This window comes from Mya arenaria, chromosome 16, assembly GCF_026914265.1.
Source record: "Mya arenaria isolate MELC-2E11 chromosome 16, ASM2691426v1".
Classification (NCBI taxonomy): domain Eukaryota; kingdom Metazoa; phylum Mollusca; class Bivalvia; order Myida; family Myidae; genus Mya; species Mya arenaria.
In genome coordinates, this window is record NC_069137.1 from 1782349 (window position 1) to 1854437 (window position 72089).

General features: G+C 32.2%; 3 protein-coding genes across 8 annotated transcripts in view; 1 reads left to right on the forward strand and 2 right to left on the reverse strand.

Annotated features, from left to right (window-relative positions):
• Positions 1-6805, reverse strand: part of LOC128222438 (QRFP-like peptide receptor) — a 7781-nt gene extending 976 nt beyond the window's left edge. Inside the window, exons 1-2 of one of the 6 annotated variants that reach the window (XM_052931440.1) lie at positions 6714-6805; positions 1-597 (exon numbers count right to left, since the gene is read on the reverse strand). The exon at positions 1-597 is cut by the window's left edge and continues 976 nt beyond it. In XM_052931440.1, coding sequence (XP_052787400.1) covers positions 1-584 — 584 coding nt within the window. In that variant the 5' untranslated portion in view covers positions 585-597; positions 6714-6805. Of the gene's footprint in view, positions 598-4826; positions 5110-5134; positions 5242-6267; positions 6360-6415 lie in introns of those variants that run through there. The other 5 variants (XM_052931436.1, XM_052931437.1, XM_052931438.1 and 2 more) reach the window with 5 other exon arrangements.
• A 31910-nt stretch (positions 6806-38715) lies between these two features.
• On the reverse strand, positions 38716-44403 carry LOC128222326 (cholecystokinin receptor-like). Its single transcript, XM_052931306.1, has 3 exons — positions 44342-44403; positions 41220-41798; positions 38716-41027 (listed from the first exon to the last, which is right to left on the reverse strand). The coding sequence occupies exons 2-3, from the start codon at positions 41783-41785 to the stop codon at positions 40622-40624; spliced, it is 972 nt and encodes a 323-aa protein (XP_052787266.1). The 5' UTR covers positions 41786-41798; positions 44342-44403; the 3' UTR covers positions 38716-40621.
• Positions 44404-54114: 9711 nt separating this feature from the next.
• LOC128222327 (CD109 antigen-like) overlaps positions 54115-72089 on the forward strand; it is a 99427-nt gene continuing 81452 nt past the window's right edge. Inside the window, exons 1-20 of the mRNA XM_052931307.1 lie at positions 54115-54178; positions 55522-55579; positions 55795-55952; positions 56674-56699; positions 57086-57239; positions 57673-57743; positions 59399-59524; positions 59811-59850; positions 60578-60662; positions 62369-62459; positions 62982-63206; positions 63361-63588; positions 64854-64958; positions 65120-65185; positions 65855-66049; positions 66295-66444; positions 67142-67207; positions 68447-68503; positions 69495-69588; positions 71209-71226. Coding sequence (XP_052787267.1) covers positions 54172-54178; positions 55522-55579; positions 55795-55952; positions 56674-56699; positions 57086-57239; positions 57673-57743; positions 59399-59524; positions 59811-59850; positions 60578-60662; positions 62369-62459; positions 62982-63206; positions 63361-63588; positions 64854-64958; positions 65120-65185; positions 65855-66049; positions 66295-66444; positions 67142-67207; positions 68447-68503; positions 69495-69588; positions 71209-71226 — 2020 coding nt within the window. The 5' untranslated portion in view covers positions 54115-54171. The remainder of the gene's footprint in view (positions 54179-55521; positions 55580-55794; positions 55953-56673; positions 56700-57085; positions 57240-57672; positions 57744-59398; positions 59525-59810; positions 59851-60577; positions 60663-62368; positions 62460-62981; positions 63207-63360; positions 63589-64853; positions 64959-65119; positions 65186-65854; positions 66050-66294; positions 66445-67141; positions 67208-68446; positions 68504-69494; positions 69589-71208; positions 71227-72089) is intronic.

The following is a 72089-nucleotide window of genomic DNA, read 5'->3' on the forward strand; positions in this document are numbered from 1 at the left end:
ACTTTATTAACTACCAACAAAGGTAGCATAGCAGAAAAAGAAACACACCAAATGAAAAATATCATTATCCGAACATTTCGTTTCGAAAATACTAGTTTCGACACAAGCGGTCTATAAATAGCAACATATCTGCTTCCGGTTATAAACAAAAGGGAGAGAACTGACACTGATACGGCAGTCCCTTGTAGAAAGGGAAATAATTTGCACAACACTTCACCATAAACCCACTTCTTGTAAATTGTCGAACCCAACGTTAGGGGAATGCACACGATGATGACTAAAATATCTCCAATTGTTAAATTCAGCAGAAAATAGTTTGTCAATGTCCTCAGACTTTTGAAGCGAATGATCGAAATGATCACAATTATGTTTCCGAATAATCCGCTCAGGAATATAAATCCGTACAAAACGATCAACGCGACGTTCAGTGGACTCAGGTCTAGGTATAAATCAACATCTAAATTTGACAGATAAAGCGATGTATCGAAAGTATTGTAGTCCCCACTATAGTAGTAATGTGACGCATTGTATGATGTTATTAATCCGCTAGAGTAAGCCGGAGATGATCCCTGACTAGCATTCATCTTGAAGTTCGTCCTGAAATGAAGAACGAAATATGTGCAATAATATGTTGTATTTTCTGTCCTCGTTATTATCGCATTAACGTGTTGTAAATTTATCAATTTATCAATACACTGCGGGATATTAATTATCAAGGTTCAGTGAGGTTCAATATCACGGGACTTTGTTCAAAACTGACATGTTTTTTCTGAAGGTTATACTACAGATATTTTTTTACCAACAACAAAGTCGTATTTAATCTAACACCGGTAAATGAGTTGTTTCCACGTTAGCAACAAAACATTTTAGTAACATTAATGCATTTCATATAGCTTTTCAAGAGAAATAAAAGTTCTTAAAAACGTTAATTGAGATAGTAAGCATAGATTTAAGTTGAAACAAGCTGAATTTAAGCTGAATTTATGACGTGGTAGTGAAACATCGGTTGAACATAACATATAAGAATTCCTTGTTTTTGCATGCATTGAGTGCGTTATTATTCCCGATGAAGTAATGATTATAACACGACAGCTTGACGCAGTTAAGTTTCTTAACATCACGATTGTTTTATTTTCTTCAAAATCGAAATTCTTACAGAATTGTTTTAAATCTAAATTGTATTTAAATAACAAAGCTATACGTTCGGTTTTTAAACCAAAAATATAACACCGGTTTGAAGAAGTCTGTTTTATGAGGTATATTTAATCACCCAATATTATAATTATCATTTTATTATGCAATTTCACATCGACAGAAGTCCATGACAATTAGCAACCACATGGTTTTAGTTTACAGGGAGTGATTTGCATATTGTTTGTTCCCCGGGGAGACACAAGCTGTGGACGGTAGCTGTGGTTTGTGACATCTTATTATCGAAAAGGGTTGCTGGGACAGAGCCACAATGTTACTTTTACATGATGTTTAGTGATAACAATTGCACTAATACCAACGTCGGCGGCTTCACCGCATTTGCGCAGCATCAGTCTCTTGACAGATTCTTGTCAGTTGTATAACATGCATTTAATTTAGAAAGTTCACCATTCTGTTTATATATGTTAACAAATCTGGACAAGGTAGGGAGTTTATTCAAGGTGACCAGCGGGTAAGAAATACATCAATTTTTATACTACAAATTACAGAAACAAGCAAAGAAGCCTAAAGTGTAAACATAAACCCCGTTTAATGAAACAAGGTTAAACCCAAATACATAGAACTCAAAAACAAAACATCGCAAACAAGAAACTTGGAACAACAACACAAAACTCCTCAAAAAATCAGTGCATATATACTATATAAAAACTTGGTATGCTTATCAAGGATTGTTAGGTACCGCCTCGGAACGTTCAGTAAAATGCAAAAATAATGGGGGTCTAAACCAATATACGTACACAAACCTCACTCTTATCCCAACAATCCTGATTAAGGTACTGTAATTAAAAGGTAAATATTTTCAAAATATACCTTAAACTGAGGAAACCTAAGAATAAAACAAATGATATTAAATTAATAGGTAACCCCCAAATACTTCAATTATTGAACCAAAAACATATACAAATTAAAGTCGATGTGAACAAACTATCCCAATCCTCAGACATATATATATATATATAACTATTAGTAGGATATATGTTATGAAAATAATTCAAATGGTATCTTACACAACACACAAAGAAAAATGCAAAACCGTTTGATGCAAAAGCTACCATTGAAATATGCATATAGCAAATACAAAACAACAGCCCCATATCAAATCTGTATTTCTTCCTAAATAATGCTTGTATAATATTTTGAACTTATATATTGGCCTTCTAATGTAATTATATGCAAAATATGAATGATGACATTTAAAACTCGCTTAATGCAACAGAATTAGATATGACTTTTTTATATAAGGTACTCATAATGAAATCTCGTAATTGTAACCTTCAGAATTTACGCGAATGACTACAGAAACAAGGTCAGTAGCAAACAGTGCAAACATAAACCCGGTTTAAAGGCTCTGGGCAAACGCCAAAGACATAGAACATAAAATCACAAACAAGAAATATGGACGAACAGCACAAAACTCCACAAACAGCACAGCACAGTGCATACATACTATATATATATATATATATATATATATATATATATATATATATATATATATATATATATATATATATATATATATAAAATAGGTATGTTTATCAAGGATTATTCGAAACCGCCTTTGAACGGTCAGTAAAATGTAAATTTACTGGGGGTTTAAACCAGTTTAGGTGCACAAACCTAAGTGTTATTCCAACAATCCTAAATAAAGATAAAACGCAATTGGTAAATATTTTCAAAGAATGCATCAACTTAATGAAACTTAACAATAAAACAAATAATAATAAACTTTTAGGTAAACCGCAAGTACTTCTATGATTAGAGATCCCAACTCTATCTGCAGACGGAGGAATACAATTCAGAGCACCTAATGCAAAAAACTTTTCAATATACGATGCAGTCATTGTTTGAAACTATAAAAATCACACACAGTCTGCCTTATAAAATAAAAAGGTTTAACACTGTGTGCTCATAGAGTTTCATAACCGAACACTTAAAATACCCCATCCAAGTTTGCATTCAAGAAGAATCTACGTGAATGCTTGCAATTATCTGAATAACTTCATACTATTTTCAATAACAAAACTTAAGCATGGGACTTTCACAAAATGTTATATACTTTCTGTTATGAACTGTTTTTTATAGAAAATTTCCATTCAAAATTATTTTATCCCTCTTTAAATAAATAAATAACATAAATTCCATATCTGACATGATTTGTTTAGATCTTTAGATAACAGTGGACCATAAATATTGGTCTCCATGTATGCTAAATCGCGTTATATACATGAGTAATTTCCTAAATAAAGCACTTTCACTACTGTATGATTCTCACTTGTCTTATAATATAATTACTCGATGCAGTCTGACAATATAAAGCTTGGCCCGTTACACCCTTCAGAACCCAGAAGAAATTGAGCCAAGTGTTTTGTTATTTTTAATATGTGAACAAGATACCCTTTTGATTTAATGCCGCTCGCCCGAATCTTGTTCATCTATCACACAACAATAACAAAAAATCCTTGAATACAAACTGACTTTAACCGTTTGGTGTCTACCACTGCAAACACTTATATGATTTAATGATGGCCTTAAAACATAGGCTAACTGGAAAACCTCTATATTGTATAAGCTCTATGAATCATTCTAGATCTAAAATGCAGGTACAAATTAAGTAGCACAATTATTTACCCATGCCAAGGAAATTGTGCAAATACCAGACAATAAATCAAATCAAGGTTTTTACTAGCTTGTTAGAATCAGCTTCTGTCAGGACTTATTGACAGTTTTATTTGAAGAGATGGAAAGAAAATCTTTATATAAATCTAGTTTTCATGATGGTCTATAATATCTATTTTCATTCTAATAGTGTTAACATCACAATGTTTTTGGTAATATTATAAATAAGTTCTCGGAAAAGTATCCTTCGTTCGGAACCACAAAAGAATAAGTTTGATTCGTTAACACTTAATTTATTATTGATTATATTTTCGGTTATTGAGTACTTTGCTAGGTTACTTTAACGGGCAGCTGTTGCGTGAGGTTCCGTGTTGTGCGGAAGACTTGTGAAAGGTCGGTGATAACATATCAAATTTATACGCGCAATGCCCGGGAATCTAACTTGGTTCCGACATGGTGTGAAGCGAGTGGGCTTACCACTGTGATAACCGGTCAACATATATCGTTTTGTAAGAAACCGTTATGATCAATGCAAACTTGTCAACATCCCCTGGCAATGGGCTAAGCGGGACACTGATTTTATTTTTTTGTTTTGTACACATTTCTTGATCCCGAAATACAAAATTGAATACATAAAGTCGATAACAAATTAAATGAATACGAATTAAACAAGGCAACGCATATATATCCTTCATAAGAACTATCATACTTTAAAAATTCAACGAAATGTTACGCCTGAAATTATGTTTTTGATACAAATTGGCATACAATGCATATGAATACCCAATTTGGAAAATATATTATTAACACTACATCGTTAAGGGCCAGCAAAATGCGACAAAAAAACAGGACATGAACCACTATTAATCATAACTCTTACGTTTTGATTCAAATCGGCGATAAAAAAGTACAAAGGAACTACACAATGCAATAACAATTTTAGTATATACCTTACATGCAACCACAGTTCTAATTGGTCAAGCAATCTTACGTACCGAATCCAAGTAATTAATATTCCGCAAAACGAGGACTGTACATCTAATTATGAATTATATAGCTTAAATATATTACTTAGAATATTATTAATAATTTAATATTTCTGCTACCACTGAACACTTTTTTCCATGCACCTCTCATGCTAAGAAATACTTCATAAGCATGTACAATATATTTGAATGAAAACTGTATCCTGTTGCACTTCCTTCCATTAACATTTTCATAACAAATCCGTTAAGGCTGAAATAAAATTCATCCCAAAACAAATCACTTTCACTTCCATATCTAAAAGTTGAAATATATCTACCTTATTCCATACTTTTATAGTCATAAATATTTTTATAAAACTAATTAAAAAGCCAGAATATTTTAAACCTTATACCAATATTACAAAGTATTTCCTCAATCAAAAATTGTTTTACATTTAGACCTGACAACTTGAAACCAGTGCATGATTTATCATTTGTATATAATCTGTTTATAATAGCCGTCAACACATGTCATAACTGTTATTAATATACACAATTTTAGCTTTTGTTTTATTAAGTTTTATTAAGGAATGAATTTTCATGTGTAAATCATTATGACAAAAATGGCTATAATAACACCTTTTTTCTGCACATACTAAGAAGTAATTAATCATTCAATGCAGAGTGCAGACGTTTATTATCCAACGCCTGCATGGAAGATATCTTATGACATACGACTTAAATAACACAGATATAAAACTTGTTAAAACATATTGAGGCATATCTCGATTATTTGTTAAAGCACTGGCAATGAGACACAACAACCCAAAGGAGTTTGAATTCGCACGAACCCACATACCAGCACCCAGATACACCTTTGACAAGTTGACTTGACAGATAGGTCACCAGGTTCTATAATTTGAATTATACCACCCATATTATTTTTCGCCTATCGGTACTAAGCTGAAGTCCTACTTTCGCCAAAGGATCGTTAGATTTGAGTTCATCTATTTAATACTTTCTCTAAGCAAGAACTATTAAAATCAGTTGAAAATTATTAATCTAAAGCGGTTGAAATTAACTTCATTTGTCAAACATGCTTTTTTCGGATTGAAAGAGGTTCAGAAAAGAACCTGAAGCTTTTCGTGAGATTTGTAAAGACATGTGGCGTCGGTTATGTGTACGTTTAGACAAGGATTTCGAACAGCAAAATCATCTGGTCCATATCATAAACACATGTGGACGCCATGATAGAACTAGATGAAGACAAGAGCAATGCCTCAGATACGACATTAGGAACAGCACCGACACAGCCAGCTCACGCTTATATATTCCTGCATTGATCATGTGAATGTTTCGTTAAAGAATTTGGTAGTAATATTATATATCACTAAAACATGAAATAATGTTATTTGTTTTCAAGTTTAACGATCATAACTAATACGGTAATCAAATGAGCTATACATATTACCTTGTACTGGAGTGCTACCATTTAGTTTTCTAAACGCTATTTATTTCCAGCAATTGACCGAAACTTGAAATAACTTAGTTATGTTCTGTTCTTAACGATAATAACTAATACGGTTATCAAATAAGCTACACATACAGCGCTATATTACCTTGTTTTGGGGTGCTACCATTCAGTTTGTCAACCTCTATTTATATCCCGTGAAATACATCACAATTATCGACTAATTTAGCAATGTTAAACTGTGTTATCAAACCTGTTAACAAACATATTTTGAAATCTTGAAAAGAGTTTTGAAGTCGATCATTTCTAAGCTGACATTTATATTGGTACATTTACATTAAATGCATCAAATGCGTATCACAAATGCTCACTACATATATTACATCCCAAACACTCAGTTAGCAACTCTTGTCAAAAAGACCACGTTAACCATAACAAGTAATAACCATTATCCAATTCCTTCACTCAGGTATTCTATTGAAGCCAGTTCCGGCTTGAAGATACTAGCCTGTGAGAGCCCGTAAAATGTGCAGCAAAATCCAATATTACAAATATCATCGAATTGGTTCGCAAGGCGCCTTTACATGCCTATCAGCTCAACCACTACATAAAATTTCTGCTTGATATTGGAAATATTCAAGTTATCGTTTTTCACAAAACAAGACCGAATATGATTGAACAAGCCCGAACGTGGCCGAATATGACCGAGCAATACCGAATGTAGCCGAACATGACCGAGCAATACCGAACAAAACCACGCAAACACATGCTAAGTCAATGTTATGGACAATTGCAAACTTTATTATATAAGTGATGTCAGACAAATATTGTTATAAGTTCAAATCAGGTTTACTCGTTCTTTAATCTATCATCAGGATGATTGTTTAGCAATAAGTACACTTTAACAACGTTTTTAAAGGGCGAACTATTTTGTGATAAGCGCTTTGAGTAAGGCAGAAGAATATGCATTTAACAATAATGATAGATTTGTCATTTTAAAATATTGATCATCTAATAGATATCTTATGATATTAATACTTTCTCAATAAGTGTAAATAAAGGATTGATATGTATTTCTTGATTTTGTTTTTTACTTCAATTAATATTAAATGCATTCCCCACAGATTCTGTTTTGAATTTAACAGTTTTTAAATGTGTATATGACTTGTCGTTTAGGTTCTTATGTTGTGCCCTGTCATTTTATGACTGTTAATATATGAAGAGAAATACCCGTTATTCAACACACATTGCTGTTGTCAAAAAAAGTGCTTGATATATATTTGATTGTTGTGTGTATTGTTATATACAACATGTACACTGTCATAGTAAAAGTACGGTTAAAATTAGATTCACTTGTACTCAGTGCACTAATATTTACACTGATTGCCACAAACGGTAAGCCAAACATATATTGATAACACAAATGAAACTTAAAAAGAATCATCAATTCTATTTATGAGCGATACAAGTTCAACATATTCTTTGTGTTGACCGACCTTCGACGTCTGTTGTCAACAGTTTCTTATGTTTATACTAATTATGTGAGGGGAAATTTATAAAAAAAATGTACAAACTATCAGATTGTCCGCAACCGGACACCATATTTTGTGTATGAAGCTACCGAATCTCTTTAAGTTCTGTTCCTGTATAAATGGTTTACGCCGTATTTTGAGCTCTTTTTCTCTAAAGTTTTTAGCCAAATAAAACAATAATATCGCGCGTTATATATGGTGGGTTAAAATCGATTCTCCTGTAGGATAATCTTAACTATGGTCACTATTTTAATTATATCTGACCACACATGAAACAATGTAAATTTGATGAGGGTTTGCTTTGTTTGTATTTGTGTAATTGTAGATTTTAGTTTGTATGTGGTGTTGATATGTTTGTGTCTCTAGTTTATTGTCTTTTAGGCCTAAACAGGCTGGATTTTTGGAAGATCATCTATTGGGCTTGTCCATTCAAGTTTCATTGTATTATTTGAACGATCATTGAAACAAAGCCACAGAAGACTGTTGAGTATACAAAATATTTCCAGATAACATATTACGCACAATGGAACTTCAATGAACGTTGAAGAACAACAAAAATGCTTATTCTTGTTAAGCATTTATTTTTATGAATGAAGTATGGCACAGCTATTCAAAATGCATCCACAACAGTTAAATTAGGATGCCGCAATCAAACAAATATGAAGATGAGATAACAAGTTGTCATGTCTTATGAGTAGCATATACCAGGCTGTCACTTTCTTATAGTTTTTATGACATTATTTATTTTAAATAATGTCATACAAAATGCCTCAAAGTTTATTTAATTTGCTACAGCAGACAAGAACACCATCATCATTAATAAAGTGACGATGCAACAACCTATTATGTAAATAGCAGTTATCTAGTTGTTATATTTTGTCGTGTTTTGAGGTGTTTGTGATTTGATTGGATAATCGCTATTGTGTTCATATTGCCTAAGAAAATGGACGAAACAAGTTTAATCTTAACATGATGCTGGAGTCTTCTATTTTTGTACTAGTCTAAGCATCTGACTGACTTTCCATTATTTCATTTTGTTGCCTTATACATTTTTCCTTAAATAATGCTGAAGGAATTCTTTTTTTAAATAAGGCAGTCCTAACGAATCACGATTGAAAACTTGACTTCGCTCATTATTATTCAAAATACTGTTTTATTCAAAATAGAAATGAAACCAGCGCGTTGTATTAATCTGAACTATGGAAGGATATTCTTCTTCTTTTTTATTTTTGTTGTCTAGGACATTCACATTCAACATTTACCAAGTGCATATAAAATAAAGGAAGCTTTCAGATTTGTCATGATGTCGATCAAACATTAGGTTAGTCCATCGTTGTGCTTTATCACATCATCAACATGCATGATACAACGCCATTGGTCAAGGACTGGTCGTGCGGTGAACCCATAGTTTTCCAAATTAGGTCAATAATATATATATCATACCAAAATGGAATCTATTTTGCTAATCCGATGAAGAAATAAAGCATTTCTTATATTTTTTCAACTGAATTAAAAAGGTTGTCGACGTACGTGGTATAAACGTTACGGGGATAGAATGTGACCAAATATGAGATTTACGGGGCATAGACAACCATTTGCGTGATCGAGTGTCGTCCTAGCTTGATACGATTTCATTTTCCTCGTGCATTCCATTTCGGGTCACTAAATAACCCATTTATAATATCTGCCTTTACCTTTTTATGGTTTTCATTGTCTTATATATCTCATATCTCAACTACTTACCCCGTAATTTCGCTCTCACCCGGTATGGCTTCTTAAGCAACCTATAAGCCATATCGGCTAACCTTCTAACTCAGACACATCGTCTTCATCTGATTTGGCTTTTCATTGTTTTATATACCTTATTCCAGGTCAATTACTAACTGCATGAACTTTTGCTCGCATCGATATGAATTTCTGCTACCCGTATATCCCAAATATCGTCACTTACTAACTGCTTGTAATTTTGCTCTCACCCTATAAAGTATCATGCTATCCGTTTACCACTATCGGGTCGCCTACGAAACCCGTACCTTTTCAAAGTATTTTGTAATACTGTAAGCAATGAAGATTTACGCTTTATATCTTATTATCCAACATAATATTCAAATATTATCGTATATTGTGTTATCATTTGGTCGGAACTTATAATATAACTTGTTATCTGATAGTCCAAAACTGTATTGATCTCTTTTGCCAGATCGTGTTTTAATTCCGTTAGTATTAATGTTGATTTTCTCATATCTAATCATATTCTGTAACACATATCTTTTGCCAAAGTGTCTTATAATCCCGTCAAAAAATAACAATACATTCGAAACTCGATTTCTCGATATTCGAGGGACCGGGCAAAGTACTTTGAGCCTCGAGAATATCGAGCCAAGCGGGATTGCTTACAGAATGTTATTTTTTCATTTGTTACATAAAGTCTTATTTGCCTCGTTTGTTATTGGCTACGCTATCCCCGCTAGAGAAGGAAGAGTATTTATTGAGCATAGTTACGCACCCTAAATTTCGTAATATGACTTATTCGATTATTAGAAAATATCATTTTATTTTTTTATTTATAACAAAAATACATTTATGCGAAAAACAAGCAATTGTAAACAGTGGGTAACACAAACATAGCTTTAAAGTTATATCAAAATGCATAGTAATTTAGGAATGCTTAACAATTAGAGACATAACTTAAAGTGATGGCATGTTTATTCAAACTGTTAAACCATTTAAATTCGATAATAATTATAATATCAGTCAGGCAATTTTAATCGATAAGCGCCTTGTGCTAAATGAAGCCAATCAAACAAATCAAGGTGTGAGATTCTTAACTGAACCCACGAAAATGACATCGACCCAAGCAAACAAATCAAAGTGTGAATTTCTTGTTTGGGACCGCGAAAACGACTTCGAGCGTGGAGAAATATCGACCCTCAAGGTATCGAGCCATCCGATCGAAATTGATATGAACAAAGAGTAAATAGAAATCGGTCCTTTTAGTTTGGTTCGAGCCAACGAGGATATCGAGCCATGAGATATCGAGCCAACGAGTTTCGAGTGTACATAGATGATGTTACATGAGTGGTCATTCAATAACGAGTTTGATATTATATTTATATCATAAATACTAATTTGTGAATTTACATAACAACAAAAAACCTCACTAGACATGTTCAACACTATTCACCGATAACGTCATATATCCAAACTCTGCAATGACATTTGTCCATGTTTATTTATGATATAAGTGGTGATACGTGATAACCGAAAATGATATGAGTATAATTCTAAATACCATGCTTGCAAAAGAAACGAGAATTAAATTAGTATTGAGCTACATATTTAGACTTTTAAACAGCTATGCTGCTGTATAATTGAATATAATATACGAATTGTCATATAATCATATGAGGATGACATTTCCTGATGTCTCTTTTTCGTTTGCGTATTTTGACCACGACATAATACATATGTTAAAAGTCTCGGCCAGCCTGTCATCAGTAAATATGACACTTAATTGCACAAAAAAAACACATCTTGTAAATTGGGAAATGATGTGACTTCAATCAGTTTGTTATATAAAATAGAAAGGTCAGAGTTGTTAAACGAAGTCAAATCAAGATAATAACATCCTTGGCTTTACATAGGATTGCAGACATTAAGAACGATGTTGATGAACTATGTTGATGGTTATTTGGTACGTTGATGCTAAAGTTTGTTTGCAGCAATATCTGAAAGCATTTAAGAATGGTGTTTTATTTTTAGAGCAAATTTCCTTGCATTGATAGATCTCGTATCCATTTAGCGATGTGTGAAAATTGAAGCAGAAACACTTTTTTCTTTGAGCATTCTACAAGCTCGTGTGACGTGGTTTACTGCCGAAGGACGAATATTAATTTGATTTCAATGTCGGCGTTAAATAGACACTCTTAAAATCTGTTTTTTGAATTTAAAGTATTGTACGTACACTAACAAATGTACTTACCCTTTTTTAAACCAACAGTGAAATGAAGAACGTTCGCGATGTTGAGTGTGACTCATCTGGCATAGGCGTGCGTAATGGAATTTTCCAGCAGGGCTGAAATCCTGAAATGCCTGTCCTTTGTGCAAGAAAATAACGTCTAACATTTGTGCTGAAGTTCTCTTTAATCTTAATGATTGATAGGGCTAGACGTGTCCCAGTAGAGGTAATGTCTTTAGATTGAGAATATCCAGTAAAATGCTCACTCGAAGTTTCCCGTCCCAGACATTGTTCATAATTATCTTTTATCAGAGCGTGGTAACTCAAAACTTAACAACAAAACAGCATATTTTACTTTAACGTTTAAAATATGTTAATTGAAAAAGTGAGGAAAAGGCTATAGGCTGTGTCATTACAAACAAATGCTGACGTATGCCATAGCTCTGTATCTGCCGTGTCATTGTCATTGTAATGCAGAACAATGAGATTATTGCATTATATATAGAAGTCCATATTGTTAAACACAGCACGGGGACAATATTACATTGTAAACGATGGACAAAATGACCAATGAGATCATAACCCGGTTTGCATCTGCGATTGCGGAAATGAAGACGAAATTATTTATGGTTTTGAAAGTACGTAGCTGTCATGTGTTTCTTTTATGAAATGGAGTTTTATAGAAACAGTTTAACATCATTGGAATACTTTTTAAGCATATTATACATACGCCTTGCATTTTGTTAAATGGTTGTGATGAAAAACGACTTAATTGGACCACTTGGTACAACTCATTTTTGATGTCTATAAGGCGGCAATGATTCGACTCACACTTGGGCATTGTACAAGTGAAATGTTCATAAAAACCAATTACACACTCAGTTGATTGATACATGTGACACGTATTCATCAAAACCAATCACACACCCAGTTGATTGATACATGTGACACGTATTCATCAAAACCAATCACACACTCAGTTGACTGATACATGTGACACGTATTCTTGCAAATTGTTCAAGTGAGAGGCGTACATCAAAACCAATCATACACTCAGTTGATTGATACATGTGACACGTATTCATCAAAACCAATCACAGACTCAGTTGAGTGATACAAGTGACACGTATTCTTCCAATGAACAAACGTTGTTCTGTCTAATGATTTCGTGGTAAAAGAATACCACACGGCACTGTCCGTTTTTTAAGCATGCTTATAAAATGTGTGATCCTGTACGTCCATCTACAATCTTAAGCCCCCTGTAAACTACTATGCAACCAAACTTGTTTTAACCTTACTGTTCAAACGAAAACTCTATCATGTATTGATAGAGAATTTAAGTCACTAAACATTTTCCGTTCAAACTATGTTGTATAAATCAAAGTTATTTAATACTCCTGTAAAAGTCATCTGGGTACAATTAACAAATTAACAAAATTGTATCATTTGGACCCTAGCCATATGCCTCTAAACTAGTTAACATAATATATCAGTATCGTCTAGTTCTATGAGTATATATTTATATTAATTGCATTCCATTTTTTATCAGACAAGCACGTTCTAGGAAGTCACTGCTCTATGCGGCAATCATGTTGATGAACTCAAGTTCAAATAAACCTATATCTGCATTCAAAAGACTTCATGTGCAACCAACAATTTATTATAGATATTAGCATGAAGGAAATTAGTTTCATTGATTATAATCTGTATGGTTTAATGGGTCTCTTGTGGATTTGAATATTGTTAATGATAATATATTGCTCTTGTAAAAACCATCTTATAGACGGCGACGATTCATTATTGTTTATTTACTGTTGTGCGTTGCATGGGACTATTATCAAACGGTCGTGTCGAATGGTTGCTTAACGCTGATTTAGGAATGTCGGTATCAAACAATCGTTTGTCAAAGTTACAGCTCTTTCATCGCAATTTAAACGATTTATTAGTATATCCACAACTCATGACACATTCGACGAGTGCTCCGATAAGAGTGTTAGTCATGTTAGAACTTTGGAGCAACGTGCACAGACATAATGTAACCCTGGTTAGAGCATCCTTTTTTCTTTAACGTGCAACATTGAATAGCACTGTCACACGGGACCCTTGCGACCCCTGGATTGACAGTCAAGTGTGTTACCACTAGACCACGAACCCGCCATTTGAATGAAACTGCGTTGACTAAAGAGCTAAATGTTCCCCCAATGTCATCCTCGCTTAGCAAGGATATGTATTACATATGTTATCCATACAACTGCACTCAATGATATTTTTGTTCCGTGTTTTTTGTTTGTGTATTTTGTGTCGGTTCTCTGTCCTTGGCGTTTACCCTGTGCCAATAAACAGGGTTTATATTTATACTTTTGGCTACTGAGCTTGTTTTTGAAGCTTTTCATACATATATTCATATAACATGTTGCTTACTTTATTTCGCCCTCGATGTTAAAAACGACAAATAAAAGGTAACCGTATCGGTAGTTGCCCTTACCGTATTTCAACCTTAAAACTAACAGACACATATATCACGCTCCATACCGTAGTTCACATACCAATTCGAAATTTCTTCTCCTAACCATATTTCACCCTTGATGTTAGCCGACCAAATTAAACACACACTCCTTAATAATTTTACTTTTTATAAAAAAAGACTCATAAAACACACTCCTTATCGTTGTTCTCAATTGACGTTAACAAAACTGCTTTAAAATTATATCTTATTCGTCTCGTTTTTAGCGTCAATTTATCATGCACTTACAACAGATAATTGCCCTCATATCTACTGACTGAACACCATTTAGATCGGGAATCTGCTTGAAAACAATCTAATGGATGGCCTCGTAGCAAGAAAACAGGAGAAATCTCTATAAACATCAATTATCCATGGAAAACACTTCTGGCATTGACGTAACACTTCCTTTTATATAAGTCAAGGACAAGAAAACTACAGCAAAAACAATCAATGGTGTTTATCTGCTTTTAACTGTCTGAGAACTTTTTAATTAGTAATTAAGCGATACAGATATTTTATATTATGAAGGTATATCAAGCACTTAAAATAATCTGTACAGGATGATCATTTTTAGTTAAGGATTACATCGATGTTAATTACAGTAGCAGTGAAGCCATTGAGTCAACGCGGTAAGTAGTGACCATGAGCGTAAACGTGTAAAGTGATAATATATATCGTTGATTTTACCATTAAGGAGCTAGTACAATGATAAATGAATAAGGCGTTAAATAACATTTAGCAACTTATTCTTGGTTGAATCATAGTCACCTGCAACCAACTAAAACAATGTTTAATTGTCGACAGCTTTCAGGAACAAGGTCTGCAAAAATGGTTATATCTCCAACAACATCAAATTCAATTACGATTCTTTTATAGCAAATCTAGCAAATCGAGAGACCCATAAGAGCGTACACATTTTAATCAGTAAAACTCATTAACTACATTAAGATATCTTTAACGAATTATATGTTGAACATGGAGTGAAAATATAAGCTAATTTGAAATTGAGTACGTAAATATGTTTGTCACAAAGAGCAGTTCCTTTCTTGAACGTGTATATGTGATATCGAATTAAGATGCCATTAGTGATGTACAACCGCATAACTTTTTTTTCAAGAAGGCGGCAGAAAACAACTACTAATTTAAAGAGGCAAATCCTGGTAAAATCGTGATCACTCAACAAAGTAACAGGAAATTAATCGTACAAAACACTAGGAAAAAGTAAATAAGTTACTTTTCATTTGTGATAAAATAGTAATAAAGATGGCTTTCGCGTTAATGCTTGTGATCAGGCGTAGAAGGTTTATTTGTAAAGCATGACAGAAAATAATCTTTTCATGTTATTGTAGGTTTGATTTGGGCATAAGTTTTCATAGAATTGTTTACACTGTTGTATGTGTTATTACACCCTAAACACGATTAATTGATGTTCACACATTTTATGATAAGCTTAACTGAAGGCGAGATATGTGTATTTTTATGATTTCAAAGGCAGCTGCGGTTCATTTCCGGATTTAAAGTGCCACATTGTGACATCATTGATAACACTTGCAATAGCTGTGGTACAATGCTTTTATAGTTTTTTGTTATATATTTGATGTTATCTCTTCAATGTTAGATATAACAGATTGTCTGATGTTACATGTGATTAGCAAATGGGATGTTCCTTTGTAGATTACAGGCTCAAGAAAATATTTATCACGCTCACGCATTAATGGTCTTGCTAAACGGGGAAATTATTTGAAGGAATGCGATGTCTTCTGCTATGGTAATAACATAGATACATTTAAAAAACGGTGGTTGAATGAATATTTAATTGAGTTACGGAATGAGTAGTAATGTCATACTGATAACTGTTTGGAACAGTGGAGATTTTGACCAGCATAACAACACGCTCGGCTTCGTCTTTCCTGTTGCTCACTTAAACACGACTGACTCCCTCAGATTCCCTTCAACTAACCTTTGTGTTCGTGTGTCCAATCAGAAACCGTAGCCCATGTCCTACTGTTATGTAGAGATTATGAGCAATTGCTACAAGTTTCATTTTTTAGCATTTCCTAATACTTAATGCAATATTTAATCGATCGGTAATTTGGAAGATATGGAATTCAATGTTGCTAAGAAATCACTCAAGTGTGATAAAAATGTTCAAATGTTTACCTTCGTGTGTGTTTCATTACCTACCTGAAATGAAATAACTATTATATGTCATACTTATACGTGTTTGACAGCAAACATTAATATAGCGAGTTTGCCTAGGTTCAGTTTAATTATTGTTTCAGAATTTGAAACCAAACAGATTCCATTTCTTTTTTTTTAAAGTATATATTTTGTTATGACTCAGGCCTGATTTGTAAACCTGAAAAACAATAATATTTGTCAGAAAAAATATATCATCATTGTCTAGGTTTCTTGTGGCCTACATATAATAAGTTGAATGATTGACATGGAGGTATGCTGTCTTTTTAGTGTTCGATATTTATTTAATTTAATATTAATGGCACATTGTTTAAGCATTACTTAATGTGTTCATTTGTTTTTCATTACATACCTTGACACCATTATAAACACGTTTATTGACATTTTTACAAACACATATTCCAAATAATTCAGAATCTTCGACGTCATGACACATTTAATGATACAAACTGTGTTCACAATGGCTTCCACTATGAACGTATATTTGTTTTTGTATATTTCTGATAAATGCGTATTTTGAACGTATTCTATGGCGTTATGACAGTACTGGTTTCAGCGACTGACTTGGTTGCTCTTATAATATTGTTGTTACATGTATCTGTGAAGTATTAGACGTGGCACAGAACTCATATAATGAATAATGATTGACCACACAGTGAAACAGTTGTTGTTGGTTTTCCCCGTGATTTGATTTTAAATGATCTCGGTTTTATGTCTTATTGGAATGTTCGATGCATTGTTGTTTCATGGGATAAAGGACGATTGAACGAAAATCGCCATGGCAATGTCAACCAGAAAGTAAATTTGGATGGTTGGATACTGGTTAAATCGCTTGGATATAATTTAAGTGTTATCGAGTATCAAATCTTTTGATTGACCCAGGCATTTTTACCTTAAAGAAAGGCATTTCTTAACTCATTCATTTGCTTCATGTATAGGTATGTACTTTGTTTGTTTTCACTTAGCTAAAGGGGGGGGGGGGGAGCTTCAACAGTAACTAAAATTACTATGCGTAGCCATTATAGTGAAGGCAATTTAAAGCAAGATATGAAAATGAGTGTAAAACAGATTCAAAAGGGTAAACAGGATTAACGTGATCGACAAGAAAGGAATATCAGGAGTGGAAGAGAACCAAAAACAAAACACTTGTGGCATTGGAGTAAATACAACTGATGTTGTATACATGTACACATACAACACCTATCATAGATACTCACAGATAACAAGGAGTAATGTACATTGACAACTCCATATGTGTATAGCCAAGAAGACAATAATTATTTATTTATATGTTGTACGCATTATGTAATCGCTGGATTCATATCATTGTTTTGATCAGAAACAAATTATCGATTCATTTGCGTAGCAATATTAGCGCCTAATTTAATAGCAGTAATATCTCTTTGGTTGAACAATACTTAAAACAACACACTCGTGGTTAACTTAGATTAAGTCGTACCATTTATATTATAGCCTCGTTATGTGTTAATTTATATAATTACCCATAAACATTAGCGTTGAGTTCATAACATTATTTTGATGAAAATCACAATGGAATATTCATCACCGCCTAAGTAAACAGCAGGTACATATGTTTGGTTGAAAAATACTAATAGCAAAACGCTAGGGGTTAATTCAGACTATGGCGCAAAACACACATTAGAGCCTCTTTATGTAAGGTTAAAGCAGTGGAATGAAAACGTATATCAACCCGAGGCATTTGATTCATCTTGCGATATACTAGTATAACAAGCAATGGAATAACGAATTTACAAGTTAATTAGTCGTTTCTGAAGTGACAGCTCAACAAAAGATACAATCTAAATTACTTTGGGTTCCCTGTCCACGTTTTCAAAAGATATCTTAGTATTATTTAGATGTTTTAGTAAATCGAAGTGATTGATATATCTAATTGATGATACATATACCATCTATAGGGGTTTGATTAATTTTAAATGCCTGTAAAGCATTAAACAAGACAGTTGATTGTAGTTTATCTTAGGAAACATCACGCCAAAGTGTATGCAATTGCATGAAAAATTACATTGCATTAAGTTTAAAACAGTAACCTATCATTTTTTGTTAACTTACTCATCTCTATATATCATGGGAATACATTTAATACATAGAGAATATTAAATGCGTGGTCATCCATAAGGGAATCTGCATAGTCTAATTTTAGTTTTATACACATGTTTACTATTGTGTATATCAAAGACATGTATTTAATTGGAAAACATGCCATTTATTTCATTTACATTAAATTTCACAATTATTTATCCAGATGTAGTACTGTTTCAATCATGTTTGAATCGTGTGTCCAAAACTCTTACTCATGGTCATCTTAATTATTGTCCCTGTATAAATAATAATGGAATTCCTGTTTTTTGCAATTCAAATTTTAACGGCGTGAACATGATTTACTTTAATATTTCCTTTTTAATAAGACTTGCAATATAAATCGAAAAAATGTCAGCATGTGCGCCGTATTTAAATGTTCATGTATAAACTTTACGAATTTGGAAATTTAGCTAACTTAGTAACACACCTCAAGTGTTATGTCATCTTAGACATGCCGCATATAAATAGGCAAGAGTGTATCGAGATCTAACATAAACAATCACATGATCTGTAAATTAACCGTTAATGATATAAACAGCTATATTCATTTCCACACATTAATGTTAAAACATATAATACCAACGAGAAGATACAGGGACAAGCTGTGTGACATATAACTAACGAAACCATTTGTTTAGGGTTCTAAAAATGCAGACATCATTGTAGTTTTGTGGAATAAATAGTGAAATAAAGATATAAACAAGCGTTACAAGTTTTTGTTACGAATGCTAATGTGTCGATTTGTTCAAGTTAAAATGGATTACAATTGAAATTTAAGTGGTCCACAAAAATGGCACCGTTACATTGTGCAACGTATGTGTTTATATATTTTTAAGAAATCAGGTAGATATAAATAAAGAATGTCTTAAATGTGTATGTAAAAGATGAAATCGTACAGCTTTTGAACAAGGAAACTCCCAACGCTGGTATGTATCAGAAGGCTTTTTTTAATTAATTGCATTCCATATACAAATGTAAGATCTAAATATTTTTCACGATTTGATCGCAATCATCCAAACATGTTTTTAACCATAAAACGGATGCAAAAATGACATATTGGTTTATCTACGACTCTATCTATTTTCGTTTAAAAGCATTTCATTACTAACATGATTAATCAAAGGTTACAGAACCAACAGTTAAATAATTACATAATGATTCGTACGGAAAAGTATTTCTGAAAAAAAGAGTTTTAATATTCGCTACTATATGTGTTAATGTAAAGAATTTCAACTAGTCAAATAACTTATATAAACCGCCAAGCTAGTTTTTAATAATGAAAAATTTGGCCGACTTATAGCCTACTTTATTGCTGGTATGTGTGATATTTTGTCCGGAAATAAATTTGTGTTCTGAAATGTTCTTATTATTTGGTCTAGTCTAAAAACAGTATTTCTTTCAGTGTTTAAGCCACATAGTTAATACTCAAAGTTGGGTAAGTATTATTATTACTATTATCACTAGTATTACTATTATTATTATTATTATTATTATTATTATTATTATTATTATTATTATTATTATTATTATTATTCATTATTATTATTATTAATTGAAACGTATAATTCTTTAATTGTATGATTTATAAATATAGTATCAAAACGAAAGTTCGTAAACATGTTGCCTACGACTGAAATAACTGTCGATAAAATGCCCCTTATAAAATTCTTGGTTCTTTTTTCTAACATTTATAAAGTCAATGTGGCATTATTTCGTTAATGGCGAATATATGTACTCTACTTATTGGTTGTAAAAACAACAAACACATGTTTGATTGGTCACATTTTAACCAGACATGTTTTTATTTCAAGATTTATCATCATTGTTAAGAAACACTTAATGACCTACATTTGCGGTTTCCATACATTAGGCTTTCTTGCACTGAGAAAAATGTTCATCTTTCATGTATTACTGTGGCCAACGATATTGATGTTAAGGTATCGATAACGATTGCAGACTGGCACACAAGTACTTAACGCTTCAGTATTTTACTGCAACCAGCTGTATTTCTGATACTGATTTCGTCTAAGTAAATCAAAATGTTATTGATACTCGCACACAGATTAAATTTAATCATCAAGCCATTTAAATAAGCAAACTGGTCCAAACCGAGAACAACTTTTCCATGTATTACACACGTGGCTGCTGATACAAAGTACCAGTACAATGTTGGCCTTTTATGTACTCGGTCAATAAACACAACGTCGACGTTTTCAATTTAAAAGCTTCTGCTGATAGTTTTATGAGATTTAGTCCCATATCAATTACGGCTTATTGATATGGTTTACGGCAAAAGGATTCCAAACTTTTCTCCACAAAATAAACATGCAAATCCTAAATACGCGGCTGATATTAATTCACGTCACCAGTCATTATTTGGTTTTATTGGCATGAACAACCCATCACGAAATAGCTCGACATAAAGCGAAACAAATACTATTTATATTATGTTTTTTGCTGATCGTTTAAATAGTACACAGATACTGTCGACTTATCAGGAGATTACATACATATATTGTACGAAATAACCATGATTACATATATGCGATTTACAAGATATGTTAACATAAGCTTCCTCGACGGTAACAAGGGCTCACAATCCTTGCACTCTACAGACATATGCACACTTTAAATAGGTAATTAACCCTTGTTCGTGTTTAATCATTGTTTAAATAAATATAGTTTACGAAACCGCGTAAATATGTTAAGCATCCAGCAAACAACGCCCTATCATTTGCGGTCCACACAGATGTTGAGAGCTATTGATAATAATATAACTTTACCATGGGAAAATATTATAAAAAGGTATATTCATGTTACGTACTGCATACGAAAGGTTTATTTGTCCTGTGGTGTATGATAACAATCCCAGAGTAATTACCTACTGACTGAAACAGAGGGAAGTTTAGATAACGACAGGTCCCAATGTTCATGTATGTACCTAGGTCAAGAGAAGAACATAATTAATGGACAATGACCATACTTTATTTTTAGAATCATACCGCTAAATTGAGTGGTATGAACAGGTCACTGTTTGATTAAATTAATATTTCATTTGGCATTTATCTGCTAAACCAGGTATTTGGTATAGGCGTAAGTCATTCCCCAGGGTTTATTACGCCATTGATTAGTTCCATATTACATTGTTGGTGGATTAGAAACGACGTCATTGATCGGCTGATCTTTTTCACATCCTTATTTTGTATATAAACAATTTTCATACCCACCTTAATAGGATTAAATATTCATTTGTCGTTTTTAAGAATGTATAAAAGATAAATGTTAATCGCATTTTTATTTTTGTGTGTTTTCTGCTTAATGAAAGTGGTGATCGCACTTTTAAAAAATTCAGAAGATCAGATTGATTAAATATAGCATGGACGACATAAAAACATTATTTTAAATAATCTATTTATTCAATTTATTCAAAAATAATGAAAGCTAGATTTTAATAATGAAAAATTTGGCCGACTTATAGCCTACTTTATTGCTGGTATGTGTGATGTTTTGTCCGGAAATGAATTTGTGTTCTGTAATGTTCTTATTATTTGGTCTAGTCTAAAAAAAGTATTTCTTTCAGTGTTTAAGCCATATAGTTAATACTCAAAATTGGGTAAGTAGTCCTGGACAAGTTTTAAAGTATTTGTCAGCATATCATTGTATAACTAGTTGTTGACATTTCATATGCCGACACCTATGTGTCGAAATTTTATTACTTTTGTGGCTTGTCCTATGTATAATTATTATTATTATTATTATTATTATTATTATTATTATTATTATTATTATTATTATTATTATTGATATTATTATTATTATTATTATTATTATTATTATTATTATTATTATTATTATTATTATTATTATTATTATTATTATTATTAATTTTGCTGAAATATTTATCTGGTGTATCTTCAGTATAAGAGAGGGGATTATGGTATGAACCTGTCAAATTGAATGCAACTAGATGACAAAAGCGACTAAATTACATGATTGTATCAGTAATAAATGACATTCAAGAACCTATCCTATTTATACATATTGTTATTAATGATGGATGGCTTAAACGTGTGTAAATGGCTTGATATTGATGCAAGTTAACTTACTGCAAAGTTTATTGCAATGTGTTTTATAATAAATGCAGTATAACCTTTCGGATTGATTGCAAGCGATATATTTGGTAAACTTGTGTCACAATTTATATTAGCTTTCACTAAATCGTGCAGAATTGTTCACAAAACGATATTATCATCAATTAATTGAAACGTATGTTTCTTTAATTGTATGATTTATAAATATAGTATCAAAACGAAAGTTCGTAAACATGTTGCCTACGACTGAAATAACTGTCTAGATAATGCCCCTTGTACAATTCTTGGTTCTTTTTTCTAACATATATAAAGTCAATGTGGCATTATTTCGTTAATGGCGAATATATCTACTCTACTTATTGGTTGTAAAAACAACAAACAAATGTTTGATTGTTCACATTATAACCAGACATGTTTTTATTTCAAGATTTATCATCAGTGTTAAGAAACACGTAATGACCTACATTTGCGGTTTCCATACATTAGGCTTTCTTGCACTGAGAGAAATGTTCATCTTCCATGTATTACTGTGGCCAACGATATTGATGTTAAGGTATCGATAACGATTTCAGACTAACGCACAATTACTTAACGCTTCAGTATTTTACTGCAACCAGCTTTATTTCTGATACTGATTTCGTCTAAATAAACCAAAATGTTATTGATACTCGCACACAGATTAAATTTAATCATCAAGTCATTTAAATGGGCAAACTGGTCCAAACCGAGAACAACTTTTCCATGTATTACACACGTGGCTGCTGATACAAAGTACAAGTACAAAGTTTGCCTTTTATGTACTCGGTCAATAAACACAACGTCGACGTTTTCAATTTAAAAGCTGCTGCTGATAGTTTTATGAGATTTAGTCCCATATCAATTACGGATTATTGATATGGTTTACGGCAAAGGGATTCCAAACTTCTCTCCACAAAAGAAACATGCAAATCCTAAATACGCGGCTGATATTAATTCACGTCACCAGTCATCATTTGGTTTTATTGGCATGAACAACCCATCAAAAATAGCTAGACATGAAGCGAAACAAATACTATTTATGCTATGTTTTTTTTGCTGATCGTTTAAGTAGTACACAGATAAACATAGTTCCAGAACTGTCAACTTATCAGGAAATTACATGCATATATTGTACGAGATAACAATGGTTACATATATGCGATTTACAAGATATGTTAACATAAGCTTCCTCGACGGTAACGAGGGCTCACAATCCTTCCACTCTACAGACATACGCACACTTTAAATAGGTAATTAACCCTTGTTCGTGTTTAATCATTGTTTAAATAAATATAGTTTACGAAACCGCGTAGATATGTTAAGCATCCAACAAACAACGCCCTATCATTTGCAGTCCACACAGATGAGATGAGCGCTAAATACTGTTGAGAGCTATTGACAATAATATAACTTTACCATGGGGAAATATTATAAAAAGGTATATTCATGTTACGTATTGCATACGAAAGGTTTATTTGTCCTGTGGTGTATGATAACAATCCCAGAGTAATTACCTACTGACTGAAACAGAGGAAAGTTTAAATCACGACAGGTCCCAATGTTCGTGTATGTACCTAGGTCAAGAGAAGAACATAATTATTCCACAATGACCATACTTTATTTTTAGAATCATACCGCTAAATTGAGTGGTATGAATAGGTCACTGTTTGATTAAAATTATCTTTCATTTGGTATTTATCTGCTAAATCATGTTCAATTTTGTCAGGTATTTTGTATAGGCGTAAGTCATTCCCCAGGGTTTATTACGCCATGGATTAGTTCAATATTACATTGTTGGTGGATTAGAAACGACATTATTGATCGGCTGATCTTTTTCAAATCCTTATTTTGTATATAAACAACTTTCATACCCACCTTATTAGGATTAGATATTCATTTGTCGTTTTTAAGAATGTATAAAAGATAAATATTAATCGCATGTTTATTTTTGTGTGTTTTCTGCTTAATGAAAGTGGTGATCGCACTTTTAAAAAAATCAGAGATCAGATTGCTTAAATATAGCATGGACGACATAAAAACATTATTTTAAAGTAAGAAAAATGTTATTTAATCGATAATATATGCATTGTTAACATGGGTTATACAGTCAAGACAACGTTTCGTATTAAGTTAAAACATATGCTTACCAACAGTCAGATAAGGGTCCATTACTTCCCCATTAAGACCAAATCGTAGCAGTGTCTGTTTAAAGGCGTCACAGGTTAATATCCTATATGTTTTGTGGTTCAGTAGAAAACAACATTTACCGAAATATCTCTTTCTTGGATAATTGTACACCATTATTCTGGTTTTTACACTCGTTTGATCATAATATGATCAAATATTCATAAATGTTACGAAAGTATCGACTAATTAAACAGCATGAACATACTTTGGTTATTAATTACGTATAAGAGCAGCGGGTGCTGACTGAGACTGAAGAACACAATGAACAGGTTATCCTCATAATACACAATAAAATACATGTTTGCAAATATATAATGTTTTGTTTTTTTTATCACTAAATCGCGGGACTTTGCTCCAATTCTTTAGTGTACGAGGCTATAAACATCTTTATATATACGCCCTAATATATTGTTTTAATATTTATCATCATTCAGTTATGCGATCTAAAACAACACTAAACTCAAAAATACCTTCACGTATATCACGTGATGATATCAAAAAGCATATGACCTTGTTCAAAAACTGACATGTTTCTTTGTCTCGAGTACACCTCGCCTCAGAACAACATGTTTTGTCGCAACAAAGGGTATGTATTTTAATATTTCCCTGTTGAAAATACAAAACTCAATGTAAAATAATTTCAGTCTTTTTCAAAGTTATATAAGAGCGTTTTCAAGACAGTTGTTTTTTAAAATGGTACTTTATTACCCGTTTTTCAAACTAACTTTAGGATTAGGAAGTTCGAAATGTACCTGCTTTATGTTGGGTAGTATTGACGAAGAAATACGTTTGACCAAGATGTTAAAGAGTCTAAAATTGACAGAAAAGGGCATGAAGATTAAAGATAGAGAGAATTATTAATCAACTATTACGTATTTGACGAGATTCAGAGACAATTGCTGTACCAATACCAGAAAATTGAAGACAATATATGCCAGAACTCGCTCAATATCGAACAAACTCGGCCAATATCAACAAAACTCGCCTAATATAAGTTTCCTCCGATTTGTTCGGCTACAAAATTTGTCTTATATAGGATTTGAGAAATATATTTGTTTCAGAAATAGCACATAGGCTTGCAACGAAACATATTGCACAAATTATCTACTATCTTCCATCAACTTTTCTCTCGAAGTCTGTTCTGGTTTGAATAAATCAGACCAACCTGCGGGAGCATTTAATACAAACGAAATAAAGTGCTCTTGTCTTGGTGATTTCAATAAGGCGTATAACACCAGAAATGATTTGTATTGTAGATGTAATCTGATTGGCATGCCAATATTTGATCGGAGTCCAGTTCAAGAACGGTTAACTCGTACTTAGCTCATTACTCAATTTGAACATCTCATTATTTTCTTGTTATGTTGGACGTCTATCAAGTAAGTGTATATAAGGCGGTTATACAAAAATACAACGAAAACTATGTACAATAATTTCCTTGACGGATCCTTAAAAATCAAACACGACATTCCTCTGCCAATATCACAGAAGCTCAATACATTAATTGACCGCTTCGCACGCGAAATGATAAAGTTGTTGAGATGTTCAAGACCCTGTCAACAATGGACATGATCCCTTGGCATAAAGCGATTTAAGAGTGTCGTCTTAAAGACATGAATCTAAAAAGGGCTATCCGATCAAATCTAGAATAAAATAATCAATATAGAAACAAAAGCACCTGAATTCCACCCGTCCATGTTTAAATACGATTTTTTAAAAGCTCTAGAAGTTCTAACATCTAATTCTAGATTCAGATTGTCCTGCAACCACCAGTATCGGAATGTCGCTATCCGCGAGGCAGCAATAGTCTAGCTACTGGGATCTAGTATTCGAGCTTGATGTTGAGAAGGCATATTGAACAATAAGGTTTTCTCAAGGTTTAGTTTTGAGGCACTGAATTCCGAACAACTCAAATGATATCAATCATGAGTAATTAAGTTTTGAAAAAGATATCAATACTACAAATCTGTTAAATGCAATGCATACCAAGAGTGTAAACTGCACACAATTGGGTGTATGTATGTTTTCTATTGTCATTTAAACATAAATGGAAGTGTAATCAAAACGAGGTAAATTCATCTATAAATATGAATATAAGGTAAACATATGTGGATTTTTTTTCATGGAAAACATATTGAGCAGGTTTAATTGTATTTGAGAGAAACAATCAGAAACTGTAAAAAATGATTAATGGCTATATTACTTTTAATAATACAATTTCATAATTAAGTTCGTTTGTATGAAAAGTTATTGCCTTTTAGTGCTTTAAACTTTTTTGTCATACATAGACATTGTTTATACAGCTTCAATAGGTTGAACATAATATATTTAATGATAACCTTTGAACGAAATATAAATCATTATAATATCGTAATGAGAAACCACTACAATCTTACTCATACATCTAAGTTGATAACATCCCTTAAATGATATAAATGATACAAAAACATGAGTCTAGCAACATAGCATTAATATCTTAATAGTCACTACATAAAGTAGCATGTTCAATATACTAAGTACCTTCTATGTTCACATTGCTAATATAAGCTTCTTGTTTTGTACCTTATATGTAGCATAGCATAGGTTTAATAAATAGTATAATCAACGCACAATATCGAAACTTCCCTTTAATAATCATTGCTACCTTTTTTACTTTTAATTGTACTACAATTAGCAATAAAAACAACGCCTATAAGACAAAAGGATTTAATATCGGGTTTACAGAACCAAGTGCCTTAGTAAGCAAAATATGACGCCTGCAAATCAACATACGAGGCACAATAACATTTTGAATGTCTGTTATTGTTTGAAAACCTCAAAAAAGGCGATACTTGATTTGCGGTTACCTTTGGATGATTCACTTTTTTAACTTTTCAATAACGCATTAGTTCTGGCACTTTAATATAGCTTGAACTTACAACTACTGGTTCCATGAATCTTGGTATGCAATGTGCGGGCGGATATATAGATCAATTATTAAGATTAGTCAATTAAAAACATATAAACACAATGATTAACTTATACTAGTTACAAACAAATTAAACAAAATGTGTTTACTATCAATAAAGTATAAGAATCCCTGTAACATACATTTCTAGCTATTCGAATCTGAAGATCTTGGTCGGCGTCGTTAGTTGTAAATCCAGCAGTTTACCAAAAGCTTGTCTGGAAATGTATCAAGCATAAATCCATGTCAAAGTTGGTCGAGTCACGGTATGATGATATTTAAATAAGTGATATATTTCAAGTCATAATTTGCAGTAAGTTGGCATTAAAGCATATATTTGATTTGTTACAGATGTCTCTAAGATTAAGGTGCTTATTCATAAACATATAAACATCAGTTTCATTTTTATTCGGACTGAGTTCCAGAGCTACAAGGTATAAGTATAATATTTTCTGGAAACGTTTAAGATTGATAATGTTCCCTATGTGAACAAAAGGTAAAGCAACTTTTATTCAAACTAGACAACATAACGGTTGCCATTAGAACGTAAAAACTTTCAGTCAGAAATAAGCATATCATAATGGCAATCTATGTTCAAAACATAATTATAAAAACATTCTTAGTCAAGTGGTCAATGACAACGTCCATTACCTAGTTTTTGTTTAACTGAACAGTGTTGTATTTCATCCACCAGCTACAAAAAGCAGGGCTTATCTACGCCGATTTGTTACCGTTCAGAAATTGGACATAATGTATTTATGAATTAAGTAACACCCTGAATCATTGTATTTCTTACTACTGAACTTCGCAGTCCTATATCCTGATAAAATATCAGCATAAACATGTAAGCATCTCATTACATCTTCATCTTAACATTTTAACACATTTCATCCAAAATCAGTATGAAACCTTCCTTCCTTGCTGGCGGAATTGAAAAGTTTGAAGCAGATCATTAGAAAGGTGTCTGAGTTCAATGTTTGTTTCTGTTCATATATTGAAGACTGGATGATAGAGCAATAAAAACATGGCAATGTTCAATAGTTTAATATTTATGTTTTCAAGCAGTTGAATGATAAGTCAATCTGGACATTTATGATGCTCTCTACAAGGCTTTACATGCAATACATGGTGACTATTAGGTTCTTCTGATCTTAACATGGATTTATAACATAAGAACAGTATGCTATACAAACTATTAGATTATCGAGATTTGTAATCTTATTCGTTTTTTAATGTTATGTTTTCGATATTATACTTGAAAAATTTGCATTCGACGTCATTTTTTTATGTTTTTTACTGTTACATTTATAATCTAACAAAGCTGTATGTTTTCGATACTCATTGTCTTACAATCAATATAAAAATAATTTACTGATTTTTATTTTTGATGATTAAAAAATCTAAGAATAAGAAATGCACTGTCAATGATGAAAAACTATTGAAACCAACGATTTATTTTGAAACACTATTAATACGTGTAAAATTGTTGAACTCAAATATAAATTTTTAATTATAAAAAACACATTGACAAAGTATAACATGATTTAATACGGTAAACATAAAACTGTATAATTGAAATTATGTACTGCTTCTCTGGTAAATGGCCTTGGATATGATATATGCAGACGCAAGTTTGTCCTATATCATAAAAAGCAGATTTGTTTTATACCTCGTAAATCAATGATAATGTCGGCGTCTCACAACTCGCAAGCAATCTCGTTTGTATCGTTATGTCTGATCGGATAATCCTCGTTTACAATTAAGAAATTATACACTTTAGAAATGAAGCAACAAAAAGTCAATATGGCGTGGCACATTGTATTCAAAATAATTCCGCTCTCGTCTTTAGTGTTTAATGTTATACAAGCTTTCAAAAAATAATAACCTATACATTTATATAGTACATGAATTGAACATTATTTATACGTCATGGGCTGCGTTATAAAATTCCTTTATGATTTTTTCCTTTTTCAGGTTTCCAGTTGAGAAAGCAAATCTAAAAGCGAATAAGCATGATTTCAGTCTTTTCAGAAAAAAACTTTACAGCAGTTACAATGTAAACTTTTGTAATAATAATCGTATCACCCATTGTTTGAATTATCTTAATTTTTAGAAATTACGAGCTTTTTACTTTCTGTTTTTCCAAGAACATTCACTTTACAAGACATACTCATTAAAGATACAGAGCGTTTCAAATTCGATATGATCAACCTTTCACAATCATACAGCAATAAAAATATTTTTATCTCAAAACTATTTCTGGTGCAAACATTTTCAAAAGCAAAACAAATTTAATGCAAAAAAAGAACTGTCAAAAATGCTTCATCAACTCTTGTCTTAAAGCGTTTAATATAAAGTGGTGGCACCTTGCAAATAATTAATATAAAACTAGAGTTATAACTGAACAAAATAGGAAACCGCATCACAGAAAATATATTCATGCACTCGTCAAAAACGTAAACAAACAAGCAATCTTTTAATTGACCAGGGCCTCGGGAAGAAATCCTGTCTGTGTCAAGAAATTCATCACCACGATAAAGCGAATCATGAAGAATGCCGACTCTAAACACAACGCCAGAGAATACCTCGTCCAGAAATGAGTTACAACAATTACCCTGCGAACAAGATTATGCAGTTATCGGAACACAAGAGCATTGCATCTATTAACAAGTATAGCCGCACAAATAGAATCAACAAAATGATATATCCAATGTCCTGTTTATAGGGCAAATATCCCATCTACTTATATCCAAATTGCTCAGTCTAGATAGTTCGCCAGCAACGCTCAAGATCACCCGGTCACTGATTCCACATTGAGTTACACTGTAACTGGTGCATTGTACAACATTTGTAAGACAATAGCTATGAGCTCAACCATCAAAATGACAAAAAAGCCATTGGTAATCCTTGCGTATTTTCCTATAGTTTGTGTCCAAAATCAAGTTACTTGTGTTGGTCATTGTTTCATATTATTCCGGGTTACATACTGTTGTTTATCATGCCCATTTTATCAATCATTCTTAGAATGTTCTTGGCAAACAAATTGGAATATAAATGAGAGGCAGTGGCGGATTGGTGGTTTCACCACAATAGAGGGTGGGTAGCTTAGAGTTGTGTGGTTCGAGTTTTTATAAGCGATATGGGTAGGTGTAAACACGTGGCTTCTTTGAGTAAGAATTATGTAACACACTTCTTAAGGTATTTTTGAATTCAATTTACAAATTGTATATGATATGAAACTTCGAATAAAAAATACAATATTTCAATTATGGATTATAAAGGAAACCACTTATGAATTTTCTTCATTGTTGTGTTTTGGTGAACCATAATGTTAAGATATATTCAGTCAAATTCAACAGCATTATTGACGTATACCCGATGGGAATCGTTCATATAAGGTTCGAAATCCTTCCGTACAACCTCCCTGCTCCATGTTAAGACAAGGAAATAATTAAGGAAAAATATGATTATGTGTTTATGTTTGTTTTAACAATGTGGAATCTTCTCTTTGTGTCTCTTAACAGCTACAATCATTTCAAATGATACGTTTCATCTGTATGTCCTTCCTCTTTTCATAAATCAAGACTGAGAGTAGCATAATTTTTCACATCTATCGGGGTATGTTTTCTTAATCTAAGCATATGTTGCAGATGCTGGTGATGCTGATGCTGATAGTATTGAAAACAATGTTATGTACATAATTAAAATTATCATCGATAGCTCAATATTAAAGAACAAATAGAAGCTAAATTATCAAAATGAGAACACACTAAATTTTTGAAAGAGTTCTTATGATATGACCCAATTACAGAAAAAAACAGTGGTAATGACGCTGCTATAATGTTCAACAATTTTTATTATTTTAAAACAGAATTGCATTTAAATGACAGACATGCATATAAACAATACCAAGCATACACACATAAGATCACACATTGATCAGCTCATTTTATAAATAAGTGATCAGACTCTTGATATTTACAACAGAACGTTACTGCGGATCAGAGGAAATGGTTGTTTAGACGATTGGCAAATGTTAAACCTCTGTTGAAATGTATGAACTACATTGACAACATCAAACAATAGCTATACAGTCGGTAATTACTTCCTTTTTTGAATATATAATAAAAGCGTAGCAAAGTAATGTGAATCAGTGCAACAAATATGATTGTCTAAATATGTTCATTATGCAAGAAAACAAATTTTCAAAGTTTGTTTTTGTGAAGAAAGGCCTCCTACCGACAACACAAAATAAATGTATATATATATATAAACTCAAAGTATTGCAGATGTGCTTTCTATCAGTTAATCATCAAATGTTCGTTATCTAATTTCATAATATCATATAAATTACATTAAAACAACTTAATTTTTATTTCGTCTTCATTTAAACAACATTCCATAACATTGTTAAAATCTTTGAATTAATAATATGTATTTATGATTGATTAAAACACACGATAGTGCCATAAACTGACATAATATTGTCTCTCTTGTCTATGTTATGACATTTAAACAAGGCAACCTTAATGCATTAAAAAAGGTCATAAACATCATCACTTGCATTATGTTTCAATATACTGTACCTAATCATTGATAAATTTATTTTCAAAGTCCTAAGCGTTTCATTAATGAAACAAATGTGAAACGCTGCTGCAATAAGAGCATGCATTCTCAGGTCTTCTCTAGACACTTATCAACAAACCTGCTGCTATAAATTACTGATAAGCCCAGCCGCTCATCACTTGCAAGCTTTCATATGAGCACTGAAAGATTGCACAATTTATCCGCTTTTAAGTAGGCTACCTAGACTAATTGCAAGGAGTTTATCTAGTATTATCAGCGTGTAAAATTAACTCATCAGCATATAAAGATTAAAGATACAGAGCGTTTGAAAGACGATATGATCAAATTATCACAATCTTCAGACCTCAATTTATATTTCAAACACATTTTCAAAGTTCATTTAATCCAAAGCAAAACACACACCGAGACAACAGGAAAAGACAAATGGTATATATATATATATATATATATATATATATATATATATATATATATATATATATGTATATATATATATATATATATATATATATTGGTTTCAACCAATCACTAACAGAGGCCTTCTGTAAAATTTGATATTTCATCACTGGTTTCAAACGTTTGTTAAAGAGGCCTTCTAAAAAACATGCAAATGTAAAACACAGATATGCGAGATTTAATCCTTATTTATCTATAGCTTGAATAAGGTTAAAAAAAAACGCATAAAATGTGTCCACAAATTATCTAAATAAGATCTCAATTCTTTACATAAATTAAATGTTCAAATGCTAAGATGGTATTATGTAACAAAAACGGATATATACAACCATATGTAAACATAGTTTAATGTGATCCATATGCAGTGAAAAACAATATTTAAACCAATTGGATGTTTATAAAAAGGAAATGTATTAATAAACTACAATATTATTTCTGAAAAAAACAACAACAGTAAACCTTTTTTTCAAATTCGAGTATATGAAAATAGTACTACGGAACAAACAGCAGTTTAACGTTTAACACGTAATACACACTTTAAACATAATGAAAACATTAGAGTACCTACTTTACATACTTTACTACTATGTTTTGTTTTTGTTTTGTTTTTTTGCTTAATATTAAAAAGCAAGAACAGTTTCGTTTAATAAGCCCGTATGATTTAGTCTTATGAAATAATGAAATGTCTCCATATTGCGTCTCTGTGTATTTGTTTTGTCCTGCGTTGACAGTTCGTTAAACGTGGTAATGACATTGTATTTGGACACTGGCATTGTCTCTGTTTATTTTACTGTATTACCAGTGTATAACCTTAGCTAGTTCTACATGTTGTTTATTATAAAATGATAACCGCTTTTATGGTACTCGTTCAGTTAACAAACACACACAGAATGTGTTTTATTAGCATTGGGTAATATACAGAAGATAACAACATTCGAACATGTGTATGTATTTGTGTATACTAGCATATACTATTTAGTGCGTTGTTTTGCGTTGATGCCACTAACATCATTATATCTACGCTGTTTGTATTCTTAATTAATAATAACCTTAGTAACAAAATATGTTAATTTGTTTATTGGAACGTCTATAAGTAAGATTTACATTTTAAATATAATAAATTGGAATTACATGAACAAAACAGCACAATGCACAATTTATTACAGGCAATATGATAATAATATGGGATTCCTAGGTTGTTGATGGAATTTGTAGCAGGATTTATAAGCAGTATTTTTTTTTTAATAAACTAGCTACAAAGCCAAAAAGCATATGACAATTCAAATTAAGAAAAGAAATAAAACATAACTTTTTTTAACATTTTCAATCTTTTAGTAAAACAATACTTATATAACGTGTTTTGGCTGTTTTGTTTGGAATTTGGAAACACCCTACAACAGATCCTCATCCTCATCTGAAACTGTTCCAGTAAGATTAAATATTTTCCTATGAACCTCACAGGACATCGCCTATAGCGGTACACGTTTTGACTCTTTGATCCTTAATTACCAGAAAATCAATAACCTCGATGTGAATATTTGTTTGAATAAAGAACACACAATGATGGCACATGCCTTACATGAAACGTAATTATTATTGGTCAAGCAATGTCACATGCCTTACATGAAACGTAATTATTATTGGTCAAGCAATGGCACATGCCTTACATGAAACGTAATTATTATTGGTCAAGCAATGGCACATGCCTTACATGAAACGTAATTATTATTGGTCAAGCAATGTCACATGCCTTACATGAAACGTAATTATTATTGGTCAAGCAATGGCACATGCCTTACATGAAACGTAATTATTATTGGTCAAGCAATGGCACATGCCTTACATGAAACGTAATTATTATTGGTCAAGCAATGGCACATGCCTTACATGAAACGTAATTATTATTGGTCAAGCAATGTCACATGCCTTACATGAAACGTAATTATTATTGGTCAAGCAATGGCACATGCCTTACATGAAACGTAATTATTATTTGTATAGCAATGTCACATGCCTTACAAGAAACGTAATTATTATTGGTCAAGCAATGTCACATGTCTTACATGAAACGTAATTATTATTGGTCAAGCAATGTTACATGCCGTGTCTATACAATTGATATAGATTCCGAAAAACGAGAACTATACAGAGTTATGATAAACATATACACACTTCAAGATGATTTCAAAAAAAGGTCTTAGTATGGAGTGAATGCATGTGTGTATCATTTTCATTAAAACTATACGTTGCTAATGTATGGGTTCTACAATCCATATCATGTTGTTGTTTTGTTTTGTTTTTTATCTAAACAAAATTATGTATATAATGCATGTTTCAACCTTTTTTGTTCGTTATTATACATATTACCAAAACGTATTTCTTATATGATTTGTAAGTTCGAACTTCCTATGGAGTTAACGTTTTCAAGACCTTGATAATAAGATGGGTTGTGGTCCGTTAATAAGACAGCCAAAAGCATTTGACCTGGTGAAAATGGAAATATCTATACATATAAATAGAGGATCTAAAATGAGTGTTTATTTTGTATCGAATTCATTAAAATATTTCATTTTAATACGAGGCTCTGTCATTCGTTTCATCGTGGAGATAACTTTGGTACTGAGCTTATCTTCGATAACCTCAAATACAGAAATGAAACCAGAGGCACAAGCTCAGCAACATTTAATCAACATCCTTTTAAAAGCCACAGAAATAACACTAAATCAACAACCTCACTGACCTTTTTGTAGGTCGAATGTCATTGAATGCAGTTTAACAATAACCACACATTTTTTACTACAATAAGTCATTATATTCAAAACATACAAGAATTGAATACGCAACCAATTGTCTTGCCCAAATCACCACGCACACCCACAACAAAACATTTAACAACTATTCTCCAAAACTTCCATGAGATATTATCTGGAAGCCAGGTTGAATATGTCAGACAAATCAGTGACAACGCTTTATATATAGCAACAATGGATTCTACACATTTTCTCGAGCTGGTTGGCGGACCAAATGAACGTGCCTACGAGCACCAACGCTAGCAAACAACTTCCAGAGAATAGTAAATATTGAAAACATATCTGACTTGATCACCAATCAAGAACTCACCGGACAACTACACATTTGAAGATCCGGAAAAAATATCACTTGATTACCAAACAAGACCTAACCGGACCACTGCACTTTTGACGTTCGGGAGGAATTACCGAATTAAATTGCATTTGTCTAGGTGATTTTGAGAAAGCATATTGCTATTGATACAATACAATCTGATTGGTGTATGTATTGTGAAATATTTATGGACGAAGGTTTGGTGTAACTAAGTTAATTCATGAATTTTCACTCCTTATTATTAGCCTGTGATGCTGAACGTCTCTCAATGAGTGTATCCTAGGTGTTAATATATGTGTGTATAAATAAAAATGCAATAAAAACTACAATGTATTGGCAATCAAACATGATATATAAATCAGACTGGGTCTGTGGGAAGTCTTACAAGGAAGACCATATTGTCTTTTTTATTTTATACTTTCCTAAAGCATCCCAAAACAAGAATCGACCGATTTGTAACCGCATTTATTTTGGCGTTTCAGATTTTCAAAACCCTGTCATAATGTTATTTAACAGATACATGTAAGAACTCTATGTTCCTAAGCAAAAGTCTGATCTCCGGTTAAAACTTTGCTTTTTACTATGTGTTTATTATGAGAATAAAATAAAAGCTCATAACACATTTAATAGCAAGTAGACAGACACTTACAAAGTTATCATGATAGACGATATTAGTTAGTATTGCATAACAAGATAGTGTGCTTCATTAAAGCATACATTTGAATAATTATTGAGAAGTTATCCTTAAAGATACCATCTGATTATCATTAGATAACATTAACATGTGATGTGAAATCCTAAAACAAGATTAAGATAACCAATAAAGTATCGGAAACATTTAAGCCCCACGCCTATTCCAGGATAGTCCTCAGCTTATTTAAGACGCGTTTTTTTTTATGCAACGACCTGAATCGAAATAGCGATTTCCGGATAAACTAATAAACCTTGCCCAAGAAAGTCGACGTGGTTTTAACAATTCATTTAGATGCATTTTTTTATCAACAAACTCAATCAAAAATGCGATTTCCCGTTAAAACTAATAAACCTAGCACAAGAAGTCAACTTGGTTTTCCCTGTACTTATTTTACGTGCCTTTATTTAAATGCACTATGTTGGAAAATATTGATTAAGTATGTTTAGCTGTGTCGTATCTTCGGATTTTAAAATGATATAAATGAGTTAAAGAGGCTAGACACCAGATGGTTCCAAAATCGGCAAATGTATTACTTCAACAAAACAAGCCTACGGTTGAATGAAGCCGACAATACGTCATTGTACGTGATTCAAATAGAATATTGTTGCTGTCTCAGCTAAGTTTACCCGTTTAAAAATAACGCATATTTGATTCACAGTTTATATTGCGTATATGTAGCATGTGAAAATCATGTGATTAGTACGTGATATACCTATACTAGTTTTAATTTAAATTAACTTGGATTTACGTCGAAGAAAAACTCAGAAAATTTCAAAATGGAAAGATTCGCAAAAACTGCGAAAGATATATGTGCCTTAAGCGGTGTGATACATCAGTTAGTAATAATCAATGTATTCTAAACAAGGGTATCAATGTTATGTAAGCTTTTGACAATTTATTATTTGCTATTGTATCATTTTGTGTCTAGTCTCTGTAAGAATTTTGAATCGTAGTTGATGTTGAGAAGACAAATGTAACACAACGGTTCCAGCAATGTTTAGTTTTGAACCACTGATCTCATATTACTTAAATTGAAACAATATATAATTATTAATTATAATTATATTTACGTTTAACCAAATTTTAGTGTTCCCTTCACTTTCAAAATATGCTTATCATATTTTTGGTGATGCAAAACGATGCAAAAAATATTTTGACTATTGTCTGCTTGTCAATTGTAGTTTGACATATCTTTATTTATATGAAAAATTGCATCAGAAATGTGTTATCCTCAGCGCAAAATAAATCAGTTTGCCTTTAATGACCATCGCAACCGTTTCGACGTTAATTAAGGTCTTATTGAGCAATAAACATCACATTAAACGCCACATGTGAGGACAATTGTTATCGGTTAGATAGAACCAAGTACCATAGTTAGCATTATATCAGATCAACAGACTTGGCCAAATAACTATTTATTGGTCTGTGTTTCTGGAGGAACCTCAAGAAAACAAATAGAAACTTGTTTTTGATTAACTTTCTCATGATTAACAAACCGGCAATACACTAAAATTGTTGCGGAAAATAAATTCATTTCCAATTACGGATTAGGAAATTGAGTTTGAATTTACAATGTCTGGTTCTGCGCTACTCGGAATGTCTTTTTGCGGGTATGCAGATAAATTATAAGACAGCTCAACATATTGAAACAATTGTGTTCACTATGAAACTAGTACGAGAGTCCCTTAAACATAATATTTACCTATCAGCATGGTGCGATTTAAGTCGATATTGATTTGTTGTAAACAAGCGCATTATTTCAAATTCATCTGCCGAAATATTTAGAATAAATCGGTGAACAGTTTTTGCTATGTCGTCTGAATATCTTGTCGACGTAGCCCAGTCGGGATTAATTTGTAATAAGGGTTCGTTAGTGATTGCCGAATAACAACTGAAACAATATATAATATCCTATATATTTTATTATAACAATTATGTAGACAGTGACTGGTCACTATACAATCAAAATGACAAGTGCCGATTAACAAATGCATAGTACAAATACGAATACTAAACATGAAGATATTAATGCAAATGATATTCAGACTTTTTAAATCTATAGGTAGACTAATTACATCAGATGTCAATTGTAACTAAGATATATTACAACACATATTGTATGATTATTATATACCAAAAATGTACTAACTTGAAACAATATATAATATCCTAGATATTTAATTATAACAATTATGTAGACAGTGACTGGTCACTATAAAATCAGAATGGCAAGTGTAAAGATCAACACACTCGACAACTGATGACCAATCACGCGTGATAGGTTAGTGTGAACAATGGTAGTGTAAAATAATGATCACAGGACACCTAGGACGGAGTTACAGTTGGATTAAGGTAAGGACAACTGAAAATGTCAACACTATTCTTACGTAGTTTTATCTTATAGCTTTATTATTTGCAATGTCATTTTTTCGAAGGCATTGTTCTAACATAGAGCAGTTTGTTATATATTTTTGTTTCAAATAAACACTTATATGACTTTAAAATGACTAGGGTAGCGACCTGTCATATTCAATATTTCATGATTTCTCTTTTATAATTTCACACATTCATTTACCCGAGTTTTGCGTTTTCAATTTCTCAAATTCACAAGGTCGCCTTCCCGAATTGACGGTTTGGACTTCTGAAATATCACGATTTCAACTTCTTAAATTCACGAATTGTCTAATTCACGTTTTCGGGGATATGTGATGTTAAAATCGGGAGTAAGTGAAGTAGAAATCGTGAAGTTAACAGTATGAATTCTTGAAGATGAAATAGTGAACTTGTGAATGGGAAATACTAAAATAATGAACTGAAAGTGTCAAAACTATTTTTACGTATACTTATCTTATAGCTTTGTTATTTGCAATATTTTGTCGATTGACATTGTTCTAAGCTAGAGAAGTTTGTTTCATATTTTTGTTTCAAATAAACACTTATATGACTTCAAAATGACTAGGGTGGCGACGTTTCATATTCAATACTTGTCTTTTTCACGTAGACAATTAGCAATTAGTTAAATCGTGAAATCGTGAGGTTAAAATCATGAATTCTTGAAGTGTCTTGTCTTTCGATTGTTATATTCAATACGATCTATTTTTCAGCATTTTTAGCATTTGCATATCATTCAACTTAGCAGCATCAAAATTACTGACATACCTTTTATACGTTTGAATATTTATGCGAAAAGCTGAAGCCAAAGCAGCAGACAATATAACAAGGCAAAACAATACAAATTCACAATCAACATAGCTTGAAGACTCGTGTTCCAGTGAACTATTTTTCCAAGGCGGTATTCCCATCATTTAACGGTAAATCTATTTTGGTGTGGTTAGTGTGTGGTGTTTTTAATTGTGTATATTGTGTAAGATTGTTTGGTGTTTGTATTGGTGCATGTGATGTTTCTATGTTTATTTTCATTTGGACCCTTTCCTTGTGCCCCTAAACAGGGTTTATGTTTACATTTTGAACTCCCGGAATATTCCCTGTAGTTTTCATTGTATTATTGTATGCTGAAGTCTAAAGGTATGAGTATTTCACTTTTAATCTTTACCATGCTACGTAATAATAATATCATAATTGTCCCAATTAGTTTGATTAAATTATTATTCAAATAATTTGCAAGGGATAGATCTCAGTTACAAATAATATTGGTTAGCATGACTTAATTCTCATGATTTTCAGGAAGAACAAACCATCTTATTAAGTAAATTAGTATTTTACGTGCATAATATGTCTGAAATGATGACATACTAGTCATAATCCAACCGAGTAATTGTTTCTTGTGAACCTTTCAGCGTTGGGCTGTTTCCTCTTTTGTATTATGTATCCTTACAACTGTTATTATGCATAACACTGTTCGAAATAACTCTACTTTTAACTTAACTAACCGCTGGTTAAGTTCCGTTCTGCCATAACATTTAATCATTATTGAACTAAAGCAGAGCTGTATCGACACTTTCACTCATTGTACGTTTCGCTTTCACTGTTTGTCCCAACAGCTGTTCCCCTCGTTTGAGCAAGCCACTGCACAATATTGTGTTGAAACTTCTCCTAAATCCACGACACATTATGTAATAAAAAACCGGATTTACTGCTGAGTTGGATAGTCCAAGTAAAATTACTAGAGGAAAACAGTACCTATAGACCGATGATATAATTTCCGTTTTAGACGCGTTGTCGATATTGGCATCGATCCAGAAATTTACAGCGTAGTAAGGTAACCAACAGATGCCAAATGTGACTAAAATACAGACGAGCATTTTAACTGTTCGACGTCTTTGTTGTAACAGGATTTGGTTCCTTTTATTTTGGCAGGAGCTTGCGTCTACCATTAGTGTACTGGAGTACCAAAGCGTATAGCCAATTACAGTATAACAAATAGTCATTGTAATAAATGGACAAACAAATAATATTATAAATATGAACACATTAAATATGATTTTGTCGTCTAAACTGTTCCACATTTCTTCACAAATAACACTTTTAAATATTTCAAGATCTATTTGATGTCGTACTCTATTAACTACCAACAAAGGTAACATAGCAGCACAAGAAATAATCCAAATTAAAAGTATCATCATCCGAACATTCCGTTTCGAAAATACTATCTTTGATACAAGCGGTCTATAAATGGCAACACATCTACTTCCAGTAATAGACAAAAGGGAGAGCACTGACACTGATACGGCAGACCCTTGTAGAAAGGGAAATAATTTGCACAACATTTCTCCATAAACCCACTTTTTGTAAATTGTTGATCCCAACGTAAGGGGAATGCACACTATGATAACTAAAATATCTCCGATTGTTAAATTAAGCAGAAAATAATTTGTCAATGTTCTGAGACTTTTGAAGCGAATGATGGAAATGATCACAATTATGTTTCCGAATAATCCGCTAAGAAAAATTATTCCGTATAGCACTATTAAAACGATGTTCAGAGGACGAAGGTCTAGATATAGATCACTGTCCAAATCCGACATATAGAGCGATGTATCGAACGTGTTATAATCGACGCCAGTATAATACTGTGACGCATTGGATGATGTCATCAATCCGTTCGGATAAACCGGAAATGACCCCTGACTAGTGTTCATCTTGATATTCGTCCTGAAAAATAGAAAACGAGTTTCATTAATTAAAGGTGCACACTATAGGTTGATGCGAAAATAACAATGTATTCTTAATGCATCGTCATGTTTAACCTCATTTGCCTGTTACGACCAAACCAAAAAAAAATTATATTTGTTGTACAAATCAAATCATTTGAACGATATTCTGGCGCTTTTTTAGCTGGGGAATTCGTGGCCATGTCTAAAAAAATATATTATTTTTCGTTATAAAGTCTCATATTTTTTTATCAAAACCATTTTATTTGTTAAATTTTGTCAAGTTTTAGACGTTTATATTGTAAAACTCGTAACGCCATTGTTTATTCTGATATAACTCTCTGATTTAATATCCGACGTCATATAACGAATTAAATGCACTGTAACATTTATCTGTTATTCTTTTACACAGCCTTATGTTGTAGAAAATCATTTTTTATTACAATAGTTATTCAGCTTAAGATGGTTTTTACTGCTTATTGTTCGTGACAAAAGATATTTAAAATATACTGATAACAGTTTCGTGTGTTGATGCGGAAAGATAGAGGTTGCAAATTTCAGAAGAAAAGCGCGCATGAATACAGAATAAACGCACTTATTAACAGGTGATCAATATATTAAAATAATTTAAAACACAACAAGAAGTTCGAACTTAATACATATCATATTATAATAATTTGACTTCAGGGAAAAAAATCATTCAGCTAATATAAAGCTTCATATAAACAGAAATATTGACATCCTTTATGATAAAAATAAAGTATTTGGCAACTCAAAAATAAACTCCAATGTTTGTTCGACCAAATCGTAAATTTAATGTATAGTTAATCACTTAAAAGCTTCCAAAGGCTCAGAAGGAAAATGGACTAATCGAAATAGCTTGTTTCAGGTTAATGGTACTCCATCACGCGGATTTATAACACTGGTTTGATTAGAATATAATTAAATATTCAAAAAGGTTGCCAAATCATCGACTAATTAAACATCAGGAACATATTTTGGTTGTTAAATACGACCGAGATTTAACAGCATGATGTACAGTTTATCCTATTAATATATCAAACAATACAATACCTACCAGTGTAGCTTAATTTAGCATAAACAACTTGTAAAGCGATAACAAACATGATGGTATTAAAAGTAAAACAGGAGAAAACGATGTGTGGCATAAATATTAAATACCTGAAAAATATGTAAAATAAATCGTATGTTCGTAAATATAACTATGCCATGTTTTTCTTTTTTGTGCAAAAAAAAATGATGTATATATTTAGAAATACCGATAATGGCAGGTCTGTCCAATTTTTGGTCCTGTTATAACTGAAGAATACATGTGTTTCATCATAGGTCTGTGTTTTTATATTTCGTTCAAATTATGCTATTTCTATTTCCCTGTTGCCAAATGTAAATCTCGATGCGAAATTAGCATAAATTCAGTATTTTTCAAAAAACTATAAAACAGCGGTTTTAAAGTGGGACAATTGTTTTCATAACGGGTATTTTATAACCATTATTTGATTTATCTTAAAGTCGCTTAAATTAGTAGGCAACTGTATGCATCATTTAAATTCAAAATTGTTATAAAAATGAAGAAATAATACTTATGATAAAAATAATAATAATAATAAAAATAATCATAAAAAATAACAATAATAATAATAATAATAATAATAATAATAATAATAATAATAATAATAAAAATTATAATAATAATAATGATAATAATAATAATAATAATGATAATAATAATAATAATAATAATAATAATAATAATAATAATAATAATAATAATTATTATAATAATAATAATGATAATAATAATAATATTAATAATAATAATAATAATAATAATAATAATAATAATAATAATAATAATAATTAAAATATGAAATAACAATAAAAATGATAAAAATAATATAACTATACGTAATATTATTAATAATAATAAACATAATATTAATAATCATAAAATAATAGACATAATAGACATAATAATAATAATAATAATAATTATAATAATAATAATGATAATAATAAAAAAAATAATAATAAAAATAATAATAATAATAATAATAATAATAATAATAATAGTAATAATAATAATAATAATTATGATAATAATATAATACAAATAATAATAATATAATATTTATAATAATAATAAATTATTTAATAAAAAAATAAAATAATAATAATAAAAATATTAAAAATAATAATAATAACAATGATAATAATAATAATAATAATAATAATAATAATAATAATAATAATAATAATAATAATAATAATAATAAACAAATAAGAATAAAAACAATAAGAATAATAATAATAATAATAATAATAATAATAATAATAATAATAATAATAATAATAATAATAATGATGATAATCATAATTATTTACTGGGTTGTTTTGAGTTTATACCAGAAGCTTTATTCTATTATTCAGTCTGTTGAAAATAGCTTTAGTAACAAAACTTAGCTACCTGGGAACTTAAGATCCCGTATGAAATTATAATTTGTAATCGATGTTATCTCAGCTGACCTTTTTATTGTTGCACATTCATTTAATGCAAACACGTAATAATCACAAATGTTCGCCACACTATGGTATCGTATTTCAGCCTCACAATTAGAAACTTTTGATATTTTAAGAAAAACCACGAACACGCGCAGCAAAACAAAACATACTGAGTATCCAGTGACTTCCATCATATCGTCTCTTGAAGCTAATTCTGGTTGGAAAATACCAGCCTGTTGGAGCCTATAGTATATAGCTAAATCCGATACTATAAACTTCTCAAACTGATTGGCTCACCGCTTTTAACACGTCTCCTAACAACGCCACCCAGCGAAACATTTGTATGGAGGTGATAGCATTGGAAAAGTCCAGTATCTTTACTTTGTCACAGTTAATGACTAAACAGCTGCATCGAGTGTCGCTCGCTGAGTATGTGGTAAACGTTAATATGCGTGCCATTCAACGAGGCAATAGTAAATTGTTCGGTTGCAAAGCTTGTCTTTGCTTGAAGTTTTCTATTATATTATAGATTTTCAAATAATTGTACATGATTTTAGGACAAGTGAAGCAACTTGTAATATGATAATTGGACAAGTGTTTGGTTATTGTTATGCTAACTAGTTAAAGCTCCGTTCCAAGACTTATATGAAAATACATGGAAAACCCAAATAGTCGCAAATTTCAAATTTAACCCTGTTTAGGGGCACAAGACAAGGTCTCAAACTATAGACACATTTAGGATGTGACACGAGTTGTCATTTAATACAATATTTTATTAAACGAGTTCATAAAATTTGCTTGTAAGCGAACCTCTGGCGTGTTTAATAAAAATCTTGTATAAAATGACAACGAGTGTCAGGCCTTTTTTTATCACATTCTTAAAACATTGTTTTAATTACCAATTTAGTTCCGATTTCTGAACCCATTGTACTCAGATTGGAATCCGAACTATTCGCCATATACATAGTTCCAAATAAAATTGCAAAAATAGCTAGCAGTTATCAAGTTTTAATTCTGATAAAGCGCTTAACAAGTCACAAATATAGAAAAAGTGTGGTAAAATATTTAACAACATGAATAATGAACAATTTTAATAAAAAAAAAAAAAAAAGTACACAATCAGGCGAAGCCTTACTCTGTACTGCATGGATGTTGATGTTGAAAATGTTCCACCAAGAATGTTACCAGACAACATCATGTTCTAGCCGTCATGGGATGTGTAAGGAGAATCCTGTTTTGCGAAATTCATATTTGTATTTTTGGTAACCGACAGCTGATTAAACTGGCAAGCTAATGGCATTGATTGCATATTGCCTGTGTTTGTCAAGATGGAGATGTTTGAAATGTTTTTGTGTTGTTTGTCACTAATTTGGCTGTATTTTTTGACTGACTTGATATTTATGTGAATAGTGATTTACATTATCTGGTAGGCGGGTTATCACAATTTTTTTTTAACAAGATGCCTTCTGGCACTATGTTTAGTTAGCCATTTGTCTCCAGGAAGTCCTACAGCTTCAGTATTGAGTTAAGTATGTTTGGCGTTTAAATCATTTTGTTTACAAACAATGCGGACGGATATCTAGGTCGCGTGTGATAAGTCTAGCCAATAAAAATGTCTACACCACAAACGCCCCAAAAACTTACCCTCATAAAAATCGCTTTAAAATTAAATAATTGGATTACCGCCTAGGAACAGTAAGCGAAACAAGAGTTCAAAGGAACTCGAGTCTGCTAGAGGTTTAAACTAGTTAACATGGCAAAAACTTCACACTTGTTCAATCATTTATAGACAGTGATTTACTAAATTAAAACATATAAGCTTCATTAGAGCACTTATCATTTTGAACGCAAGAAAAATGCAAGAAATACACATAAAAACTGGAAAAAATCCAAGTACTCAACGACTTGATACAAACATCACGAACAAATTAAGAAAGAGAAGATACGATATAGGGGTTAGGATACATTCGTTCAAAGACAACTATTAGACATAACTCGCCTGAGCAAGAAAATGTATTTCAAAAACGAGAAGACATGTATCACGTAAAATAGTAAAATTATACCTACATGGTAAATTTCCTTTAATATAGTTAAACGTTCCCTCTGTTAAAAAGGGGTTATGCTACTGTTATTAGAACTAGACAAAACTATGCTATCCGGCCAATATAATTCAAGGATATTCAATCAGCAACACGCAGATTCCTAAGGCAATGCGTACGTAAAAAGGATTATGTTAAGGATATTAAGGAAAGTCAAAGATCTACTAAGTTGACTGTCAATTATTTGAGCGGTTTTGATACAAGTATGACTAAGAAATTTTTATTTGTCTGATTAACGTGTGTTGCTGTTGAATTTTTTATTAACGATCCGTCACCTACATGTTTGGATTAAATCTCTATTTAATACGATATCAGAAAGGTAACCATTCTTATGTAGGCAAGCAATGTATTTAAACAATCAGGCAGTTCAGTAGCAATACGTCATAGTTGATATTTCTTTCTTGTTTTGTTTTGGCAAAACATTATATTAAACAATATTACCATTCGGGACATATCTGCTATTTTCCATCGAAAACAAACTCGAATGTATATGGACGGTTTACAAGGTCAGAAGTATTTACATTTAATTACGCTGCAACTAACTAAATTTTAATTTCGCAGTAAAACTTAATGACATTACTCTTTGGTATCTTGATTATTTATGAAAAAAAAAACACAACAATTTATTGGCAATCGATTAAACTTAATTATACAAAAAGAACGTTTAAACGCTTAAATTAATATATTTTTTTAAATATAACTTACTACTGCTACTGATATTCCGGCATACGGCCGAGGTGTTCCGGATCACATTATGCACTCAAACATATTTGACGTTTGCCCGATTGTGAACTTGCACTAACTTAGTAATCCATCAGTACAACTTCCGTGCAAATATATGTATCAAGTGTGACAAGGAAAGTGTAGTCATTACTGATGCTTTCCATTTTCATCAAAGAATGGTTTTATTTTTGTTTTAAAAATGTAAAACCTTAGTTGAAATGTCAGTTACACAATGTAATATACAGACAATAGGAATATGACCGGTAGATTTCCTCTTAGGGGACAAAGAAAAATAATAAAAGTAAAACACAATTATGTAAATATGTGCAACAAATATGAATGTATTTGTCTTCATAATGCAAAAAAGCATTTTATGTAAAAAAACAAAAAACACTACAATGGTTAAAAAAATGTCTCTGGCCCTTAAAACCTGTATCAATATAAAGCATAAAATGGAGTTGTGTCTGCTATCTCTTATCAACACGTATTTATTATCCTTTTATTATACCCTTAAATAAAAGCCATTTGAGTGTTTGTTTGCCGATATATTTGAATTTGTGTACACGGTGATACCATGAATATACACAAAATCATATGCCTTGTCTATATCTATGGTATTTAAACAATAAAACAGCAATGCAACAAAACAAACAAAACATCTAGCATTGATAATGCTTTAAAATGCAGCACCAAATCATTTTTTTTAAATTTGTATTCATAATACTAAGCTTTTCACAAGAGCTATATCCTTAAACTCGTAAAATACGTTGCAAGTGAATGACCTAGGATAAAATGCATGCATTCAGAGGTTTTCCCTAGACTGTTATGAGCAGGCATGTTATATTAAATCACTGATAAGTTATCCTATTTACATCCGAAATATTGATCGGATTTTCTTGGTTTATAATTCAGAAATAACATAACCTGTCTGCTTAAGATAAGGCTATCTAGACTTTGCAATGTGTTTATCAGGTATTCAGCACATTCACTTGACTTCATGGCATACATATTTCAGGTAAAGAGTATCTAAAAGTCGATATGACCAAAACTATTGCAATCTTCAGCCATCAATAAATATGTGCGAACAGATTTGCAGCTCTCATATAATCATACGCAACACACATAGAGAAAATAGGTATTAGAAATTGTTGTGTTTTTTTTCGTCACTTGTTTAAACCGTTTTTGTAGAGAGCCTCCTTTGACAAACGAATATGTAAATGAGACTAGCGAGCTATTTTTTCAACTTTAAATGACACAATATTTTTCATGGATACATGTGTCTACATGTTATCAAAATGAGGGCGCAATTTTATGTATTTTTTACAAGTAACGAATTAATAAAGCATACACTTTTGAAATTTTTACCAAAAATGTATTATTAAGTGATTTTCAAGTTTGTAAAGACAGTTTTATTAACTCAGTCATGTCCTCGATGTTCTGACAGTTTGTGAGAAATAAGACATGTTCACATTACCTGTTGTTTTAAAGGTCAAAACTTTTATCATCCTCTTCAAAAGCACCAGGATCAAGACCAGTAGCCCAACATCTAATCAATATCATCTTTAAAAGTACAATGAACAAGACCAGTAGCCCAACATCTAATCAATATCCTCTTTAAAAGTACAATAAACAAGGCATGTAGCCCAACATTTATTTAACAACCTTTTCAAAAGCATCAGGATCAAGGCCAGTAGGCAAACATCTTATCAACATCCTGTTCAAATACACATGCAGCACGGCCAGTAGCCTAACATTTTATCAATATCCTCTTTGAAGGCACAAATATCAAGGCCAGTAGACCAACATGTAATCAACATCATCTTCAAATGTTTATAAAATCAAGGCCAGGAAGTTTTAGTCAACTACCTATTCAATGACAAAAGTATCCAATTTAAAGAGCCATACATTTAATTAACATCCTTTTCAAATGCACAAGGATGACGGTCAGTTGGCTAACAATCAATAAACATCCTTTTCTAAGCCACAATTATCCAGGCCAGTAGGCAAACGTATAGTTTATATATCTTTTTCAAGATAAAACTGATCATGGTGGGTTGGCCAATATTAAATCTACATCGACTGCAAAACAAAGTTATTTTTAACAAAACGGTAACGTCAAGAGTGCATGTTTTTAAATAATTCTACTGACATGGATGAACTGCAGCTCAACGTTCGGACCTAAAATGTACGTTGATGTTACATGTAGATTTCACTATACGTATAAAGTTCACGCTTATTCAAATTGTATCGGATAACATTGTATGAAGTGTAATAGAGAGTTGCTCAATGATACAAGGAGAAATTCAGAGACAAGCTCAGCAGTCGACAATTCAAATATAAACCATGTTTAAGGGCACAGGACAAGGGTCAAAACGACAATTAACTTTATACATAAATATATCAACATCACATACACCAAAAACAGACACCAAAAACAGACATACACCATATGCACAAATACATACACCATAAACCGACATACACTATATGCACATAAATATATCAACATCACATACACAAATACAGACACCAAAAACAGACATGCACTATGTACACAAATACAAACACAACAAACAAACAATAACCTCATCAAAATTGCTTTGCCGTTAAATGATGGAATTACCGTTTTGAACGGTCAGTGATTCAAGAGTAGGAACTTCAACTAGTTACCACTGTCAAAACAAACATTAACCTTGCAGATCACTTGGTGTGCATTTTTCGTTTAAAATACAGCTAGCCGATAGTTTGCCCTAAACTGCTCACCATATAGCTTTACTAAAGCCATTCATAAAGATTTCTTTGTATTTAAAAGTCCATATGTCTTAGCGATCGCCATGTACATATGCTTGAGATTTAAACTGTCAATCATCAAAGGTCATGTTTAGCTTTTACCATTGTGTAAATAGTGTGACCAGTTACAAATTAAATGCAAATTGTTCTGTTCTGTTTTAAAACTAGCGCTTCAGAACGTACTGATTGCTTATGGTTGATCAGTAGAAAATTAGTCATTTTAAGCAAATATTAGGTCTAAATTCCGGAATATACCAGTTCGAAAACATCGTAATATAACGTTAGTATTATTATAAGCAATGATTAGCCTTGTTGCCATGCATGTTTTGAAACTTAACCCGTATTTTTGAAAGTATGTTTTTATCTGTCTATTTTTGTGTTGCACTATCATTCAATACAATACACAAAACAACTCAATACTACAAGGTGTTATATTCAAAATATAAACACTTGGCGAACCTTAATAATGTTAAAAAAACACGCACAAGCGTATCGACATAAACATATATAAACATCTATAAACATGTCATACCTTTTATCCAATATCTCTCGGCAGATATTCTTTTTTAGCCTATTCTGGATTGAATATCCGAACAACCTTAATATATAGCCAACTCCGATACTACAAATTTCCTCGAACTGGTTCAAGCACCAAATAAAACACCACCGCTGGTGAAACATCTGCCTGTGAAAAGATAACGTTGATAGTTTAGTAACTTGTCACATAACTGAATCACTGCACATTTAACGTAACGGATAAGTTTTTGCTTGGTCACCGAACACGACCAAACAAACCAACTGCATAGTCGACGTTCCAGAGAAATTGTCAAAATAAAGTGTTCTTGTCTAAGTGAATTTGATGAAGCGTTTTGCTACTGATAACTTGAATGGTGTATGAGATAAATGTGTGATAAATTTTAGGATCAGAGTGAAACGAATAGACCTGATCAGAAATGTTTACTCCTTCTTATTTAAATCTTATTTTTTATTGTTGGTTTTGTGGTGTTTAAATTCTCCCAGTAAGTGATTATAAGGCGTTCATCTCTGTAACAATAAACAATAATACAACGACTTATATTTTGCATCTATAAAGCATTTAGTTTTACGTCACAATCAAAAAACGTGAATCGGTCGTTTTGGTGTTCTCTTAATAATCATTGCAACTAGAAAATGATCGTGATACTTTAAGTTTGTGGCATTTTGCAAAAATTAAGTGAGACTAGTCAACTGTCAGGTATAAATTAAATCCAATCTTTAAATACGTTTTCCAAACAAATTGATTGGTTGTACATCTAACAATTAAAGCAATGCTTTATGTAAATAAAGGGTAACAATATAATATATTCGATCGGGACTTGGCCAGACTACATATAACTTAGTGCAATAAATGTTTGACGTCAGACTTTTCATTTTTTGCAGTATGAAACACGTTGTTTACATATGAAGTGCGTTTCATCATCTTTTTCTGCAAGAGTGTTTGTTGTTTTGTATAAATGTTTCATTCATTAGCTCAAATTAACGTAAGCAGCGACCTGCTAGCGATTAGGGCAGCTATCGATAACATTGTTGCAAATTAATTGCCTTTATGCATGAACAATAATATTTCTTACACCTTAGGAACAAGCGCAACGATATTTCTTTCGAGATAAGCCGCACAATGACGTAGTTATCAAATATCGACCCAAGAGTTGAAAAAGAACAAACACTGCCTGCTGAGTACGTCAATTTAGTAATGGCAATCAAAAATAAAAGATTAATGAGATTACGTGGAAGACAATTGTTCTTATTTCTTTTGTATGTTCCCTATGAATCTCAAAACGCGATTCAACTACTTTGAATTCAAACCACTGGGTTTTCTAGATGTTCACTACGTAATGCTATTTAGTGCAGCGTGAGAGCCCTGTTTGCCTTACCAAAGACCTGAATTGAAATATTGCTATCCGGTATCTAAACAACATTAGAATAACCAATAAAAGAGTTCATTTAAGTACCGACCTGGAATGCCCGAATTCAAACCGATCATCAGAAAGTCAACAAGTAGTTTTGGATGCAGATTTTCTATTTAACGAAAACAATCGAAACCTCCGGTCAGATCTATGATAAGACAATCAACGTTAAAATTAAAACATTTAAGACAAGCCATATAAAGGGTTTTTTTATCAGTCATTTTAGATGCTAATTGTCTATGCAACGACCAGGACAGGAACAGTTGTTATCGCTGCATAATTCTAGCCACGTGGACCTAGCTGGCGCTCTTTGCTGACGTACCACTTGATCATATAGCGCTCGATAAAACAGCTGTACTGTACAGCTACAAAATATATTTCTTTATTTTTTATATTTTGTTTTCACATATCTATAATCAAAGTTGGAAAACAGTGCAAAATTACATGCAAACGAATCTAATGGCCGAACGCATTCTCTTTATGTTTTCAATTTTAAAAGTACCCTTTATAAGACGAAGGTATTTACCTTCTTTGGGTTCAATAAGAACGTTTGTTTAGCCATCATTGATTGGCTATCAGAAAGGTGGAGAAATGTTATTTAAGTATGTAACTCTTACAAACCATCTTTATTAGCCCAACAGAACAATCTTATAGAGCTGCAATATCGAGGATGACGAACACCGTATATGTGTCCTGCCGCTAGTCTCAGATAAATACTGTTTAGATCAATTGAGCAAATACGTCTTGAAACCGGTTCATATAGGTATAACACCTTGTGCGGATTCAGGAATTGGTGTTAGATGGGTCGTACCGTAGGGACAAAACCTTTGGACATTCTCTCCTCCCTCAACACTGAAACATAAATGTTATAAAATGTAAGTAGGGTCGGGGGCTGGTGGGGGAGGGTAATGCTGCGGTTGTTACTTCCCCGAAAGAAAATTTAACAATTTATAGTCCAAAAGGTTGCATTTAAGCGTTTCCGGAACAGCTAGTGATAAATGTTGTTGAATTGTATCACACTGGTGCTACTACTTATGCTGTCGTTTGCTGCGACGACACAATTTGAGATAAAAAAGATGTTTGCTAAACTATCTTTAAGGTATCCGACGCACATATAGGTCATATTTAAATGGTGATTGTTGGAGTAAAACATTACAGGCAATATTGTTTGGCATAAAAATATTAACAAAAAATATTATATAACTATTAATTGTAAGCAATTTAGCACAGCATTTGTCTCGTCCTATACTACAAGGGCCTCCTCTATAACAGTGCTATATCTATATCAGTTAGTGGCCCGGGCAGAAAAGAGAAATAGATAAAACCCGCATTTTAAAGAATTTGATAGGCTGTTCGTGCAAGTACGACTGCCCTCAGACAAATAACTTGGCCAATATAAATTCACATATTAATTAGCATACAGTAAATTATTTTACAAAAGAAATAAACAGGTCACGAACTTCAAACTTGGTACATGATTCAATTAAACTTTTTTTGTCAATGAATTCATACTGTCGTCGCAAATTGTAAACCCGTCATGTGCCATCACTCAATTATTGCAACCTATGACCTCGTGAAACTGGATCGATCTACGTTTTTCAACAAGCAACAAGTGACAGCAAACATATACATATTCGGTTTAAATTTCAACTTGAGTGCAATCAAATGTGTGGGCACATGTGCGAAATTAGAATACATTACTCATTAAAAAAGCTGCTTTCACGATGCCATAGCGCATTCATTAAATGACAAAACAGTGTTAAACATAACGAGACGACTGCCGTTATCATTTTTAACTTGTTATCAGAAAGTAAATCAGTAGTATTTACATGTACAGACGAATAACATTTTATATTTACATTTGAATGAACGGTCCATAGCGGTACCGAACAATCCTTGATAAACACACAAAGTTTTAAAAATGGTATATGTTGTATTGTTTGTAAAGTGTTGTTGTTTAAAGTTTTTGGTTTGTTTGTGCTTGTTTTTGTGTTATATGTCATTGGTGTTTACCTTTGTCCTTGAACGGTGTTTATGTTTAATTAAATTACTACTGGACTTGTTTCTGAATTTAACATGTGAGGTTGTTTGCGATGGGAAATGGCCGAGGTGTTTCGAACAGGAAATCAAGTGCGTTCATCTCTCTTTAAACGTACTCCCTTATCAGGAATAAAAACAAGTGTTTAAAATTAATGCATATTGCACAACACAAATAGGCATAAGTGGCGGGATTGTATTTCAGATAAGGAGCGTCAAAATTGTAGATTTAGTTTGGATTTTTCAACTTGTGCTTCACATGTATGGTAAGAATTAGTTCGATACTTATGTCAAGTCAAATTAAGCTCATGAAATAACCGGCTAAAATTTGATTTTGTTTCCTCTTACATCGATGTGACCTTGCATGAACATAAGTGATTACAGACATCTGATGTATAAAGATAAAAAATAATACATTAACGTTTTGAAGGTTATTAGGGAAACATTTAAATTTACCTTTAACTACAAATTTGCCAAGAGTGTAACGGTATGAAGCCTTAATAAAATACATTTTAGAAGATAACAGTGTTATACAGTTATGGGCTAAGATATGTCTCATGTATTTAATAAAATTATAACTTAAGGGTTAAGTGGGTGACCCGATATGGGATATACGGGACAGGGAAAACCGTATCAGGAGAGAGCTAAGCTCGAACCCAAATATGGTCTCCTGCGCCCCGAATGTCCCATATAGGATCACCCAATAACCCCGTTACTAGCATAACACGTCTACAACCTGTTAACATGTTTCAATGTTTCATTTATTCATCGGGATATTCATCGGAATAGAAAAAAAATGCCATTTTGGTACTAAATAGACTTGGTGACCCAATATGGAAAACTTTGGGGTCACCGCATTATTAGTCCTTGACCAATAGCGTAGCGTTATTTATGTTGGAGGCGTGATATAAAAGAATATGTTAATATGAAAATCTTCAAAATTTTGAAACACTGAACATATGTTCACAAATCACATTTTGATGAATCACCACAAGGATGTGCAGCAGCAGTGGAATGTGTGTCGCGCATGGCCATTCGGATCTCCTCTGCTTATGTTCATTTAACTCAACCTCGGATGTATATAGACGTTTTATATTGACAGAAAACTTTCCATTTAACTACAGTGCAAGTAGATACTGTTGTGTTCTGTTGTTGTTTTCAATTAAGCTGTTAACTTAATTACTTCACTCTTGGAAATCATAATTAGCTATGCAGTAAAACCCTTAACTGACAATAAATTGAAACGTAGATATACAAAATACACTTTAAAATACTATAATTATTTAATACAGTTCTTTAAAATTTTACAAACTACCTATATTGATAAACAGTTTCGAATGGCGCGTAGTGATCATACTCATTCATTCAAATAAGGGCTTACTTGAACCTTATAAAACTTCCATAGCAATAGTGTATGAAAGGCCTTCTTCGGGTTACAATATCTGTTGCAACCATATGCTCGAATTTCATTCATATTAATATTCAAAGGACATGAAGCCGACAATTAATTACGAATATTGCGATCACTTGAATATATTGGCTATCACGGATCAAATTATAGAAATACAACTTAATATTCATCAAATAAGTTATTATTATGCTTTTACAGAATCGATGGCACTTTTAAGAGGTCTTTCATTTGTAAACCTGATTTGCCTTACCTACGGGTAAGTATGTTGTTTTATATAGTATGCGAAGAAGAAACTAGTCATCCACTTTTCTATTCAGTAACAAACAAATCATTAATAAAACAAATTAAACAGATGTTGTGTTTCCATTACACGATGTTTTCACACTGTCTCTGATTGTGACCCAGTGTGTAAATAAATATAGTTATAGTACGTGTCAATCGAATACTCACGTTCCTGCATACTTTTTTCAGATATTACTATGTGTCACTTCCAAAATACGTATCCCCTGGTACGCCCCTGACCGTAGTAGTCCATGTGACCCAGTCTGGGGGCCCGGTATCTTTTCTGGCAGAAATTGTAGCTTCCAACCATTCGGACGTAGCCAGTGTCAGGAAAAACATTGTCAATGGTAAGCTTAAAGGGACACTCTCATTCTAAATCAAATGTTTTAGAACAATGGCATATGCATTTTACTGTTAAATTTTAGTGGGTGCGGTACATTTAAAGTACGATTTGAACTTATGTGTTTATATTTAGTTAACAAAATTGTTTACTTATAATTAATTTACTAACGTATAAGAACTCTTTTTTGAATTGAAAACATTGTGTTCTGAATAATAAATTGTATTTTATAGGAAGACGAGTGTTACAAATGTTTGTGAAAACTGGACATTTTCAGTTTTACCCGAAGCAACTGAAATTAGCATGTTCATGTCCTGTAGTATTTGAGTTATTTAACAGCATATATGCTGTATTCATAAACATAAAATACTGTAATGGCAAACTGGCGTATTTTCAAAGAATATTAAAATAAAATGCCAATGCGTTAGTTTGCTTGATATGCCAACAATTGGGTGAAATTTTACTTTTACAAAACGTTTAAATATAAGTATGTTCTTAAAGACAATACCATAGATTAATCTGAAATCTGAAAACTGAAAGAATAGAGAAAACAAAGTTACATTTTGTAATTGAAATATATAGAAAATATCCCGGTGGAATACAAATGATAATTGTGTACAATCCAGTCACATACGCTGTTTTTACTTGTTTTAAACATACTCGATATCGCAGTTGTATTCTAACGTATATATAGTGAAATTTTGAACATGATTTTATTTCTATTTAAGATGTTCCTGAAAGCTTGACGGTTATGGTAAGTTGGATAGACGAATTTATTTTATATACCGTTGTTTTTTTTTCTTTTAGGAAGTGAATAGTTGTTCTACAAGGCGCTTAAATAGTTTTGTACATATAAAGTTTGAAAAGATAAAGATAGCCTTATTTATTTGACTACATAAGGTTAAGTAATCAGTAAAGCATTGTTTACTGTTATTGACATAACTGTTATAATATTATGTAAGTTTTGTATCATCCTGATAGAGCACGAAAATTAGGAAACTTATTTATTATTGTGTAAAAGGTGATTTTATATATCGATCTAGGTAAAGGCAAACTTGATATATCGGTTCTATGTAATATATTTGATGGTAATTGTACGTATACTATAGGCATAAACGTACGTCATGTTTTATAATGAAGGTTCCTAGCGACCTTCCCAAAGATACAAGATACAAGATAGTTGTGTCTGGGTCTGGAGGACTTTCCTTCCATAAAGAGGCTAAACTGTCCTATGAAGAGAACATCCTGGTTTTCATCCAGACTGATAAGACACGTTACTCTGGCGGTCAACAAGGTGAGTTATAATTTTGCACTGCCTTAAATCGACTATTCAAATGTTTACGAACGATTAAAACTTTATATGTATACAACAGTGCATGCATGCGACACTTTTTGTACGAACATGCCCGAAGGTTATCACTGTATAATTTATGTCACCTTTTTACACAGGCCTAAGTTTTGAAGTGCAATGAAATCTTTAAGGTGCATGGAGTATAAATTAGTTCTAACTAGATATGCGTCGTGAAAATTCGATCTTCATCTACAATGTCAAATTTCTAATATTTTATTTGTTAGCTCTACAAATATTTTATATTGGGTTGGTCAATTTTCATTTTCGATTAAATATGCCTATCTCATTAGTTTGTAAAATAAAGTATGAACATTTAACTAAGATATATTGATCTCAAATTGTTTTCAACGCAAAAAGTTCATTTTTGTTCTTACAGTTAAATATAGGGCAGTGTTCTTGTTGCCGACTCTTGCGAACTTCAACGGTAGCGCTGTTATTTCATTCTACGTGAGTATTACCTGTATATGATTGGAGTGAAGTGTGTCTTTGTACTGAGCAAACATTCAGCAATTTGATTTTTAAGTTATTTTTAAACGTCTATGAAACGGAATCGGGGGTCTTCTACTGGCTGAGGAAAATGGCATATACAACCTTCTTTGCACTTCCTGTCCTCTTTGCATTGACCGGTGCTGTCTGATCTTTGCTAAGCCATTATGTGTTATTTATGCGTCGCTTGGACCCAAAGTGATTAACCGAAAGTTCATCCGCAGCAGGCTTATCAGATATCTCTCTAGGATAACAAATTTGAGAGTGTTTTAAAAGTATTTAGGCACATTCAATCGCTACGACTGTTCGCATGGTGTCAACAAGTGATTAGATGCATCGTGCTTAAATCTTCTTTAATTTCAAACAGTTAGACTATGATGGCCGTTCTGAAATGCCAAACCATAATATATCTGGATAATGGTAAATCGGCATATTCCTGTACCAATCCTCTATCATCGGCACCTCAGCGAATCATAACCTATATGATACCCTGGGCAAATTGGCTACGGTAACTTCTTAAATCTTATAATATATTCATAAGCATTTGCCGATCAATTAAATAGCCGATAACAAAAAAGGAAGAATCTCCAGAACAGCTATAGGATTATTTAACAAAATCCTGTCTAAAACGATTTGTAAGCAGTGATCTCATTGGATAATTTCGAACCAAGATTAAACCTCTCTGCCATTTCTGCGGCTGGATTTCAATTTCTTAATTAGTCATGAGCACGATATTTTTACAGCTGATTTGCCCAGGTTATCATATGGGATATGATAAGCTGGGGTGCCGAGCATGCTAAACCTCATACAGCACCAATGTTTATCTTTGTTGATGCAATACAATGTCCTCCAGGTCAACCAGGCCCACCAAGGACGGTAACTGTCCTGAGGGCTATATTGAACCCCTTTTTAACCCAGCGCACCATCGTAAAACTGATATGTATGCAGATAAAAAACATAGATCTTAATAAATAGATATATTGGTCACTTTAAATCTCATTATATCCTAATTTCACAGGTGTGTGAAATAAACATCTGCAAATAAAATGTATGTATTTCGTTACTCTTATGAGAAGTGATTTCTATGAAAGACATTAGTTATACAATTTGTTGAACTACCTGCTAACACATGTGTTAATTCCAAACAAAAGCGTGATTGTTATATCCAACAATATAGCATGTTATGAAACCTATATTGGACAAAGCTTAAACTGACAAGTCCATACTTGAATACTGTATACTGGTATCCTCATAAAGGTTCTGTAAATAGTAGATACATTTCTTCAGCTGCCAGTGTTGCAAATATACTGTTAGCAAGCTATATTTCGTCGCTGAAAGAAAGGGCGGTTAAAGACCACCAAAAAAAAAAAGAATTTTGTCCTATAAATAGACAGTGTCTCATTGATTCAGACAGCTATCTACGAAGAAAAATATATATCATATTCATATTCCCTGGAGGGTTCTCCTAATCCTGTTTCAAATATTGAATGCCATTAACATCAATGATTGCAATGTTTTATTCGGTTTTGTTCTTTGTTTGTTTGGCAAACAAATTCAGCATTTAACGTTAAGCTATAACTTCCAAGCTGACGTTATATCCCATAAATGTTGTTAAGGATGGCAATGGAAACAGAATAGAGAAAAGAGGGCCGACCGCAATATCAGACGGTGTGATTGGCGGAGCCCTTGATTTAAGCAGGGAACCTGTTTTCGGCGATTGGAAAATTGAAGTTAATGTTCTGGTAAAATATCTTTACATATAAATAACTTGAAATTAAAATAACGATTCAATGAATAAAGTCATATGAATATGTGTAAGTATGCATGTATCTTAAAAGTACATCTTTATCAAAAGTAAAAAGGTAATACAAACAAAGACCATTAACGAAAAAATGGCAGTGATTGTTTAATATATTAAATTATTTAATCTTGTAAAAATATCATTTGTTATTGTTTAGGTTATAGTACACCGTATTTATTTTTTAATTTTATATAATGTTGATGTATTGGTTATGTATACGTTTCTAGCAAACAACCGTTTCGAAGCAGTTTAAGGTGTTCGACTACAGTAAGTTATTTTCGCTCATGTTAAGCTGTAGCTATCAATCGATTAATAATGAATAGAACAATGCAAAGATTAAAAGCTAAATTAAGTGATACATTTAGCTTCAATTCATCTATGGATTATTTGGTTACGAGTAACATTTGTGTTTTAACGTGTTTCATTCAATATCTAAGATTTATTGTAAAATAGTCTATGAAATGAAAGATAACCCCGCGGGATTACATAAAAAATAATACATTACGCCAATTTTAATTTCTAGAAAATTGGTTTAAAACGTTGAAACAAAATCGTACCAATTTTTGTGTGCTCCCTTTGAGATATCGTGGCCAGTTTTAACAACGTTCAAGTTTAACAGCGCGTCGTTGTCATCAAACGTCATTTGAAATGTTTCCCCCTTAAAACTAATTCTTTGAAACTTGACCGGAAACTTTTTTTAACTGACTTCTTATAAATTTGATCGGGAGTTTCAGGTTTCTGGAACAACATGGCCCCCGCTGTTAACAATAACATTTTATACCCTGTCTACAAACAAATAACATTAAGCGTATTGAACAGGAATTGACACATTATTCCCTTCGTATATACCCAAAGAATGACTTGAAATCTTCTCTTGTTCATAACAGGAATCATTATACCTGGAAGGGTTGGATTAGAAATTACCTGTCTTTCGTGTCATTTACCTGGTAATCGAACTAAGGCCCTCTATGCATTGTTATTTTGTTACTTTCAGTTTTGCCGAAGTTTAGTGTGGAACTGACTTTGCCGCAAAACATAAAATCAACAGATCAGAGCATAACTATTTCAGTGAAAGCGAGGTAACTAGTACCACGTGACAGAATATTGATGGATATTGCGGACATATTTCAACAGGACATGAATGTTTTCAACTTATCAATATTTCACAAATGCTATAAGCCAAAGCTTCTGTACATAAAGTCCCCTTACAAATCATTCGCTAGCTCAATAGAGAAAGAGCGGTGACGTGCAATTACGTCCACTATATGTCTTAATTACACTCTCTAAATACGGAATATCACTGTAAGTATTTGCCTACATGCACTTACTCTAACATCCAGTATGTACTTTTGCCGAATTGAAAAATGTTGCGAAAATATATTAGCATAAATCGATATTGTCCGACTGATCAAAATGTCCGAAATACACATCAATATTCTTTTTAATATATAGATTTAAACACCTGTTGTAGAATTCGTGATATTTAGTGAATGTTCGCTTTTAATTCCTAATTATAGCCATGGGCAGTATGATCAAATAGTGCACGATCGTACGCTTAAACATGGGCAAAAACAAAAGGTAAGGCATAAAATACAACATCAAGTAGATTTCACGATCAATTTAGCTAATACGAACTAATACAAAGTATGTTTTACATATTATTAATAACGTAGTGTGTATGATTTTCTTAACCTGTATATTAAATCATCTGTCTGCAACATAGTCATTGTTTGTTCAGTCATTTGTTTGTAGTCCTAGCATTGTTTATTAAGTTGTTTGTCAGTAGTCCTGATATTGTTTATTACGTCGTTTGGCAGTTGTCCTGGCATTGTTTATTAAGTCGTTTGTCTGTATGCCTATCATTGTTATCATTGTTATTAAGTCGTTCGTCTGTTTGCCTATCATTGTTTATTAAGTCGTTTGTTTGTATGCCTATCATTGTTTATAAAGTCGTTTGTCTGTATGCCTAGCATTGATTAATAAGTCGTTTGTCTGTAGTCATAGCATTGTTTATTAGGTCGTTTGTCTGTAGTCGTAGCATTGTTTATTAAATCGTTTGTCTGTTGTCCTAGCATTGTGTATTAAGTCGTTTGTCTTATGCCTAACATTGTTTGCTAAGTCATTTGTCTGTATGCCTAGTATTGTTTATTAAGTCATTGTATTGTCATGGTTGAATTATTTCATGATTCTTTTGTTTGTTAATCACAGTTATTGTTTAAAAAACTGTGTGTTTGCTTTAAATGTACTATTTCTGAAATTGTCCGTCCGTATTAAAGATGATAGTTTGTTTAATTATTCGCTTGAGTCTGTCATATTAATTGTTTACTGAGTCGTTTGTCTGGTTAAAATACATTAATATTACACCGCGTACGCCAATCTGGCAATGCGTCTGCACTAAACTCATTACATGTAAGCGGGTTGTCCGGTTAACGCAGTGTTTTTTTACATCTTTTTATCACCAAGGCGATCCAGGTTCGATTCTCGGCCTGGGCTCAGTTGAGTCTGGCTAGCGGTCACCAAGCCGGAGAAGTGGGTTTTCTCCGGGTACTCGGTCTTCCACACAATACTAGACCACACTCTCGCGCAACATTGTGCCAACGAGAGTGAATTAGTATATTTTAGCATAACTTTCTTCAAAATCGATGTGAAATATATAAGTTTTAAATTGCATTTATTATTTACTTTAAATTTATTCAGGGAATAAGAAGCATAAATGTTCATTATATAGGTTATCATGCACTCTCATTCCGGTATATATATGTATATATATGATACTCTTTTACAGATATACGTTCAATAAAGACGTTATCGGCATTTGCACCATTCAGATATATAACGCAGACTACCAGCAACGAAATTTGGAATTTGAACAGGAGGTAAGGATTATTCACGTCTTTGTCGTTCAGCACACAATCGTGATTTATGTATTCAGTATTCAAAGAAAGCTTGATTATGATAAAAAAAGTCAAGTTATGACTTTAAATATGTACATTTTAGCGGTCGAACAATATACAACAACTTTTATGATCAGTACCAACCGAGTCAAATCAATTTCAAAGCAATATATTGAAAGAATGAAAGTATCAATGGGGATTTATTGATTAAATTAAAATATAACAACATATTTTAAGTAATACACTTCATCCTGTGGTTATACGTGGTGTAAATAAAATTTGTATTCCTGTTCATTGCTGAATCTTTAGCATTACTGTTTTAATGCGTAAACAATATTTATTTCATGCTCCCTTTCCACCAAACTAAATTGTAGCTCGGTAATGATGATGATGATGATGATGCTGATGATGCTGATAATAATGATGATGATGATGATGATGATGATGATGATGATGATGATGATGATGATGATGATGATGATGATGATGATGATACAATTGTAGATAAGAGGAACAACACATTTTAATATTGACATGCATGACCTAGAAGGACATTTCCTTGTGCGTGGGAACATAAAAATTCGAGCTTTGGTAACAGACAATGCAACTGCACTAACAATGGCTGAAGAAAAAGATTTAAAAATCGATGTACAGAAACAAGATAGATGGAAAATCAAACAAACACTCGATAGGGAAGGATTTTTACCAGGTCTAACTTATTCAACGATTGTGAGTTTTTATTAATTTACATAGTTTATAGCATTGAAACATCCCTGTATTTGCTATCTGTAATACCAGTGCATTGAGCCTAAATTTAGTTTAAAAATCGTAATAGTAACTTATCCCCAACATTAACTACACATCTCGATGTGTTTGTTTACAGGTTCGTCTAACTAACCACGATGATGCTCCTCATAGATCAGGGGTATTTAAATACGCAGCAACATTTCATCGAGTTGATAAAATGACTTGTCCTGCTGGATCAGTTCAAAACGAAACATTAAACGTGACTTATACTTATCTAAAAGGCGCCGCTGCATACGACACTTCTGGTTTCGCTGTGATCACATTCTTGGTACCACCAGGGCCTATTGAAAAAATCGAACTGTTAGTAAGTGTATCGACTTTGGCTTATTACAGTACTGGATACACGAGAGTATACATTTTCTGTATCTCCTATAATATTCTATACTATAAGTCGGATTTTTAAATCTGACGGGATTCTTTCATTTTACATTACCATAAAATGTTGCTGGAAAGTCGCCAAACTTGTTAAAGGTAACACAAGTGTACATAAACTTTTTCAAAGCTAGATCAAAATTTGATCGAGGCAGAAATATTGAAGCGGCCAAGCGAAGTGAATAACTTTATTCAAATAATTCTATATCATAATCCAAAAAACGTGAACCAAATACATGCCTGTTTGAATATTGCATATCAATCTTACTAAGCAAAAAAAGAGCAATGTTACATGTATATTACACATTTGAATTAATTTGTTTTGTATGTGATCGGTATTTTAGACCGGAAACAATGTATAAATAGCATTTGATATTATTTTACCTCACTTTTGTCTACAATGGTAAAGTCCCCTTCCCCGAAAAAGAAATAGTTTGAAAAAGAAATAGTTTGACAATAACAAATATTTTCAAACTTTTTGACACGTGACCAAGCGAAAATTTACTCTCAGATTATGTGACCGCAGTGATATTTTGAATGTGATATAAGGGAAAACACTGCTTTAATATTATAGCTAAATCATTACATAATTGCCTCCCCTATGCACATACAGCAGTGACGTCACTATTCAATGTGTACATAAAAACATCAGACGACAGGATCTGTCTGGTTTTAAAAGGAAGTTTAGCATAATTAACGCTGGAATTTTTTTATTATTATTATTATAATATAATATATAATTATTTGATTGTTATATTTTTTCTGCCTTGTTAAACTTATTAATTTAGTGAATTAAAACATTTAATGTTTTGTTTGTACTTAATTTTGTTCGGTATAATAAAATAAATATCATACCGCAGCATGTGTGACATTGATATTGTCAACCCTCGAAACAGAATGTCACCAGAGGCGTTCGGCTAACGCCTCGGGTGACGTTCTGCTCACGGGTTGACAATATCAATGTCACACATGCTGCCATATGATATTTATATAATGTTCTGTTATATAAGACTGCTTTATCATATGCGTTATTCTATTGCTGAATGTATCGAATGCATAGTTTTATTTATGTTTTATTGTATAAGGAGTCTGGTTTACTTCAATAGGTGTTACAGCTGAGATTGTTTAAGAGAATGGGTTTCAACCCTTCTGTTCTTAGTATTATTCAATTGATGTATGCATACATTTATTCGACAGGTAAGCGATCAATATACAGGAGCAATAATGTACAGATACTTGTACTCCTTTTCAAGGCATTCAGTTCCGATTCTTCGAGTTTGGACAAACACACCTGATGTTATGGTATGTTTATATGTTTTCTTCAATCGTGCTAGTTGTCTTATATATAAGCATGTTTTATCATGTCAAATGTTATTTGAAGAACATACGCGATGTAAGCTATTGTACTTTTGTTCTAAAATATTTCTAATTAATTGCTTTTATACATTTCCAATTAATTCAAGGTTGGAGATATAATTGATCTGCGTGTAGAGTCAACACAAGCCTTGGTTGGAAATGTCACAATGGAGGTAACTCTTGTTTCACTAAACTATTGTCAAGAAGCGAGGTACGATGTGTATGGTTATTAACCATATAGAACAGTGGTATAATTTATGGCATTTGGCGATTTAAAGTATGTGTGTGTTATAATATGCATTTCGTAGTATCGAATGCTTAAGTATTCATTTACATGAGATTTACATTGTTTTTGGATCATTTGATTTATAGCAATCATGAGCATATTCTACACAATGCTTATGTTAACAGTGTATACTTAGTCTTAAGAAACATGAGTCAAAAAATAATGTAGATAACGATAAAGCGACATTAATGCCGAAATTTCGCATTTTCGAAAACAGAAAAAAAATGTTGCAATACTAAATTATAGTTTTAATCGAGCTTTGAGACAAGTTAATTGTAAACAATACCCGTGTAAGAAACAATTTCTAGAATTTTCAATCACATGCGCGCTTTTTTAATGGACAATAAAAACCGGAATGCAAAAGAAAAAATATAATAGGAATCTCTAAAAATATGTGTCTCATACAATGCGTTTCTTTCACTATTTAAAACATTTCGTAAAATGCAAAATTAAAAAGGGACGACATCATGAAGAGTAAATAAATAAACATTGCTATCATAAAATAAGAAGTCTGGAATGTCTGTTGAGTTTATGCATGTATATTATTTTCCTTTAGTTTTACTCACGGGGGAAAATGATACGACTCATTCAAGCACCTGCCAGCAATTCAAGGATAATAGGTCTTAATGTTCCGATATCAGCAGACATGTTTCCCCGGTTGTTCCTCATGGTGTCACACATAACACAGTCCGGACACATTCTATCGGACAATGTAGTGATCCAAGTCCAAGGGAAGCCCTTTATTAACAAGGTATATGTATGCGGCTAAATGCAGTGTATGTTTTTTTGTGTTCACGTTTGTTACGGAATGTATTTTCATAGGTGATTACTAATATCAAATCTATGAAGTTTCGGCGCAATGAAAATTTCTCAAAAAATAAATAAATGGAAATACATTTCCCAGATACAATTAGAATTGTTGCATTTATTTGTACCTATCCCCGTCAATTTCATGTTATCTTTCAATTAATGCTATTTTTTATTGTATTCACTCAGGTGGAAGTTACATTTAACACAACACTGACCACACCACGGCAAACAGTCGACATGAAAGTGAAAGCAGATCACGGATCGACCGTTTATATATTAGTTGAGGACGAACGGAATCGCTTGCTTGGATCAGACAATGACATTTACGCAAATGAGGTATACTAGAAGACAGTATTTCATTATATATAATTTGAGATTGAAGATGAACATACATAAAGCCAATATTTTATATTTTTTAAGGACATTTCGTTATTGTCTTTTTTTTTTTAAATCAATGTTATACGTTAAAGCAGGGTATTACGAAAAATGTATTAAAACAAAGCAAGTCAAAAAGGGCAAAGGGTCTGAATGTAGGAGACAATTATGTTAACCATTGGACCGTCTGTCAGGACAATGCGAAACAAATACGAAAACAGGAAAGCCATGGCCTAGAAACATGATATTGGTTTACGTTTTGGCTAATGATCTTGTCCCTGTAGTTGCTATGGCTTTATGGAAATAAAAGAACTTGCTTTCCAATTTGATTTACAATTTGTAAACGAATTAGACTAAGAAACTGCTAGTAAAACGCAACAGACAACGGGGGATCACAGTTGCTTAGATAAGATGCTTTACGTTCAACCCTCCAATTTGTCTTGTGCATTTGTTTATATTGACGAAAATGTAAAAACATTAATGGCTGTATTAGGCCTCCGGGACACTTCTTATCAAACTCCTGTGTTATAGTTAAACATATCCACATACTAGTTACCTCTGTTCCAAAGTATGTTCATCGTATCTACAGAATGTGACACATCCTAAATGCATGTTAAAGTAACATACGGGATTTCCTATTGTTTGATATGTATTTCAGATAATCGACGAAGTTCTTAGAGTATCTCACAACACGTCTTCTAATCTTGGGTGGAGAGGAAAATATGTAAGTGGATACTTTATTTTTTAATGACAATACCAACTGACTTATTAATCATAATTCCTCATTTTCATGGAAGGTTACAGTACTGTTGAACAGCACAATTCGCAGCTTGATACTCAAATTCAAGAAGACTAAAAACTTACTTGAGTATGTAACAGCATTATCAACCTTGTATTATTTAGAGATGTACAAAAGTTATACTTGTTTGGAGATACAACTCGTTTTTGTCAACTATTAAACATCATGAGTATCTGCTCATATTTAATGGCTAATCAACAAGTGTTTTATGTTATGACAATCAACAATTTTTATTCATATTGTTTACATTGTTTTTATTGTCGTTTGTACTCTGACAGCAAACAGCCATTTTAATTCCGGAAATGTAAATAGATTGGTTCCCAGTTTTTATTTACATTGTTTACATTGTTTTTATTGTCGTCTGTACTTTGACAGCAAACAGCCATTTTAATTCCGCAAACCTAAATAGATTGGTTCCAAGTTTTTATTTACATTGTTTACATTGTTTTCATTGTCGTCTGTACTTTGACAACAAACAGCCATTTTAATTCCGCAAACGTAAACAGATTGGTTCCCGTTTAAATTCAAACAAGGAAGTTGGTGTTAAAAATACCAGGAACAAAACTGGAAAAAATTGGTTGCCGTTTCATTCGCAAACCTGTATGAATATGAAAGGAAAACTAACTACCAAACCGAAAAAAAAACATTTAATTCATGATCTCCATACCTTAGAAAACTCAAGGGAATATGATATATATTTTGCTGTGTCGATGGCCGTTTGATTCAATGAGAGACTGACCATTTAAATAATTTAATTGTGTTCATTGATCATGTGTACATTCCGAGCAAAATCCAAACAATTATTTCGTTAATTTTCGGAAATCAAACGGTTATGTTCGTCAAATGTATGCAACATTTTTTTCCCTTGAAACTGTCAACATGCGGATGTAGATTTATGTTATAAATAGTTCCGGCATTAATACTAACATTGATATTCTGTGACAAATAGGAGTGCTTATTTAAACATTTAGAGGTACAACATAATATAAATTCATTGTCTTCATGAGCAATACTGTCACCCAATCAGCCACTCGATATGATCATAATGTTTAAACACGGAAGTAAAGACTCGTAAATTGATGATTTTGATTTGCAAGGTCTTTGTACACATATGAATATATAATATATGTCATATGTAAAACATATTTCATTTTATCTCCGCAGGTTGGTAGAGACAGACGCGAGTATGGCTTGTACGGCGATACAGATGACGGTTATTTGGTAATGGCCATGTTGTTAAATTCATATTTTTTATTTAACTTTTCATAAAACTAATACTCACCGCTTTATACAATATAGTTATTAATATTGTGTTTTGATGCGGGATTTGATTTTGGCAGATTTGGGTTTTATGACGTAAATGAAAAGTCGAAGCAGGTCGAATATGATAACCCGGGTCAAAAATCAATGACCATAATTATAATATACTGCCTGGACAAGTATTCACATAAGAAATTGCATTTCTACGACGCATGTTTTTTTTTGTTTTTTTTATGACATTTTAACACAACGCGATAATACATTTTATGGCGTGATCTTGGTCGAGTGGCATTACGGAGAAATAAATGTTACGATATGTATTGCGTGCTGATTTATGAAACGTATATAATAGATTTAAAATATTCGTCTTTATACGCCGTTATTTACCATTTGGTCTGCACTGTTATTCCAAATAAAACAATTGCAAGTGTAAGTTTCACAAGGACCACATTCAACTAGCCATGGAGCTCTATATCATGCTTCCAACAGAAATGTCACAACGCCGTAGGTCCAGAACTAGTCACGCGGCGATCCTACTTTTCCCGTACTGGGTAACTAAATTAAATAGTAACAAAATGACGTCTAATGTAAGAGTCCGATGAATATATAAAGTTGTCGACGTGATATTTAAGTTACGTTATAATTTTAATCTTCCAACTTGTCCATTGAATTTTGAAACATTGTTTAACACGTCGTAAATTATTATAATTCATCTGAATGAATGTCAACATTCGTATTAAAACAAAATTGTTGCTCTATCTAAAATAAATGTATTCGACACTCGAGTAAATATAACTCATCATCATAATATCTTTACTTTAGCTGTGTATATATCAGGAAATAAAAAAAAAGAATTAAAACTATAAGACTTTGATTGACCTAAGTTCATGGTTATTATAATAAAACAATAGCTTTGAACTTATGTAATTTGAATAATTTATTTTAATTTCAGCAAACAGGATTGATACTCTTTACAGACGGGACATTCTTTGAAAGAAGAAATGCGTATGATTTGCTTTTGTTCAGTGGATTGACCGAAAATGATTGTGAGTTACATAATTGTATTATTTTTACTTAAGAGCAAACATAGGCCACTTATTTGGAGAAAGTTTCTTCTTTCATTACCTGGTCTTTAAATCGGCTTTGAAATGAATAACAAACACTAAAACTAGTACAAAACAAATATTTTGCCTAAGATTTGAAAGTGCACACAAACTGAATGTGTTTTTGTTTTAAATACATTAGTACCAAATCATTATTTGTTAACAAAGTTTATGCTACATACGAAAAAGCAAGATGTGTGTATAACTGTATGTAATGAGTTTATCTAAAGATAATAATACACACTTAAATTGCATGTCGATAATATTGAAGGAAACTATTTATTTCAAAAACAAATTTCAAATATGAGTTATATTATCAAATTAAAAGAAATTTATGATGACAAGCGATTCTTTTTATAAGTAACATAACTCTTAAACATGCTAGATGACCCTCATACTTGCACTTTGTTGTTTTTATTTTGTTTTTCAGTTCCTAAGTGTTTGTGTTTTTGTTTTGTTTTTCAATTCTTAAGTATTTGTGTTGTTATTCTGATTTATTCATTGGACCAACATTTTGCGGCCTTCAAAAAACTTTCATTTTCTTGTTTTCTTCCCTACAAAAATAGGGGGGATGCATATAAATTTGATTTTGCAGTAGGAAAGTAGTAATAAGGTGATGCAATGTTTCTCAATGTACTTAGGAAAACCAGAGTTATGGCCCTTTGATTAGCAAATAAATGTTATTTTTTAACTATTGTCGCTCAAAACTCCAAAACTATATTATATATATATATATATATATGCGTGAAACATAAGGGTTACGATAATTAGGCGATGTTGTGGTTCACCTTGAGTTTCGTTTTCAGCTGCACCAAGTAAAATAAGGGTTAATGCTAACTTATCAGCAAATAAATGCCTTTTGCTGACTTGTGTTGCTCATCACGCTATAAACATACACTACCGACTGTCATGAAAACATTAATTGCATGTTAATACAACAGTTATATAAACTTATACTAAATCACTGCAATTGGCATGATGTTGCGCAAGAATGTTGAACAATATTTCGGAGTGAATAAACCCTGAGCAAAAACACTTGTCCATCTAAATTATCGCGAATTAAGCCAACATGCCCCCATGCCAGAAACCGAACCTGGGTCACATTGGGGACGGGATGCGGTAGCTGCTCTGCTGAACGCACAACCCCAATATGTTTGAATAATGTTGGGATAATAACACAGGAGACGAACAAATACATTTTATACATGTTGATATTTAAGTATTATTCAGTTAAAGTTGTTTGTTTAATTGTAAGATCTTAATATATTCACCGAGTGAGCACCAAAACATATATTAAACGAGTGTTGTTGCTTCGACAGTAATATTTATATTTCGTGATCTAGAGTTGAAATATATTGCGATCTAACAATTTAATAGTTTTATTATTTTACATATAAGTTTTTTTAATGCCTAAATTCGAATCAAAATCCAAATCCAAAGCATTATTACTTTAATATTCGTAATGATATATCAGAAAAATTGTGTATCACGTGATCAAATAATTTCACTGTGTTCATATGTATCTATTCTTGTTATTAAACTATATGTATGTGCACGTTTTAGGTGATGGGTATCTACAACGTAAGTACATTAAACTTATTATTTTCAATTGTATATATACTCTATAATAAAGGAACATAATTTTTCGACACTGTTTTGGGCTTAGAAGAAACTCAACACAAAGTTTGTATTAAGGTTAAGTGATCAAGACCAAATAACACCAAACTCACTGCCACAAGCCAATAAACTAAAACCGAGACACTAACTGTCGGACTACAACCCACACCAAACGAGAGACACTATCAGACAAAAAAAAACAACAATCACCAAACGAGACGCTCACTTTCACTATACAGCTATCACCAAACTAGAGACACCCACTGTCAAAATACAGCAAACACCAATCGAGAGACAACCACTGTCACAGTACAGCTAACACCAAACGAGAGACACCAACATTCACAATACAATATGCACATAACGATATACACCTTCTTTCAAAATATATATACACACAACGAGAGACACCAACTGTCACCATACACCAGACACAAAACGAAAGACACCCAATGTCACAATAAATCCCACACCAAACGAGAGACATTCACTGTCACAATACAACAAACACCAAAAACGAGAGACACTCACTGTCACAGTAAGCATACACCAAACAAGAGACACGCACTGTCATAATAAAACATACAATGAACTAAAGATACTCACGGTCACAATAAAACATACACCAACCGAGTGACACTCACAGTCACAACACAACCAACACCAAATGAGAGACATCCACTGTTACAAAACAATCAAAACCAAACGAGAGACCCATTTCAAAACACAACCACCAGCAAACGAGAAACACTCACTGTCACAACACAACTAAAACCAAACGAGAGAAATTCACAGTCACAAACCAACCAAAAGCAAACGAGAGACAC

Bases quoted from the DNA above. Each gene is read 5' to 3' on its own strand.
- LOC128222326 (XM_052931306.1), bottom strand. From the start codon at position 41,785: ATGAACACTAGTCAGGGGTCATTTCCGGTTTATCCGAACGGATTGATG. The intron at 41,028-41,219 runs GTTGGTAGTTAA...TTGGTACTCCAG, and splicing joins TGTGCTGCTATGTTACCTTT to TACACTAATGGTAGACGCAA.